At 42.0% G+C, this 57313-nt stretch overlaps 1 protein-coding gene across 1 annotated transcript; it reads left to right on the top strand.

Moving 5' to 3' along the window:
- The first annotated feature begins 3247 nt into the window (after positions 1-3247).
- LOC133153963 (GDNF family receptor alpha-2-like) lies at positions 3248-50934 on the top strand. The gene is made up of 8 exons (XM_061278317.1): positions 3248-3716; positions 4461-4805; positions 14218-14304; positions 26414-26792; positions 39350-39462; positions 40284-40424; positions 44307-44449; positions 49758-50934. Exons 1-8 carry the CDS (start codon positions 3665-3667, stop codon positions 49893-49895), a joined length of 1398 nt encoding a protein of 465 aa, XP_061134301.1. The 5' UTR covers positions 3248-3664; the 3' UTR covers positions 49896-50934.
- Positions 50935-57313: the final 6379 nt, after the last annotated feature.

Genomic DNA, 57313 nt, shown 5'->3' with positions numbered 1-57313 from the left:
AGATACGCATTAATTAGCTCATAATTTCTAATCTAATCAATCATGCTTAACCTCTCTCTGACAGTCTGCATCTGTGAGCGAGTGCTGAAACGTTCATTTTATTAGTACATTGTGATGTGCGTGACAGGCACATCCAGGAGACCTTTGCCCTGGGTTAACCCCAAGTTTAATTTGACTTGAACAAAGCAAAACCTTATCAAGTGAGCCATGCACACATTACCTTTACATTGAGAATGTGTCCTTGATGAGAATGATGCATGCACTAATAAATGCTAGGCTGTTTTCCTAACCAGCTACTTGTGTAGGTTGGCAAAATGATTTGGATGATTGGATGTTAGTACCGCAATTTTCGGACTATAAGTCGCACCGGAGTATAAATCGCACCAGCCATAAGATGCCCCAAAAAGTGAAAAAAAAACATATATGTATATAAGTCGCTCCTGAGTATAAGTCGCCCCCCCACCCAAACTATGAAAAAAAACGCGACTTATAGTCCGAAAATGACGGTAGCTAATAGCTAGCTTGGACAGTTTTGACCTGAAATTGAGCTCCCTAAAAAAATTCAGAAAATGCTGATAAAGATTTATTAGATGGAGGAAATGTCCTGGGAAAAAAATGGAAAATTCCATTAGCTGGCTCGGCACCTGTTTCAGGGGTGAGTGGGCTCCCCCCCGCCCCCTTTTAGCTCCGCCAGTGCCCAGCAGTCTTAAGCGTCTACACTCTCACCCTGGATACTGGATAAGCATGCAAGCGTGTCTCTCCTGATTTGAAGCTGACACTCATCTCATCTGACCCACAAGTGGTCTTTAGTGTTGTCTCCATCATTATTTCTTTGCAGAGGCATCATGACATGTTCCATATTCAGTCTATTAGCCACACTTGTCAGAAGCATCATGAGGAGGATCCTTTGGATGCTGACGCTGATGTGTTCTTTGTTCACGCACATACTTTTGCGTGCACACACACACACATGCACACACAATCTATCTTCACCGTCTCCAGCGTCTGCTGACATGCTGATTAGATGCAATTCTGCGTGTGCTTATTCTTACAATGGGGTGATCCAACCCACAATAGGATCTATGAGAACGAAGGCATGCATGCAAATGAATGCGTTAGCACCTCTCTCAAGTAAAAGGCTTTATTAACCATACATTTATCAGCCGCAATATTAGCTACACTACCTTATATCACCGTGGGATAGAGAAAACGTAATTTCGGTTTCTTTGTGTGTCTTGACATGTGAAGAGATTGACAATAAAGCTGACTTTGACTTTGAGATCCTGTATCAAAAGTCTGCCTTTGCAATGACCCCCCCCGGACTAATTTGAATCAGCAACTTTTTGCATGCATGTTTGAAAATGAAAATTAATAAATACATAAAATAAAACTAAATGCAAAAATATAATTACAAATAAATAAATAAATAAATAAATAAATAAATAAATAAATAAATAAATAAATAAATAAATAAATAAATAAATAAATACATACACTACCGTTCAAAAGTTTGGGGTCACAAAATTGTTTGGGTGACCCCAAACTTTTGAACGGTAGTGTATATATTTATTTAGATAATTATTTATAGATTATATCTATAATCTTCTGTATAAAAAATCTTATAATATATATGTATACTTATATTCATAGATTATATATAATCTTATCCAAATATAAGATATAATTTATAATATTTAATTCATAATATTTTATTATAATAATATTTACTCTACCGTTCAAAAGTTTGGGGTCACCCAAACAATTTTGTGACCCCAAACTTTTGAACTGTAGTGTAAATAAATAAATAAATAAATAAATAAATACAACTCAGCAGTAGGAAATAAAGCTTCCTGCTGAAATTAAAAAAAACCAAAAAAACTGTGTAGCTCCAGTGGAAGTTGCTTAAAGAAAGCCATTTTGTGATGGAATAGAGACTCTATTCAAAAGCGGAGTAGATGATCCGAGCCAACGCAGTGCCAGGACATAGCGTAATGTCGTCATCAGCATGACAGACCCCCAAACTCTCGGGGGAGATGATGACAAGAAGCTCGGTCCACCACGGGCAGGATGAAGAATTCACTATTTGGACGGCAGCCTGCCCTGACAGTCAGGCATCATTATATGAGTCAGCCCCCCGGCACTTTGTCACTGTCGCTGTCTTTAAATAGAGACTTTTGTTTTCAAGAATCGTAAAGATTTACGACATTCTTGCCAGCGTTTGAGCGATGATGTACAACAAAGTCATTTTGTTTAATGTGAAACCACTTTGAAAAATGGCACATTCCGCGGGCTCGACCATTCTCCGAGAGCAAATACAGTATAATACCATGCATTGTGCCGTGCCGCTTTAATCTCTCTTTCAGTCAAAGGAAACACGGATGCCATTGCCAGGATATTGCTGAAATGAGTGATGTCATTTGGCCCAGCCAACTTGGAATCGGCCGTAACAAATCTCCTCTGATTCACTTTGATTTCTTTCTGTCAATCCAAAATGAATTGAATGTGCAAGAAGTCGAAAGTGAACTATAGTCTTGGTGGACACAGCGATATGCTTCATCGACACTGTCAGAGGGGTATTCGCTCAACACTAAGTTTATTATTGGGGTGTAGCATTGCACTGCATCATACTGACGGTTGTTTCGAACACTGCACGGGGTGGCCAAGGATATTGCAGGGTGTCCGCAAATAAAAAAACATTAAAAAACTCTTTAGTAAACGCTAATAAACATGTTCCCAACAGGGGACTGGGGTAAATGTGGAAAAAAAAAATCCCAGATAAATCAGAAAAACCCCAATAGTCAATTATCTGGCCTGCAACCTGGGGGAGCCAGTGCCCCCATGGCCACCCTTCTAGCTCCGCCAGTGGCTCAAACCGAGAACAATTCTTGGGCAAGCTTTTACTGCAAGCTAAATCGTGAAAAGATCATCGGAATTGAAATGACAACAGGAACTTCTTTACGTCACAAATAAACCCCGGCTGACCCAGGACTTGTGGAAATATGGATAGACTGCGTGGGTGTACTTAATAAAGTGTGTAGCATAACAAATGCTATCGTGATGTCATCTCCTCCGGGTGCATTCATTCAAGCCTCCTGCAGGCAAAGGTAGAAACAAGTCTCTCATGCATTCCACATGTTCTCCAATGAGGTCAGCCCCCCCTCCTCGCGGCGCCCTCTAGCGCCCGCCCCCCTTTTACGCCCCCTCCAATAAAACGCATGCGATGCCTCCAAACGCGCGCAGTCAGTGCTGCGTTCCCTGAGAGACGCACACTTGTTTTGCGGAGCTCGGACTTTTCTTTCCACGCGAGATACTAATTGCGTTGATGACTGACGCACAATTAATTCCACGAGGGAGCAAGATAGAAATCTGACAGATGAAGAAGTCTCACTAGTAGCGCGCACGGACCTTGACAAGCTGCGTTCATGGATTGACCCAGTGACTGCACTTTTTTTTTTTCTTTCATTTTTTTTCTTCAACTATCGTGGTCATTATAGATCTAAAATTAAAACAGAGGATTATTATGGGATCTTTGGGCCAGTAATTTGGAGTTGAAAGAGGATGCTGTTTCCCCACTCTTAAAACACGGATTAACCTTTGGAATAATATTTGAGAAAAAAAAAAAGATTTAAAAGACCCCAATTGGAAACAACATCTGCGCTCCAACATGAGGTCCTTCACTGCGTGGATTTGCGTGTGCAGCTTTCTTCTGCTTTTAGGTGAGAGGTGAAATGTGCAGATCCATAATTCCATCATTGTGTTCAGTGCGAGATGTAGGCTTTGGCTAATCTGAGATTTGTCCTGCAATGTGTAAAGGTGAAGTCGGAATAAATATTTCCAATAACGTGCATTAGAAAAAAAAACTGTCTTGTGAGAAAATGGATCATTTTAACGGCAGATATGTGGTCAGCTGTCACAAAGATGTGATTTTATTTTGATTGAGGCAAATACTAATTAAAATTCAATGCCATCAACACAAACATAAAAATCAGAGTGATCACGCTTTAACTTCATGTCCCTGTCGTACTGGATATCGTCTCTTTCAATGACAGTTGACTTTTCAAGATCACCACAAGGGGTCGCTCTTGCCCTTCTACCTGTCCCCGCTGCACGCAGGTGTTCGTGGGCTTGGGTCTCCAATCTTGTGTCATGCGGACACACCTGAGCGTCTGCCCCCGTGATCTTATTCCCCGCAAGAGACAGAACAACATTCTGCTGTGATGTCTGCTTGCTTCAGCAAACTTTTAACGAGATGTTGGGAGCAGTTGGTGGGATCAAATAACGTACAGAAACGGTTCTTGCATAACATTGTGACTAATAGCCCTGTGTGGCACAAAAACTCCAATGGCCCATGAAATGTTTCTACAGTCTCGCTTGAGCACGTGCAGATGTCTTGTCACAACGCGTTTAATTGATGATCAACCTGTTGCCAGAATAAAAGCTCTGAACTTCTCTTCTCATAGATGAAACCACGAGCTCCTGGGACGGCTCCTCGGCTCTGTCCGTGCTCTTGGCCGACGGGCACGCCGGGTCCGACGTGGCCGGAACGCCATCGGAATGGGTGGACTGCATCCAGGCGAGCGACATGTGCAACCAGAACCCGCACTGCAGCTCTCGGTACCGCGTGATGCGCCAGTGCCTGGTGGGCAAGGAGAAGGAAGCCATGCTGGACAACAACAGGGAGTGCCAAGCGGCTCTGGAAGTGCTGCTGGTCAGTCCGCTCTTTGAGTGCCGCTGCAAGAGGGGCATGAAGAAGGAGCTGCAGTGTCTTCAGAACTACTGGACCATCCACATGGGACTCACTGAAGGTAGGCGCCATATGGTTTTGCTCAAAATGCAGCAGGATTCTCTGTGTGGATTAAAGCAATATTTCCTAACCTTGATTGAGCCCAAAAATGTCCCACGGGAGACATAAGGAACGGGAAATTTGGATCTGTTGATTGGAACACAAAGGTTCTGTTAGATGGATGGCAACAGGTGGATACGCAGATTTATTGGAGCTCACGTCGCCGGCACGATTCGATCAACAAAGATACATTATGTGTCGTCGTCTAAATCAATTCATCCATCCATCTTCATTAGTGAGTAGCCCGAGTTGGACTCATTCCCACTTGACTGGTGTTTCTTGTCCATTGTACAATTACGACACACTTTTTTTGTTTCATTAAGCGCACGAGCTAGAACATTTGGAACCGACGCGTATCCGATTCCTATTTCATGAATCTGTTCACATCTGATGTGTCACCAAAAAAAAAAAATCGAATTGGCTTGGCCTATGACCATAACAAAAGAAGCAACAACTTTTTTTTTTTTTTCCGTGAGGAGACTGAAGGCATCAAGAAAACCGGCTGCTATTCGGTTCAGATGCGGAAGGAAGATTTTTTTTTTCTTTTTTCACTTGGTGATATATAGCTGCCATCTGTTGGGCTGTGTGCCTCCTTCTGTAATGCGGATAGTCCTTGAAATGCTTTTGTTGTGTGGAGCCCATTCTAGTCCCTTTCCATACATATCTGCAGTACGTTAAGCTGGAAGGCCATTTTTATTTGACATTGGACCCATTGGACAATTTGCTGGTTCAAAACAAGGCAATCGAACGACTTCAAGAATTCAAAGCAAACTGTACACGGCAAAAGTTAAATACAACCGAACTGCATACCACACCATACGTTAGATCCAAGAAGACTTTTAAAAGCTCGGAAGATGTACACCACCACACCCTGCTGATGCTCTCTACCCTGGTGTCTTCTTAAGGAGATGCTTTGAGCCCCGGGATAAAAAAGACATGCTTTTCCTGCTCGCTCCATCCTCTCCAAGGTAATGGAGGCATAATGGGATTACATTAGGAGGTCCTGTTATGGTAGACTTATTGTTTTTCACCTAAAGTGTTCCATATTACCATGTAATTAGGTTACGCTTGTATAGCCCGATGGCCCTTATGCGTCCACTTAGGCGCCACGTAAAACAGCACTCTTGTTGTAACTCTGGATTTTAACACCAAAACACTTTTAGAGGGTGAAAAAGTTCCCTCACTTGGACCGCCGTCAGCAAACGTGTCCTATCGATGAGTCTGAAGGAGGTTTGGCCTTAAGATGACTCGCTTCCCCACTGGTGGGAGTCAACAGTGTTGCCACGGAAGGAACACCATGCACTCAGCATTTGTGACACGCAGGCTAATGGCGGGCATGTCTTTGAGGATTGTGGACTTTTGCCCGCCCATCCGTGAAGTGATTGCCCCGGCTCGACGGCTCACGGCACCAGCTTCACTTCATCACGCTGATGGTGCGAGAAGGTCCCCGTCATGAGTTCAAGGCAAAGGGGATGAGGCAGAAGCTCCCCGGGCATCTTCTTGACGATGTCCGTTTTGCTCTGTGGTTTCGTTCTTCCAATATATATATATTTTTGTTATTTGAATGCAGCACACAAGTCGTCCGGCTGTCTCGGCGTGTCCTTTGCGTCCTATTTCTGAGTCTGCTCTTCAGCAGTGGCCTGTTTTTTTTGGTGCTGTCGCCCTTCGAGAGGAAGCTTCAGCACAAACCAAGCTCAGTTTTAATTTAATCACCATCCGGCATGCGCTCGATTATGCTTTTATTAACAATCCGTGTACTACAACACTCTTATCTGGACACTTGTTTAATATATACCGTAATTTTCGGACTATAAGTTGTGTTTTTGTTCATAGTTTGGGTGGGGGGGCGACTTATACTCAGGAGCGACTTATATACATATATATGTTTTTTTTCACTTTTTTGGGCATTTTATGGCTGGTGCGACTTTTACTCCGAAAATTACGGTATTCATTTTTTTCTTTTCCTCAAAATGTGTTGCTTTATTTCGAAATGTTTACTAAAAATGCAATTACAAATCACATATAAAATGACTCCGGTGTGACTTATAGTCCGAAAATGACGGTACTCTCACAAAATCACTCGAGGATTTTACAGTGATTGATAAGACTAGGAAAATAAGATGGAAGATTGTTGATGACATTTTTTTCCATTATCATTATTATTATTTCTAGCTATTGTACCCCCTACCTTGCAAAGTGGTCAAAAGTCAGCTTGGCTTCAGGTCACCCATGAATGAAACAGAATAGGCAAGAGAAAACAGATGAGAGGACGCTACAAGGGCATAATGTAGCTTCGGTATCACCAAATGACTTTTTTTTTGAAGAAAAGATGTCAACATTTCTATCATGAAGCTATGCGCTCTTTAAAACAAAAAGACTGAAAGCTTTGAGTGGCAAGTGGCGTCAAAGACAGGATCTAATTCACAGCACGGCTGATTTGTTCTCACAGCCGAAAAGATGAGATTTCAAACAAGCAAGTAACCTCATCATGAACATCTTTATTCTCAAGAACAAAGCGACTTTACCATCTAAAGGAGCGGAAAACTTGAAAGCATCTAACGGATCAGTTCACAGCGAGACAGATAATGTAAATGACCTTGATAACGTCTGCATCCTCAAAGGCTACAATTTTCCACAGCTCCTTCTGGATTGGAAATGACCTTAAGATAACCTTAAGACTCGATTGGAGCGTGACAGGAGAAAGCGCCGCCATCATCATTTCACGTTGTCAAACAAAACTTGCTTTGGCACCTTTTGAGTGGTCTTGCTTATAAAGTCAAGGCTTGACACCTGCAGTGGGATCCATCAATTGGCTTACACAAGCAAAATACACCGAACCATTGCTTGAGAGAATATATTCAATGCCAGACGCGCGTAGGGAAAGTTTCAAGACTGCAGCGTTTGCTTTGTTCAGTACGTGAGATGATGTGCATCCATTTAAATATCATATTATATTATTATAGCCATTTTTACAGTGATATCATTTTCATTTCAACTCAAGTTGAACAAACATGCTTCCTCAACCTATAAAGGGACACACATAAAAAAAAGAGCACAACTTCTAATTATCAGCATCTCTTTGTTTCCCCGAACATTGTGAATTATAGTGGACGTGAAATGATTCCCACGCTCGGCCTTTAAACTGCGATGGTAGCTGCGTGATATACGTTGGCCACGGCTAACTGTAAGAAAGTCGAGCAATCTTTCTAAGATAATAACCTGCACCTTTTTAAAACAAACGACCAGGCTCTCAGAAAGCCCTAAAGTTGCAAGATGCGCTCATAACGTCCGCTAGTAATAACACGCAAGAACCAAACTCTCAAACAAGATCATAAACCAACAGCGTACAGTCAGTAAATAAGAAGGCACTTGCAAATAAAACCTTTTATAATCGGGACTTGCTAACAAGATGAAAGGACATAATAACTAGCCAATAATGCTAACCACGCTATCCGCTAGTAAATTAGCAAGCGCTGCGCAGTACATTAAAGTACGCTCTCTAAAATGTGCCGGATACTTTTTGATGAGTTCCGACTAGTCGTACATCAACAGTGAACTTTCTATTTCACAGTTCACCGACATTTTGAAGCTTAAAATAATGACAGGGGTTAGAATGTGCGCATAGACGCAGGAGGTGCTAATGGCAACCTATTAATGTGTTCCAACAGGAAATAGCTGCAAACGTAACACATTGGTACAATAGTCATCAAAAAATAATGAGCGGTTCTTGCTCGGAATGTACGACAGAAGTCATTATTAAAAAAATAAATAAATGATGCACGGACTCAAGCACCTATAGAGAGTCGGCCATGGTTCTCTTTCATTAGTGCCCGGGGCCTGGTCTGCATGTGGCCTTGCGTCAGTGCAGCAGAATAGAACATTCAAACAACCCCTCGCTCGCACACCTCCGACATGCATTATTTCCTCGGCTTAGCCGTGAAAAAGCTTTCATGAGGACCTTTCAGAGTGCTTTAATTAGCTGAGCCAGCTTCCTCTGCAGTGAGAGAACACACACACTAACCACCGCCCACATCCACCAACCCCAATCATCTACATGACAATTAAGCTGGAAAATTGTTCAAAAGCAAATTAGCATCCGGGCGCCGGTGACGGAACTTCACCAACAAAAACTAGATGCGAGAGTTTGATTTTCTAATATGAATTAGCATGGATGTTATAGTACCGTATTTTCCGGACTATAAGGCGCACCTAAAAACCTAAAATTTTCTCAAAAGCCTTATAGTCCGGTGCGCCTTATATAGGGATCAAATTCCTAAATTTAAACTTGCCCGAACCATTATGTCATGAAATCAATCCTAAGTGGCCCGCTGAAGACTATGAATCATGAATCAAAAAGACTATGGATCATTATTTTGATTTTCGTGATTTGATTTGGATAAAAAATCTGACATGATGCATTAATGGTGGGCCTTATAGTCCGGTGCGCCTTATATAAGGACAAAGTTTTAAAATGGGCCATTCATTGAAGGTGCGCCTTATAGTCCGGTGCGCCTTATAGTCCGGAAAATACGGTACATTTATTTATTTTTTTGCACTTGGACTGTGTGGACACACAAAAGTCGTGTTGACTTCTCGGTTTTATTTTTTGCTTTTTTTCTCAAATGTCAACAGTGCAAAGTCACCCTCCGAGTAGGTCATTACATCACGTTAATCTCACAAGTTGCTTATGACGTGCGATATCACCTTCATATCACACGCGGCTGCCGCCAGCTCACCGGGATGCAAAGAGGCGCCGGCAAATATAATGAGGGAGGAGAACCCGAAAGAAAGCAAGGAGAGGAATGAGGAGGGGGGGGGGGGGGGGGGGCGGAGAAGGAGGAGCAAGGGGGTACAAAGGTACATAGTATTCCTGGGTGAAACCTTCATTACTATGAGCAATGGTAGCAGTCACCGGCCATTACCTTGGCCATCCACTGTCATAAGCAGAACATTTTTCCAGGCTGCCCCTCATGTCAGGCGGATCAGGAAGGGAAGCAGCCTCTTGCATGCTGAATACGTCCTCCCTCCCACCTGCAGCTCAAGCCAGCCATACACCCCGTGGCCGACACAGCTAGCTACTTCATCATCATAAGAAAGAACCTGCCGATAGCTTTTTGGACACAATCAATACATTCTTTCACAGCGTTTCTTTCTCGTCATGCCAACTTTTCCACTCTCGTTTCTAAATGCGAGGAGCGTAATATAACCCCCCCCCCCTAAAGGTGAAGTGGCTGGAGGGGGGGAATTGAGTGACAGGCCATCCCGCACTGTGAATGCCGTCATGAAGGGAGTTTTAAGACTCAGTGCTCTCGCAGCAGCGCTAAATGAATGTGCAGTTCGCAAGTCAACTTCCAGAGCCGCAGGCTATCATCACAGCACGCCTCTGTGTGTGTGTGTTTTGGCGGCAAGCTGCAGCCACTCACTCAGCATCGTTAATTGAAATTGCCGCTTGTTGTCAGAGGAGGCCCTCCCCTCTCTGCACGGAGGGGTTAAATTATTTTGTAAATTCAGACGCATTAATTATTTGGCTGCTTTACCCGCGGCTAAGCGACGCGGCCGTAAAGAAGCACTAATCATGTTTTACATGAAATATTGAAGTGCTTGATAGCAACATTTAAGCCCTTTTGGTTTTTATAACAAGCCAAATTTAGTTTTGCTATAAAATGTAAATTGGGAGGCTGATATTTTGAGGCTGCGGCGCCGTTTTTAACGATCTGTTTGACCCGCGGCGGTGCACTGAAAGGATTTCTCCGTTTTGTGTCTTAACTTAAGGTTTCAGAAGGAAAACAGTTTTCAATCACCAAGCGCTGGGTATAAATAAAGATGGTGCTATCAGCTAAGTGAGTGTGTAACTATTCGCATTACTATTATACGTCGCCCAAGGAAATGTGAGGTGGGTGTGCACGTCGCCGCATTCGGATATGAGACTCGAAATATTATCACGGGATAATCCAATATTCTATTTGTCGGGTTTGAAATTGAGTTTAAAATGTCAATATCACTTCAAAAGCAGCGCTGCAAAGGGAATTTATGCATTCGGGGGAGGGAAGTGGAATTCAAAGAAAGACGCACGTGCGCCACTGGTTTGACTCCATGTTTGCACCTCGCGCTAATGTAATGAAGGTGCCGTGCCGTATTGCAGCGGCGCTTCTTCAAAAGCAATTTGACGCTGACAGCTCACTTTGCAAGCTTTTGGGAGCTCTGACAGCAAACTTTTTTCTTGTTGTTGTTTTCTCGAAGCGTGCGCCACCAGCAGCGAGTCTTTTTCTATCACACGGGGCGGTTTTCATTATGCTCTAGTTGAACACTAGTGTCATTTTTAAGATTGGCCAATGTTGTGACTCCCCCGCCTCCCCCCCCCCCAACATTAGCCTGCAGAAAAAGAGAGAATGCAAAATCAATCAAACGGGAGCAAAATAAGAGAGCTGCGAATGACAGTTATTAAAATTGACTTTGCTCGCAGCCATTAGGAGGTTGCCAAGAATGCCAGGGAAAATCAAAAGGACAATCTCCATCACCTCGGGAGTTGAGCTTCATTGATAATGCATGCACGAGGATGAGTGATGTCGCGCTTCCGCGCAGGCCTGATGGTGTGTCATGCTCTGCGCTGGCAGAGAAAATGAAGGCAAATGGCGGCTTAATTACAGCAATAAATTGGCGCCCCGCGGCTAAAAACATCATATCGCAAAACAGCTGGGAAGACTTCTATTACTTGATGATGATGACGCATGATTGGCTGTGGGTCAAAGAGCAGCGATATTTGAGCGCACATGGGAGACTTGGTAGAATTTTTGAATCCGTTTCGGAAGGACTGTGTTGGGCTTAATGTGATCAAACCGCATTTTTCTTTTAATAAGAATCCTGTCAGCAAAGATGCTGTAATTCGTCGGAAATTTACGTAGTTTTGGGTGATTTGAAAAAGCTTTTCAAGTGAAATAAATATGTGGCTAACGCTTGGAGATGATTGCTGAATTAAGTGAGTAGCAACTGTTTTTTTCCTACTCTCTGCAGTGTGTGCCCATGCTAAGTGCAAAAAACACACAAGAATGAGACCACTACTGCCACCTACTGCAATGGATGAGCAATTGCACTTTGGAAGTCACAAAGGGGAGCAGGGGAAGGTTGGAACTAGCTATCTGCTACATCGCTACATTTAGTAACTTCTTGGATATATTGTACTTGTCAGGGTAGTTGTAATGCAACGTTTTATGCTTCCTTGAGTGATTAAGGAGAAATACTACGAATACATCATTAGTGAGATAAACTCCACTCACTAGTTAGTGCTTGTGTAATCTATTTTTTTTTGGTATGTCACTAAGACCTTTCCCATGACTTCAATGGCGGAGCTAGAAGGGTGGGCAGTAGGAGCAATCCCCCCCCCCCCCTTCTGAAATATGCATGGACCCCCAAGTGCCAGACTCAATATATTAATTGTCCAGTTTTTCCAGGAATGTTTTTTCTGACAAATCCACATGTACCCCGTAAGGGAACCCAATCTTTTTTTCAGCATTCTTTAGAAGAATTAAAAAGTAGTAAGCAATGAAAGTAATTAAAAAAAAATAAAAAAATTCTTCACCAAAGCAATGTCCAATCAAACGGAGCTTGGCAGTTACATGACCCCACACGTAAGTCTCAGCAGCCTCATAGCAAAGTTTTCAAAGACACTAAACGACTTGAAGTATGGAAAAATCCATGTAGTACTTAAGAACAGTTTTACGCGACTCCACCTACGTCTGGTGATGACCTTCAATTTCAGCATGAGCGAGCGTTAGCGATATAAGGCCTTTGTTCCAGGTTGTTAAGAGCAGTACAGCGTGTTCTGGATGTCATACAAGAAACATTGCGGCGCGCACACAGCATCCTTTATGCTTTTATGGAACGTACAATAGCTGCGTCCATTGCTGAGACTCTCGACACGGAATAGCCGTAAACGTTGTTGCCGCGTCAGTGAAACTCCTGAAGAGCTTCTGAAGTAGCACAACTTGAGAATGCAAGTGTAATTAAACACACTGTGGGCTGTCGCCATGTTTTCCACAAGCAGGCTGGCAGGCAGCAAGGCAGGAAGCTTCCAAACACGCTCAGATGTATAATTTGATCAACAGCTACAAACAAAAAAAAGGCAAAAACAAGAAAAGTGCATCGACTCCAAACTTTGAGGATTAGGGGATTACATTTTCAGTTCCATTTCTTCCCCTCTACACACAGGCTTCGTGTTGGCACACTGTGCTCGGCTGCCACTGGCTCCATGAGAGTTTCTCGATCTTGTTATGATTGTTAATATTGATGGAAAGGGGGCAGAGAGCCTCACATAAAGCAATGACTTTACCGATGTACACATGCCAAAGATTTGTTTTCTTTCCCCTCTGGAAAATGTTTGAAAAATGTCTTTTGAAGCACGCCAGTCTTTTCATTTGCTTTTCATCAGCCTTTACTAATGGTTGGATTCCAATTTTACAAGGCGTTTTTTGTGAAAATAGCAACGCATGGTTGATGCCTTCAATTCTGTTTACTGATTTGTTGATTAGGTATTTTCACAGGAGACGCGCAAAAGTAAAATGCCGAGGAATAAAATTCAAATATGTTGTACCAACTGATTGCTTCTCTGATTGGGCAGGCGGCGTAGCTTTTAGTCTCCAAACTCAAAACTACACAGCAGAAAGTTATGACATTGAGCTAGCTATTTTCAAACTCACTATGTCTTTGGAAAATGACAAACAAACACAGTTGCAACTAGTTATAATAATCATATTCTTATAGTGATTAATCCCTCGATGATTGGGGCGACTGGCACAACACGTGACTCAACAAATCGATAATTAAATTTTCGGCGTGTTGCCAAGACAGGTGCTAGCAGTCAGCTAGCTCCTAAGCTAACCAGGGTGCCTCTTGAGTGACGGATAGACAGCAGGTTTGTCCGCGGCTTGGTTTTGTGACGATACGTGGTTCCACATCACCTCAACCATTTGTTGGTTAATTTGCACTGCTTTAATAGTTCTATCGGTATTCCAATGCAAAGCTATTGCTCGCTGGTGGGTGACAGGTACTCACGCACACCGAATGGTTGTGAATGTAAATGCGGGGATTAAGAACCACACGTAGGACTTAGATTCTTTGAATTTATTTTCGAAGCAAAGATGTGCTGCCACTTATGTTGCACACCAACGTTAAACCACAAGGTCCAAAAGAAAGTTATATGACCGTGAATTTATAGCCATATAGTATTCAACAGAAACGTCTGTATTTCATGCAATAACCTTTGGTTCAGACTTGCTGAATGTGTGTGGAATCAAAGAGAAATGTCCTTCTATGAAGATTTATAAAGGATTATAAGTGGCTTTAATGAAGTGCTTCAAAGTTTCATTCTGTCCTTTCAGACGGAGATATGGACGACTCATCCCCGTATGAACCTGTCGCACCCGGCAGACACCAGGATGCATTCCGCTTGGCCTCCATCTCCTCAGGTAACTGGCCTTGGATGCTCGCTAACCCCTGATAGGAATATTTCACATATTTATACAGTATCCTACGCATAATGTGGTGCAAGGGGTCCCTCTAGTGGTATGCAAAAGTATTAATTAAATGCTAATCGCATAATGTTTGAGGGTTAGGGGTTAGCGTTAAGTTTTCTTTTTTTCATTAATTCAGCACTGTACGTTTGTTACAGTTACCGAGCTAGTGGTTCCAGCCGCGCTTCTAATTGGCTCGTTTTGAATTTACCGTAATTTTCGGACTATAAGTCGCACCGGAGTATAAGTCGCACCAGCCATAAAATGCCCAAAAAAGTGAAAAAAAAAACATATATAAAAAACCATATATATGTATGTAAGTCGCCCCCCTACCCAAACTATGAAAAAAAAACCGCGACTTATAGTCCGAAAATTACGGTACATGCAATTCCTATCGGACGAAAGTGTGGGCTTCAAGGGTTCTGTGAGGTCATCCGTTTTATTGTTTGCTGCTGTGTCATGTGGGACGTGAGGTAAACAAGAGAGCAAGCCCACATTGTATTGATTCTATTTCCAGTTTGATTTCCTCTTTACTAATTAAACAGCTTGGCCTCAACAGGCGCCATAGAGCTAACGATTTAATTTACCGGTTATTATCGTGGCGGTGCCACTAATCAATGGAGATCTTGCTTTCAGACAAAGCCGCGTGCGTTGACATTGCTGTTCTGTAGGTTGACCGCTGTCTGCCCAGCGCAGGCCCACAAGCGACACACAGCAGCACATCCAGTGGTTGGCTTTCATCCTCCTCCGTCAAAACATCAGCAGACGATGTTCTTTTAGTTTTATGCCCCTGTTGTTTTTCGCCAAAAGCAATCTAGAAACACTAAAGACAGCATATTTTCTCCTTGCTCGTTTCCCGCTTTGTAGGGATGTACCACAAAGGCACGCTTTTTGCATAATCCCCTTAGCTTGGAATCAGCGGTGCATCACTTGGTCTCGCATTGAATGTTTACATGGTAAAATGAAAGAAGAAAGATGATTGGAAGAATGTGGGCATTGATTATTTGGGAATTAGTGGAACGAAAGGGAAGTAACAGTCCATCGTCCCTTGAAGTTGTACAATTTGACGTATAACCCATATGTTAATTGAATTTTTTTTTTATCGAGTTCGGTAGATTAGTAAATTACATTCAGTTGTATTTAACTTGAAATATGCAAAATTTGCATTGAATCATGTCAAACTGTATTCAAGCAATTATTTACCGTAATTTTCGGACTATAAATCGCGTTTTTTTTTTTCATAGTTTGGGTGGGGGGGCGACTTATACTCAGGAGCGACTTATATACATATATATGTTTTTTTCACTTTTTTGGGCATTTTATGGCTGGTGCGACTTATAGTCCGAAAATTACGGTACTCATATTTTTTATTTGACTTCTACGTGGAGCACATTGAATCCTTATTTAGGTACAGCGGGGATTTATTATTCATTTCGGAATGAAAAATCAAAGTCTACAAAGGTGTCACGTCATCTCCCCTGATGATAATAATCAAAGCAGAAGTTTCAATATGTCAATGGCAGCCAAATGTACGATAATTGCCTGGCCATTTCCAGCCCTGCCAGTTGAAAACAAAGCAAAATCTACAGCGTACTTTGTTGATTAAGATGTAACAGGGGAGTCATTAACCCAGCCATTTTGGATTCAGCTGTTTTCCTTCATTCTCCCCAAGGTGAAATATCGGATTTGCTCACAGGGATGTGTTACGCTGCCAGTTTAGCTCATTATTTATCATTTCTGAGCTCGCACACTAATTGATTGGGGGCCTGTAAGAAATCCACGGGTAATTATTCCTTCGATATTGTTCTTCAGAATCAGGTTGATAAGTGTCGTACTTGTATGCAAAGCCCATACGTGCGTCCCGTGAGGTGTTGATATTTTAACCATCCATCCATTGATTTTGGGTGGTGCTATGAGTAAGCTGATACCCACCCGAGCTGATTTGGAGCGAGAGTTGGGGTGCGCCCTGGATGAGTCAGTGGCCAATTATAATGATGTATTTTCTACCTAATTTGAAAACTAATTTCGAAAGATTGCACGAAAGAACCTATAAAAGCCTGTTTGCCTCAAATGTGTGTTTGATTTTATTCTGCAAGACTTTTCAAGGCAAGCCTTTTAAAGCAATGCCTCAGGTAGAACTTCAATCTGCTTTACTTAGACCTGTCCTTCTCTTCTATTGTCACCACTTATTTTCACATGCACTCAGACAATGAGGCAAATGAGTCACTCGACGCTGCGGGGTTTGTCTCGCCGACAAGAACACTAGTCGACCTCAATGACTTCATCTGCATTAGCTGCAACATGCCGACGGATGACTTCATCACAAACCCCGGCATGATTGCAACTGACCCTCTACTAGATGTGTGGACTGACAAACGCATCCTTCTTCAGACCTTGGCTGTGTTCTGCAATGTGTTCGCTCCCAATCGACTGCACTATATGGCGCTCCATTTACTGTTGCCAACCCAGGAGCCAGCCGAGGAGCCTCGTTTTACATTACAAAAACCTCATGGCAAACAAATATCCCAAAAAGAACTGAAGTAGTGATCTCGTCAGGGTGTCATCGTTTATTCGGCTGTGTGAGTATTTAACAGGATTACAACACTTGCAAACGGTCCAAGAATAGTGAGATTCCCTTTTTGCAGGGGTAAAAGACAAATCATGGAAATTTGTGAGAAATGGAAATGACAATTTACAATTGCCTAATGCATAGTAATAATTAAAAGCAGGGATGGGCAACAGGCAGCTCTCCAATTTGCCCCGAAATGCTCGTTCGAATGAATCTGCTTTGACTTCAGAGCAGAAATTTGAGATGAGAGTACTGCGTGTTTGCATAACAACAAGCAGCAATTTGGCAGATAGAGAGAAATTCTTCTACAGCGACTTCGAGTTGTTTATCCCCATTTCTAGGTGAAGTTTACTTTCAAATGAAACATCAACTTTGTCTTTAAAGTTGTACATTTTAATATCGTGTTCATCGCCACCATGTTCTGCCAACTTTGCATACATAAACATGGAATAGAATTTGCTATTTGAATATAAAAATGATAACATCATTAAGAAAGGAGCCAGTCGTTTTTTTATGGTAATGAACCAATGCGGAAAACCTTGAATCATAAACATAATGAAGTCAGTGGCACAAAAGTTGAAATCAAGTGAGTTTGTTATTAATCTTTGGACTATGACGATAAAAATATCCAATTTGAAAGCAAGACTAACAGCATGATTGTCGTTTTAATTTGATATCCTAGCTGAGGTCCAAAGAAGATACCTGCCGGCGCCTGTTATGTACATTTAAGTCTGCTTGCGGTTATTTCAAAACATGAAATGTCGCGATAACTAAATATGTTCTTTTATAAAATCTCTTTTTGTTTCCCCGCCACAAACATACAGCGTATAATTGCTCGGCCAAATATGACTTCAACTTGTTGGGATAAAACAAAAGTGTTTGCAGAGCTCTGGATTTTTTTTTTTTTTCCAGAGCTGCATTCTTCATCATGTCACTTTCTCATTACACCGAGGAGCCATTGGGGGTAGCCGACTGACAAAAGGATGAGCAAATTGTTGTTTACCGCCTCCAAAACATTGCAAAAAATGTCCATGTTGTCGACACATTCTGCCATCGCCGCTCTTTTAGAATTTAAACAAGAAAGCAGCCCTTTCATCTTCATATTCTTTCCACGTAATTGAAGCAACTTGTCTGCCCGGAGGTTTTCGCTACGCCATGCACACATTAATGCACGGATTATTTGCCGAGTGAAAAACATTTTAGGGCATCACAATCAGTTGGAATGAAGTTGTTATATGTTAATTCATCAGTGCCTCATCATTTCAGTGTGAAGCATTCCCGTTACTTACACTCTATTTGATGTTTGGCTAAATACATTGAGTTGCCAATTACGCCAAGTTGATATGTTGACATAACGACTTCACAAAATAATAATTAATGAACGCAAAATTCTATTTAGTGCCAGTATAGTTCTCTCATCATTTATGTTTTTTTTTTTTTTTCAACCTAAATAAATGAGCGTTCTTTTTTGAGCACCGTTTGATTTGATGTTGCCGGACACCAGCGTGTGCTAGTTTGCATGCGCGTGACATGTAGCACGGCAACTCCTCTGACTGCCTAATTAATTCTTAAAAAAAGGAATGTGCAGAAGAGCAAGCCTAAAAAAAGAAGATATGACATGTTGCATGCAAGTGAGAAGGACTTCTTTTCCTTTTTTTTGCATTGACCGTTGAGATCACCAGCAGTTCATGTTGTTTAATCCCGTAATCAATTGAGGGTTTATGTAATTCACCAAAACATTTTGTTGGTTCCAGCCGAGGGCTCAATATGAATGAATATTTACAAATCTGTGCATCCGTGTTCAAAGCGTGCTTAGCTTCATTAGGGTCACAAGTGAGCTGGAGCTGGAGTGCATCTTGGACTGGTTGCCAGCCAAGAACCATGGCAACCAGTTGCGTGAGAGAGATGCAATTAAGCAAGGCCTCATCCAGCTCGCATCCTTTACAAGTGTGTGATCTTGCGCAACACAAACATACCGGAGAATGAGAGTTGAATTTATCCTCAGGGAATATAATGAACGTAATGATAATAATACAAAAATAATATTAATAACACTAACAATAATAACAATGACAATAATAATAATCATCATCATAATAATAAACTCGCATCTGTGAACAATTTGGAGTTTTCAATTAACCGAGCTGAAAAAAGAGGTCGGAACAAATAACTTTTGTCCTAATGACTTTACACTGGTCTCCAGTCAGTTGTGGAATCGATTTTAAGATTCCGCCAATGGTCTATAAATGATTTGGGTCATGAATACATTAGGGAAATGCTAATTGAATATAAACCTAGGAGGGCTCTGCGGATTTGGGTCAATTAGCGCAGCAGAGTTCAAAGTAAACACGGTGAAGCGGCATGTAGCGGTGATGCTGCACGCAAATGTTTCTGGAAAGAAAGAAAGAAAGTTGTGTGCAGTATGGTGTTCGTCACATCTTATAGGATAGTCCAAATGAATATGCAAGAATGTAATATGTTCTCCTATCTCCGTCCATTTCAAATCGCACCTTGGTGTCTCGCACGATTCAAAGCCAGAGCGATCAATCTGACAGCTCTTTCATCGACGCTTTTGTGCAGCGCCTTGAAAACGGCCGCCATTCAAAAACACTAAAAGCACGGCATCGAATTTTACAGCCAAAAGTAAAACATGCACTAAAAGCTTAATGTGTCTCTATTCAGCGACCGGCAGCGGAGCAAGTGTGAGCCAGTGATCGAGAGAAAGAGATGTGACATCTTAATCTCACCCTCATCATCATTTTACAGGCGCGAGTATCACCCCATTGATGACCACTCCAATGAAGGATGCCAAGGCGGTTGGAACAAATTAGGGGGGGTGGAGGAAATGTCTTTGACAGCAGTACAATACACAGAAGCATCAATGTTTTAGTCTTTCCTATGGTGGCCAATAAACCGGCGTTATTCTATCTATCCAACGTCGTTAGCGTCATTAAAGTGTAGTCGAAGAATCCGATTGTATTTACAGTAAACATCCGTTTATTTTCGATACTGCATCCCGCAGACCCTAAGCAGGGTACCCAAGGGGCTGCTCGCTAATCAATAGCAAAGAAACGATTATTTGCACTCTAATTCACAATGATGTACAACTTGAGAGCTTTCAATGAAGATAGAATGTTTGGGGAATGTTGGAGGAAGCCTGACACAAAATCAATGCCGGGCTGAGGGGAAAACATGCAAACTCCACGCAAGGCCAAAGTTGTCAAATGTCTTGGGTTCAAATTTTATATTCATATTATTTTCAATGTAATATTATATTCATATTAATTTAGTTTTATTATTAATACAAGTTTAATAATACAACTGTTCATATGATCTTTAATGTAATATATTAATATGAATTAGATTCATTATTAATAAAACTTTCAAACAATCAGAATGTCAAAGCCAAATTTATTTATATAGCACATTTTCATACACAGAGGCAATTCAAAGTGTTCAAATGTGACTCCATCCCTCCCTCCCTCCCTCCCTCCCTCCCTCCCTCCCTCCCTCCCTCCCTCCCTCCCTCCCTCCCTCCCTCCCTCCCTCCCTCCCTCCCTCCCTCCCTCCCTCCCTCCCTCCCTCCCTCCATCCCTCCATCAATCCATCCATCCATCCCTCCATCCCTCCAAATAATACTATATCTTGATCTACAAATATAAATACTTCCTTTAACTTTAACGTAACTTTCCTGAAATCCTTCTCTCACAGCTAATCAATTTCCGAGCCATGAAAGAGTAAACACACTCGTGCAATTTTCTGTCCATATTTCCCTCATTCCTCCTCTGACTGCCATCAAGTCCGCATGCAGACAAAATCAAAAAGTTGAAGTACAATGGGAAGGAACATTTGTCTTATTTACAGTCCCACACGTGGAATTGGCAGACAGCGTCTCGCCCCACTGAGTTTAGTTACCACTAAAGATGAATGGTCTACGCTTTGGACTGCAGCTCCGTAGCTTCTTTGATACATTCATATTATTTTGTGCTTTTGCAATAAAGGCCGTATATAGCTTCGATAAGTTTGGTTGGTTAGCTTGCACCTTGCTGGAATTGCACTGCAGCTGAGGACTACAGATGCATCCCGACGCAAAGATCCTTCAACGGAAAATAAACAAAGCATAAGAAAAATGTCCCTCTCCACAAACCAGGATTCTGCAGTACCTCCCAAAATAGAGCCTTCATATTTTTACCAACCAAAGATCTATTTTTACAACCGTAATGGAACCTCCCAATTTTGCCCAATCTGTCATTTGATGTTTTCCCACACAGATTCAAATATTGTAAATATACAAGCAAATTCAAATGTCGTTCTTTCCTATCGCCCCTTTAAAATCAATGCATGACTTTGCTGTTGCAGCAGAACCTCACCAGATGTCATTCATCCATCATTAAGTGTAATTGTTAATATGCCGCCCAAGAAATTACATTGGGGTCTTTTGACCCAATGCTGAGCTAATGAACTTATTAGGACCAAAGGTCGCTGCGGGAATTAAGTTGTACATCTTTGAGTGCGAGTCGCTAACCCTGGCCACTAAGCTTCTCAGCTCAGCTCAGCGTGCCTCCTATCCAATTAAATACTCACAGCCATCCGCAGCTAGTGGGAGGCAAAAAAAAAAAAAAAACGGGACAACGGCCGTGTGCGGCATGCTGTTGAAATGTTGCCATTTTCACATTGTCCTCCTTACAATTACCATGACGTAGGCAAACACGGAGGTCCTTTTAGACACGCGGCAAAGGTGGCTTTCTTGTCATTAGCGCTCTCGGGGTATCCGTGTTAGACTATGCGTGATTAGCTTTGCATATTGTCAAGCTTGTGTTCATTAATAGCCTAGGCTTCATTTTTGGGAGGATTTTGGAATCTCTTTTCATCAGCCTTTGCTTTTCAACCAATAAAGTTGAACATTTCAAAATGGTCGCTAGTTAAGACGGCCATCTTTTAGCGACAAACTCGTGAAAAAAGACCCTAGCTTAATGACGATAATCCCGATAAACTGAATCGCAAATGTGTGTGTCCACAAGAGGGCGCACATTTAAACAGACGACAACTATTGGAGAAACGGTCGCACTTTTCCAGCTGTTACTGCAGAGCTGGGGCATTTTTCAAGTGGGCTTACACTGATACAAGTTTTTTTTCTTTTTCTGACGACCCAATTTCACCCCCACGCACTCTAAATTCTGAAACGTCGTCGTCGGAAGATCTCCGCGCTGATGGTTTGGCATGGCGGCAATCGTTTCCTGCTCTGAGGTCCAGTTCAACTGGTGGACGCTCTTGAACTCTTCCTCCGAGGACATAGGGTTGAATGATTTGCCATCTGAGGCTGAGGCCAGATGATTTAGTAGCCCCTCTTTTGTGCTTAACGTAGACCCCGCTGTGGCGCCGAGCCCTCCGCTAATGACTGATGAGCCCTTTGACACAGCCATGCTTGACATGCTCCTCAGGGTCCGGACTAAAGACTTCCCTAACAAGCTCTTGCACAGTCACCCTGGGCCATATTAAATCCAAACTTTGGCACCTTTCCTAATTGCTGAGAACATACGCGTAGCCAAGAGGCTCTTTTTTAACCTGGGATGAACCCCCCCCCCATCCCTCCATCCCTCGAGTAAGTGATGATATATGAAATGCACGTTTCAAATTAGGCTGACGGAATGCCGTGACTTGGGTCGGATGGGTCTCTTTGGGGGGGAAAAAGCGAGAAAGGTGAAAACGTCCAATTTCAGCCACAGAGAACATTTTCTTCATCTCCTTTTGGCGACAGTCCACCATGATCTTGCTTTATTTTCAGCCGTCCTCTTTCGCTGTTCCCGCAGCCATCTGAAAATCACATTTGAAGCGTTCAACATGTCTCCCGGCATCTTTACCTTGTCTTCTACGTGGGTACTAAAAGGCAAATGAGGGTTAGTTTGGTTCCATTAAGCTGGCACGACGCCCATTAAAAGCCTACTAGGAGTCAAATGGATGGATTACCCCAAAGAGTGGGAACTGACGTTGGATCATCAGTAAGAAAATAATTGTTAGCTTTGTGTTCCCCCCTGCAGTCGCTGATGTGTAATTTAAATTCAAGCCACTGCGTTCGAAACACGAACCAATCCACATGTCTTGACTATTGACGTAAACAGTTTTTCCCAAATAATTATGGGGAAACTTCAAAGAATCCTGTTAATGAATATGAACGGATGTTTTGTCCGCTACATTAATCATGACGTCAAATGATAGTCCATGATGCGAAAAATATCCGTCTGTAAAATTTGAAACTGGATTTTTTTTTGGGGGGGGATAATGAAAGCATCCATTAACCAGTGTATCAAGCTGCTGTTCATTTATCCCGTAAGCTTCGCACACTTTCCCGGTAATGTTTGCCGCAGCCGTCGGCAAGCTAACTTAATAGGTATGTGTGGAGTGTAGCGATGAGAGCTGTTGATTGCACCGCTGATGGGCTGGGTTAATTATTAGGAGCAGGAGTCACACATCTTTCCTGAATTAGTCGGAATTAATTGAACTCTCTCCTAAGTGTGTGTTTGTGTGTCCTTAGTGTGTGTGTGTGCTTAAGTGGCAATCCTCTCATCACATCCCCTCTATCTGTCATGACCAACAGCCATCCATCTGCCTGCTGAAAGCTTTTTCCATTTTATATGTCTTTTATCATTAGCTTATCAACAGCCTCCCTTTTGCGTTATAGCAAAACAAACCTTCTTTGGAATGCACTCGGAAAATCAATTAGTAACACAATACTGCACTTTTCTCCTCCCATATGCAATCTTTGCTTCCTTCCCTTTTCCCACCTGCTGTTCCGAGTGCATCCTGAGTGTGTGTGTGAGTGCGGAGAACTGCCGCACTGCCAGGAAGTGAGTTTGTGTCTTACATTCACCCCAGGACATTTTTTTTTTTTTTGTAGAACCAAATTCAAGCTCAACAGTCAGTGGTCGTCGCGAAAGAAAAACAAGTTCAACTCGGAATAATCTTTGTAGTTCATCCACCTCCTCCTAGTGGACCCCCAGTGGCCAACATTAGAGCCTGCAGATGGTCAGGGGAGATTTGGGGGCGGCAATTCATCAATGTAACTGGACAAGCGGCATGGAAAGCTCTCATCCAGCTGGACCGTCGTCCCATGTGAGAAGGCCCTCGGTCGGGGGGGCGAGCGGCCTTCCTCCTTCGGCCTGGGCAATCCTTTCTCAGACACCCTAAATCCTGCCAGAATAGAATTGGTTCACCTTTGGAGAGGACTAGGGAAGGGAACTTGAAAGAACTTTCTTGATCGATGATAATCATCCCTTCCTGCTCAATACTAAGACCGGACATGCAGAATGAGACGACCAAATCTGACTGAAATGGACAATTGCCAAAAATAAACTGCAGTTGGCAACCCACAACTGTACACCAGGCGATTGATTGATTGATTGATTGATAGATAAATAAATAAATAAATAAATAAATAAATAAATAAATAAATAAATAAATAAATAAATAAATAAATAAATAAATAAATAAATAAATAAATAAATAAATAAATAAATAAATAAATAAATAAATAAATAAATAAATAAAACCCACACTAAGAAACATCATTGGTGCCATTGAATATTTTTATGGGATGTCAGTGGTGTGCTGTGAATTCAGGGGGGGGGGGGGGGGGGGCAATACCCCATCGCCACCAACTTTTGTAGTCTAGGAAGAAAATGCAGTCCAAAAAAAATCAGGAACCGAATGTTTGCGAGGCTATAACTTGTCATCTCCAGTTTCCCAAATCTTGACTCATCTGATTTATTGACAAAAACGAGCATGTCAATGTGAGGGCAGCCAGTGACAAAGCTCACCTCGAAGGATGACTCAGAAACAAGCACATACAGTAACAGGTGTCTTCTCTCCTGTCCTTATTTATTTATTTTTTTTCTCCAAACGACCTCCTCCATTTAACCTTGATACATCGAAATGATAGCTACTTAATGGAAAGAAAGATTTACTATACGTTCTTCTGTCTGTGATGAAATACTTGAACTCCTCTGGTGCATTTTCTCAACAGCGGCGGGTTTTTATCCGAGCGGGATCGGAACACACCAAATAATTAATTTCAGGGGTCTTCTTATTTCCTCTCCCACTTGTGTTCCACCTAACCCCATTTGCGGGATTGATATTGTACGATACAACGCTTGAAAACAATGCGTACCATTCCCCCAAAAAAACAAATGGTCTTCTTCCTGCTGCAGGCTTTCTGATAGACACAGTGTGAGATTGCTTCTGTTGAATAAGAGATGAATCTCTCCGGGTGTCACCGTGGCGCCTCGCCACGACCTCTGAAATATCATTATCTACAGGGGGAAAGAGGTTAAATCCTCTAATATTGCTTGAATACAAGTGAAGGGGGCGACAAAAGGTGTGCCATTTTTTTTCCTCCTGCCCTGTGGTAAGAAGCAGCACACCTAATGGCATCGTCTGTTATCCACAAATATCGGGGTTAATTACAGTGCTTGGGTCTGTCATTACGCTTGAAAAACAGAGGCGGGTTGAATCGTTTACCAGTCAAATAGCGGCTAGCACAACAAAGTAGGAGATGTATTTTGGGCACTTTGATTTGACTTGTGACTTTAGTTTTTATCTTGCATTGCAAACGTGGAATTGATGTGTCAGTCAGCAAAAAGCCCTTGATTGGCTTTTCAGGAATTACGAATAAATAAATAAGTGATAAAAAAATATATGTTTTAATAAATATAATAAATATACGGGAATTACGAATAAATAAATGATAAAAAAATGATATATTTTACTAAATATATAATATAATAATAATAATAAATGATTCTGCCTCATGCTAAGACCCTAATCAATGAATTTGTGATTTTTGAGTTCAAATATGTATTTGCTCACTACTGACTGTTGCCTCATGATCTGAAGATGAGCCTCTATTTTGAAAATCTCATTTGAAATATAGCATTTATATTTTTTCTCTCAGGGTGTTCTACCGATGAAATCATTATTTCCTTTGCAGCAGATGTACAGCAGTTGTTTCTCCAGTGACTCGCAGAGACAATCTCTGATGTTATTGAGGAATCAACTTCCTGTTGACCACAGCCGCAAGGATCAGCCCTCTGTTTGTTGACTTTGCTGCCAAGCCTCTTGTGATCTATAATGAATCGTAGGTGTTGACCTAGTATCGATGCGTATCTCTTGGTTATTATTGCATTTGTTGCAAACAGCTTTTGTTTGTCCGACCCCGTTTTTTCCGGAGTGGGGGGGGGGGAAAAACTTCATCAAACTGACAATCCCGTCCATCCATTTTCGATATTGCTTGTGCTCATTTGGGTTACGGGTGAGCTGGAGGCTGTCCCAGCTGAGTTTGGGTACAAAAACATCCACAGCCTACAAATGAGATCAGTATCCATATTTGTGTGAGATTTTTCTGAACGTCAAATAAGTTTCTTGGCTTCATCTATGACATGATTGTGCGAAACTGACCCAGGTCACAACGCCAATCCTCTTTCTCTTTGCACCTCCCTCTAGGAATGCTCACAGTGGCCCCGAAGGCTTTCCACTGCGCCGACGCCGAGAGAACGTGCAACCCTTGCCTGGACGCGGCGAAAGCCTGCAACCTGAACGGCACCTGCAAGCGGCACCGCTCCGCCTATATCGCCACCTGCAGCAAGGAGGACCCCAACAAGGGGGAAAGCTGCAACAAGAAACGCTGCCACAAAGCCCTGCGGCTCTTCCTGGACCGCGTGCCGGCCGAGTTCAGCCACCGCCTGCTCTTCTGCCCCTGCCAGACGGAAGGCTGCGCCGAGCGCCGCCGCCAGACCATCGTGCCCGACTGCTCCTATAAAGAGAAGGAGAAACCCAACTGCCTGGAGCTGAGGGCGGTCTGCCGCCAGGACTCTCTCTGCAAGTGAGTGTGGAGGGGTCGGGAGAGGTTCAGCCAATGGGTGATGAGCTCTCGTTAGGTGGGGGCATAGCAACGTTTGCCAGGGCCTTGGGCAACTCTGGTGTCAGCATCCTCTAATTAATGGAGCTGTGAGGCTTCCCGGGTCCACCGGTGCAGTGATCGTTTTTTGACTCTCAACTGGGTCCAAAATTACAACAACAAAAAATTCCTAGACACTACTACGATATTTTTTTTCTTATTTTGAACACAGCCTGCATCTTTCAAAGGCAGCCCTTAAAGCTACGCCACTGGCAAGAGCCCCCGTGACGACAGGCAATCATGTATCATTCATCCGTAAGGGTCGTCTGATAGAAAATCCTCTCTTGTCGTTTTCGACTCATTCCAAAACATGCACTATTGAAACTCATGAATGACAATTGGCTGAGGTTCATCCAGCTACCAATCGGGGGGGCTGAGAACGCGAGCAGGGTGCGAAGCGAAGGTTTGCGAATTGAACCACGATTACTTTCATCTACTCGGAGGGTATTTATGTTTGAAATGATCTTTTTGAATATGATCAAGATGAATCGAATTTGTATGTCGGCACAGCCGTAACTGGCTCGAAGGTCCGTGCGGTGGAACTTTTTTGCGTCTGAAATTTATACCAGAAAACTTCGCATTTGGCATTTTTCAATCATAAATGAGAAGACCTTTCGACCTGATAAATAATTGGATGTATTGATTTGGCATCATTTCAGCCTTACTGCATGCAAATAATGTGCTTTTGCGGGCCTCATAAAATGATATGGCGGGCCAGAACTGGCCCCCGCCCGGGCCTGGAGTTGGACACCAGTGTTTTGGACTACCGTAATTTTCGGACTATAAGTCGCGGTTTTTTTTCAGTTTGGGTGGGGGGGGGGGGGCGACTTATACTCAGGAGCGACTCATATACATATATATGTTTTTTTTCACTTTTTTGGGCATTTTATGGCTGGTGCGACTTATACTCCGGTGCGACTTATAGTCCGAAAATGACGGTATTGTTTAAAAATAGATATTCATTTAAAGCTCACTTACAGATTTATTAAAAAACTTTCAGTAGACTAACTTTTATACCCCAAAAAGCATTTGGCTTTAGGTGACTTGTAAAGTAAAACCCAACAAAATAAAAATACTTTTAAAAAGTTTTGAATGGAGCTACTGAAATCTACTTCACAGCAGTCTAATTTATTTAGATGCAAGCGTATTGCTGCCCCTTGGAGACTCCCAAAAAGCAAATTTTTCTTTACAATCACTTCTACATAAGAGCTGCGGTACGTCTGACTTCATCATCATTATTATTTCATATTGATGACAACGAGCTAAAAGGGTGCCAGTCACTCCTCGACAGCAATTACCTCCCTCCCGTGCCATCTTGGAAGTTTCTATGATTTTCTGCCTTAACTCTGCCAAGCATACTCATTTCAATTTGAAAGGAAGCCATAGCTCTTTAGTGGTCGGATGAACTCGTAAGGCTAAGTTGTTGAGACGATGCCCAATTAAGCAGAAAAGAAAAACATTAGTGGCTCACTTTGACTCCATGGCGACTCTGTTGGATCCAGACAGTCGCGTTCGATTCACACCTAGCCAGCCGTGACATGTCTGCTTGCGTTGAGAACAGGCAAAACGCACTTTATGCTCTTCACCCAATCAACTCGAAGGATCTTCACACTTTCCAATGTGTGTGTGTGTGTCCAGCCAGTCCATTAGTCTAATAGCATAAAAACGAAGGGACATTTGAATAATTTGAAGTATTTAAAAGCTCATTTGAGAGCCTAATGAAGTTCGACGGAGCGCTAGACCCTTGAACGTCCAGCGCCAAAAATAAAAGCCAGTCTAAGAAGCATCGGGGGGGACATTAACGGCTAATTTTCCATTTTCCCACTGTGACAGATGATTAGGCAGCTGATACAACCATTAGTGCCACGTCTCGGTGACATTTACATGTTGAATACAGCAAGTTGGAGCAAGAATCTGAAAAAGATGTCAGAATCAATCTTAGGTAGATTTGTCGATTTTTTTAGACAAGACCTGAGCATCACTGGACGTACGCGACACACAAAACAACCGTGTGCCTTTTATTTATATCTTAAATTTGTTTGTGACCTGGCAAATACCTCAATTCCACAACAGACTCCTTTCATTTAGCGATAAATGCTTGCTTGTGCTAGCTGCAACTCCAAATTCCCCACAGTCTCATTCCCTGTGCACTTAACTGGATTACATCTCGTACCATACGAGCAAAAATAATCGATGTGTAATTACATTTTGTGGCTCTTTTTAAATGCTCTGTTTACACGCCTTTTTTGGGCTGAAATCAAAGTAATCTCGGGCCTGCACATTGAGCTACACAGCTGAACATGACCGGGCAATTGTGAAAAGAATTTGCGGGAGTCTCGCATACGTGCGCCAGCCAATTGACCCTTGGACACATAAAATTGTTGCAACCAAAAAATTTGCTATTAGGGGGGAAAAAATTAGCTGCCATAAATACCATTTTATATTGTTCATTGAACCATTCAAAAGAAACTGTTCTATGATGAAAACAAAGAAGATAATGGAAAATGAAAGGCACAATTAATTCATTGACTGCAACAGAGACTCTCCACGCTTCACTTCTTCATCCACGGAAACAGATCAAAAGTATCGATGTGAAATGACAAATTTCAAATCGAAGCAAAACTAGTCGTCGACCTTTCGTGATTACTTTCAGCGGCGTGCACATTGCGCGACCTTACTCTAGCCAATCATTTTTTAGAAATGATGATCAAAAGCCACATTCTTGCCATTAAATCAATCCAAAGCAGCAAAAGTCTCTTCTCCAATTTATGATTGTCCTGATAATTGCTTGCGCGTGGGCCTCGTGTAATCTGTTTTCAGACGGAGATTATTTCTTTGACCTGACGACAGCCAAGTGTCAGGGGTTCACCTGCGTATTGAGATAGACGTTCTAGAACATAAAAGCTCATTATCTGTTGCCACAAAAGGTCAACAGCTCGATGAGCCCTTAGCCACATATAATTGTTGGGCGCACACACACGAGTTAGCGAAATGGCAGCGAGTGCTCAGCTATACCATGATGGCCTCCACGTGACATCATCAAAAGACAATTTCTGTATTTGTCCCAGAAAACAAATGATTTAATTTAACTGGGTCGCTGCAGCATGGGCCCTAATCTGTGCTGCGCCCAATATGTTCTACAAGGAAATCAAATTTCAACTCATTTGTCATGCTAATGAAGACAGCATCAAGGCATTACGACTAGTTGCTGGCTCCATGTGAAGAAACCCCTGCAGAGAAACCTTCTTGAAATTAGACCAACTTTTTTTTTTTTTAAAGTTAACTCAGAACAATACACATCCAAAAAAATGCCAGGGGGTGGAGCTATATTTTTTTTTTCGGGTCTTCCCTCTGGAGATGTGTTGATTAAAGTTAGGGACGATCATTTAACAACAAGCCTGTCTCTCCCCTGAGGACATCCACCTCAAAACAGGATACACAGCTCACCTGCCTGAGCCTCTTTCATTCCAAATGCTTTGAAGAAGAGCAGAAATGTAGTGATGTCAAAAAAGGACAAGGAGAAGAATGAGGACGCTCTCTTGAGATCGATCAAACTCCAAACAGAGATGACAAAGGAAACAAGGAAAGGCATCTTGAATTGGGATTGGATCCAATGTGAGTTTTTTTTTTAATGAGGAATTCAATCAAAAACAAGGAGCATCATTTTTAATGACAGACGATGGCCCATCTGTGACTTTTTACGATGTTACGCCACGCTTTGAGTTGCTCACAGAGTCTCTCATACTGCCTCGCGTGATGACCTTTACGTTTTTCTGCAATACTGTTGGCAAATTTCTATCTTTTGGTCTGTTTCCAAAAGAACTGAAAAAACAAAAGCCAAACTGGCCTAGTTACAACTTGCACAAGTCAAAAGTCATGCAAAAATAAAAAAAATAAAAACGCTCATTCACATCAAAAAGTTCAAACTTGACAATACTTTTTTTGTTTAACTCATTTGACTGCATTGTTTCCAGGTGGAGCCCAAAGTCCCTGTAAACAAAATATAAATGAGTGGACTTCAAAACGTATAATATTGGCTAAGGTTGCAGTATAGTTGTGCACAGAGATTTCGTTTTGTAGCCGGTCTCTGCGGAGGTAATTGTTGATATTCAGGAGAGATCTGGGAACTGGACCACAAGCACACGTTAAATGGAGCAGCACTCATTTCTTCCACTCGGCTCTACTTCTGCCGCAGTTTGCTATTCTGTTCCGTAATCCAACACAAACAAACCAAAACACACAGCGCTCTCCTCTGTTGCTTTTTCAACCTTCAAATAAACGCGCTCCTTTGAGGACGGACGGCCGAGTCCAACGGTGACAGCAGGCTCTATTTGGATGTCCGCGCTTGTCAAACCAAAGAAGCTCCCAATCCATTTTAATGTCGCATGACGCTCTGAATCCAAAGAGTCTCAGAGTCTATGTGAAGTCTATCGATTGCTCGGTGAATCAATTCAACACGTCTAGCTTTGATTTTTGTATATTCTTCCATTCCCACACTCACTGGTGAGTGTTTGCTCACTGAATGCTTAGCCTGCTGGTTTTCAGGAGGGAATGCTGAGTGACAATCAACAGGTACACAAAAACACACACACGCACAGTCAGCTTGATGATAAACATCAGACGGAGTGACCGAGCCAATAGAAACGCCATGCATGTCGTAAACGAAGCTTCAAATTTGCTTCATGAACCACTTGTATTTTTTCACTCCTCTAGATGGCACTCTCTCCCATATTGACTTAAAATTCTTTATTTAAACCAAAAAGCCACAAAAAACAACAACTGTTTCTCCAGGTGCTCAGACTTCTTCCCAAATTCCAAAAATGTGTGTTAGAATTAATGAAGAGTCTAAATTTTCAACACTTGAAAATAAATCGGTGTTCTTTTCATGCACACATGAAAAATTCCAAGAAAATTACATTTCATCTCAACACAACGTTTGATCTGCAGAGTACATTATCATTTGGTTAGGTGTCAAAACTTGTAAATGAAAAAAAAAAAAAAAAAGATTCTTGCTCCCTCGATGATCACAAATGAAGTGTGTATACTAGCAGTAGAGAACTCCGCTTTTGAAAACGAATCCTGTGTCAACCTTTGGTGACCTTTGCCTGATATGGGGAGTTTTTCTGCAATGTTGTGCAGTGATCATCGGGCTGTTGCTGTTGGCAGCGTGAGACATGCTGGCTTCACATGAGACTTGCAAACGAGAGGCAAGAGAGAGCGGAAGAACACAGAGGTTGCTTTCCACTAAAGAAAGTGCATTTAATTCCAATACATCATGTGCTTATGCGTGCGTGTGTGTGTGTGTGCTCACTGATCGTCTTAACCGCACTATCAAAAGGAAATATCGATGTAAACAGCAGGCATCATTGATGAGGCATCCCTATTTTCCTTCACGTTCACTTCCTCTGGTGATATCATATCTATTATTAATGCAAATAGAACTTATCATCTTAAGTACAGTGTGTGCGTTTGTGTGGTTTGCAGCAGACCGGACGCATCCTTCTTATCCTTAATTTGCATTTCAGAACTTTGGCTACATTTTTTTTTTCTCTTCTCAGAATCCTTCGAAAATATATATCTGTGTAAAAGTTTTTTTTAAAAGGCAACATATTACATCGTCAAGCGCTAAAACAGAACTTCCACTTGCTTTATGTTTGAATGCATCAATTGTGGTAAATCAATTTAATCAAACAAATTAGCAGTTTCTTTTACTTGATTGACAGCTAGGAGTGTTAATTTTTTCATATTCATTGATCAAAATTAAAGTTTAGGGCTAACTGAGGTTTTATGACGCCGACTTTACTTCAGTTGTTTCAAAAAATCCAAACAAATTGGAGGTTGACCACCATCCTGGAATAGATATTGTTCTTAATTTGAGCTATGAAATATGAAACACTAATTGGGACAAGGGCAACAAAAAAAGTGGCTTGAATGCACAACAAATGTTCATTTAATTACCGGTGATAAAAGCTGTGTAGCGCGCTATTAACTCACTGTCCAGCACATTTGTTTGCGTGGGCAAGGTTTGCTTGCCACGTTTGGACAATATTTTAGGGATAACCTTGAATAAGCTGCCGTGCGCTGCCTGATTTAGCATTCATTCAAACGGCACAACACACAGTATGGGGTTCCAAGTCATTCCGCAGCTGCCCGTAACCAATCAAGTCAACGTGGCCACCAAGTAAGGAGAATTGTGGTAAATGTTTTCAAAAATAAACCATCAAGTCAAACAAAATGGGCAGGAGAAAATGTGATGGCTAAGCTTCCTTGTGGTTTCAGAGAACGCCATCTGTCCGCATGGCGCTTTTCGAATCGACTGGGAATCCCAATGAGTGCGGCGTTGCCAGGAATAGCAGATGCGAGAACGGTCGATAGAAAAATAAATCTACAAGCCGCAACGTGTAAAATACCTGGACAAGTTAATTAGATGCAACAAGATCAGAATAAAAAATTTGCCTCTAAAGAGACAAAAATGCAAATGATGGGATTGTGGTTGTTTACAATGATGAGAGCTTGTTTTGCTCTAAACTGCACCAGCACTGGTCACATCCATTTTCTAGTCATCACTCGGGTCATGGGTGAGCTGCAGCCTATCCCAGCTGTCTTTGGAAGCAAACAATGGACTGGTCGCTATCGAATGGCAGGTCACAAGCAACCATTCAGACTCCGGGTCACAATTTCAGTCTTCGCTTAAATAACGCTACATGAGTTTGGAATGTGCTAGGAATCTGGAGTACCGTAATTTCCGGACTATAAATCGCGTTTTTTTTTCATAGTTTGGGTGGGGGGGGCTACTTATGTACATATATATGTTTTTTTCACTTTTTTGGGCATTTTATGGCAGGTGCGATTTATACTCCGGTGCGACTTATAGTCTGAAAATTACGGTAGCATGCAAAGTTCAAACTGTTCAATCGTTTAAAAAAACATTTTTTAAGACAATTTTAGTATTGACACATGAAGTCAATTCACAATTATCTTTGCGGGGCACATAAAATGATGCGGCGGGCCGTATCTGGCCCCCGGGCCTCGGGTTTAACACCCTTGGCCTTGGTGAACTACAGTCAGCCTCAAGGTCACAGTGGAAAGTATTGCTCATCGAAAAAAAGTGATAATGAGTTCTATGAAACCATGTGTGATGGATGTGAGGGATTTATTGTTTTGTTTTTAATCAGAATGGCGCTTCTGCTCCCCACACAAGGTCAGAGTGCTTTGTTTGCCTTTTCCATAATAACTGTTGGTGTCATGCGCCATGCATCACAACTGGCTCCATAAATGTTGCCTATTGTTCGCCGCCGATGTGAATCAAAGAGACAAAGAAACGCGCAAGGTTGCGGATTTTGCTTTGGCGCGCTCCAATTTCTCGATGGCAAGTTTGCAAATGTGCCTACTTGAGGAACTGAGGAGACCAAGAGGATAAGGGGCTGAGGCTGAAGGATAGAAAGGAGATAAAAGGCAGACGCCATAGAAAGCACCTCCTTTGTTTTTTCATTTGCCTCATCCAAGTGCTATTATGCCATCCCATTAGGCGGCCGCCATTGTCATCGGCGTTGTTATGCCTTGTGGTCGATGATGGCGAGATAGCGCTGACAGCCTGGATATGCTGAAGACCGGCGATAAGGGAGGAGAGCGGCAATTTCTCATTTGAACAGAAATAATCATCCTTTAGAAGCTATTAGAGGATTTGGGCAGTCTGATAGCTATTTTGCCTCATCCCAAAGGAAATAGTTTCTTCGACTGACACTCATCTGATTGGACTCGCGTTGTTTGTCAGGGCCATCAAGTGATTGGAATAAGAATCCAACGAGAAAGCCATTAGTTTTCTCTTAGTGCCAGACTGGACGGACGTGCGCTGGGTACCGGTCGGAATGACTGTGTTTAAAGTGTCAGGTTGGCTGGAAGAAGTCTACCGCTGTGGGGGCTCGCCTGACACTTCCCTGGGGGGGCTGAGTGGCTGAAATGACCAGAAAAAACTCTGAGCTAGACAACCTGTAATTTCAGCAGCGAGTGGCGTTCTATGGCGCTATAATGGAAATCCCTGGAAACCTTGAAAAGTGCCGCAAGCCGGAACGCCGCTGTGCCAACACTCAGCGCACCTCCGTAACCGTTAAATTACTGTCTTTAAGTCATCATTGTCTTAGAGAATTCTGCTTCCAAAAAGAAACAAAGCGCTTTGACTTATGTTGGCCTTAGCTTACAAAAACACATTATATAAATATATATGTATTATATAAATATATATGTATTATATAAATATATATATATATGTATAAATATATATAATAATAATAATAATATATAATATATTTGTTATTATTTTTTTTTTAAATATTTATATGTTTTATATTTACCGTATTCTCCACACTATAAGGCGCACCGGATTATAAGGCGCACCTTCAATGAATGGCCCATTTTAAAACTTTGTCCATCTATAAGGCGCACCGGATTATAAGGCGCACCTTCAATGAATGGCCCATTTTAAAACTTTATCCATATATAAGTCCATATATTTGGACACGCCTGCTGTAGTGGCTCAATATTGGTCCTTATATAAGGCGCACCGGAGTATAAGGCGCACGGTCGGCTTTTGAGAGGTTTTTAGGTGTGCCTTATAGTGCGGAAAATACGGGGTATATATGCACATGCACACACGCACATATTTGTTTTTCCCAATTTCTTATTGTGCCCCTCCCTTAAAAGAGCAATACTTGGGACTTGTTATTTTCCCACCCCCTTCCTTATCTTTTTTCTTTTCCATTTAAGAGAATCAGGGTGCTGTTTGGCGACTCAACGGGCTACTTAATTCCGTCTCCCTCTGTCGATGATTGTTGTTGACGTCTCTTGGTCTGGTTGAAACTGTTAAATGAATTTTGTTGCTCTCTTCTTGTATACGTGCAAAGACAAATTTGATTGCATCCCATTCCAAAACGATTCCGTGTTGCTTTCGATGTGAGATAAGTGGCGGCGTTGGAAGAAACGGGTCCACTTAGTCGGGTCAATGCATCGGGACAACATAATGCGGCCCTCGCAAGTGAAATAAAAGAACGTGTTAGTGCAAGCTCTGAAGGTGATTTGATAGGATGCCAAACAGAGATGCAGTGGAAGTTTTTGTTTTTTTTCTCCTTCAATTACATCAGAGGCTGACGGAAGGACGCACTTTAACCTGGTCACCCCCAATAATCCCCCCTAAACAAATCCGTTTGTACTTTTTTTAACTTACAGATTTAAGATAAAGTGCACCACAATGGCTCACCTGCTTTATATCGCCCGCATTATTTCTAGCTCCTCACCGACTTCCACCAATGACAATATTCCCTCGGCACAAGAGCGCTCATTATTCATCAAAGCGAGTCCAGCTGCTTGGGAAATGTATCGAAAAGCCACACGGCAATGCATTCGTGATGGAGTAGCGCTCTCGCGCCGCGTCAAGGTGATGCAGCTGCTACGCATATTTAAAATGATGACGGAACATTCTGGCTGGCGTCGCAGTCCGTGGTGCATTGCTGAAATCCTCTTTTGTTTCTTGCAAGAGTACAGTAGAATTTCACAAATAGATCTCAGGATGTTTCAAACACATTTAGTTTATTCATCTCCTTCATTCCCTTTCACTAATGAACTCATCACGTTTGTTAAAAGGCAACGTGTCATCAGGGGGTGCACACGGTATCGGTGCACGAGGTGATTATTTTCACATCCGTTTTGAGGCGTTAAGATGATGAAGCACCCCTGGAGAAGACCATCTTGGAGATAAGATTTCCCTTTTGTGAGGTGTGCTTTGTAGATGGTCATGTAAAAGACATTAACAAAACGAGGTTATTGTCCCCTCAACACACACCGGGTTTAATTTGTCTACACTGGCTGCACAGCAAAAAAATAAATAAAAATCCCAAAGCGGCCGTGCTGGTTAAAGACAGCAGGGTTTTGTAACAATAAAAGTCATTTGTATTTTGGTAATGGAAGTGAACAGCAGGATGTGATGATAATTTTGGAGGAAATACAAGTCAAACGCAGTCAGGATGTTGGTTATATTCAAATTGGTCGTTTTTCAAAACCATTTCATACAGGAAATATTTGATCCATCCAGCTGAGTCAATCGCAGCTGATTTTTAATATGTGCGTCAGGCACAGATGACCATTGGCATTCATTCACATGTATGAACAATTTAGCATCCTTTTATAATGTGGAAGGAAGCCAAATAAACTGGAGAAAACACACACAGGAGTTGGAGTTGTGATTAAAAGACCTGCTTAACCACTAGGCCGCCTCAAACTGTAATTCCTCCTCCCGCCACTAGGCGTCCGCACACTGAGGTTGTACCAGATATCAGGTTCGAGCCAATACTGGCATTATTTTTAAATATCAAGTATTCATGGAGGCTGACGATACCAGCTATCAATACTTAGGGCAAAAAAAAAAAAAAAAAACGATTAGCCTAAGTACTCCTCGCCAGTAGTTGGCGCTATATTACGAAAGGAGTTATCATAATCACAATCCGTCAGTACTCAAAGAGTGAATCCTAAAAATGGCATCCCGACTCTACATTGAAGAGTTCATTTAAGGATTCTGCTATTTGTTTTCAAATCTATAAACGGTCTCGTCCCGCCTTAGCTCTCTGAGCTTCTGTGTTCAGCTGACCAGCTACTTCTAGAGGTTGTAACAATTTCGAGCGGAAGCTCAGAGGGGATCAAGCTTTTTTTTTTTTTGCTCGCTGTTCCTAAAAACAGAACCACCACCCGGTGTGCGTTAGGAAAAACCCAATTGTCCATTTTTAAAAGCTGGCTTTCAACCTATTTTATTTATTGGCTTTCAACACAGCATGAAACTTCCGCCCTTGTTTTAGTCTTATTTGTTTATATTGCTTTTAATTGCCACACAAAAGTAGTTTTCTCATTATTAATTCTGATGAGGATATATGCAAAGGGAGATTTTTACGTGGGAGGTTTTTAGAACCGCTCTTGGGCTCTTAGCCTGGCCCTGGACAGAAATTTGTTGAGTCACTACATCACAACGGGTTCCATTTCATATTCTGAGTTCATCGTCATACAATGCAAGCACTGGCGGTAGAAAGAAAAAAAAAAAAACACACACCTGGGGAGAGTCAATATTTTGGATGCAAGCTGAACTTAAGCCTCATGATATTTCCAGAAATCTCTCAGGTTGAGTTGATATCACGCACACTGAATTTGTTGTTGAGCCCTGAATCAAATTCAAACTGGACTCATCTGAACTTTATTTGCATGCATAAAACCCAAAATGATGTGTTCTGCCGCAGTAGATTTTTGTTGAATTAGCAATGCTAAATTTGCCTACAAAATCCTTTTTTATCATAATTAATCAGACACCCGCTTTAGAAACATTTTCATAATTTTAAAAATCATGCCCGGCATCATATTGCATTTATATTGCTATACCTGTTCCTAATATTCTGGTGTTTTCTCATGTGACTAATCCAGGTAGCCAAAACACTGCAAGCCATAATAAACAACAAACCGTTCAATGAATGAACGCTTTCATCTTATCTTTATGACGGCAGCCTTTTTTATCCAGCCCTTCATTCTATCGCTCACCATGTTGTGCCCTCTGCGCGTATATAATTCATATCGCTTTGTTTGGCTATCATTTTAATTTGGTTCATTAATTTGAGCTAAATAGTTCAAACTCCAACGACATGGCTTATTTACGGCTGCTTAAAATCCTCCAAGTGGTCAGAAGAAGATGGAGTGGGTGAAATGCAACGCTTTGTGATTCACAGAGTGGGCAGCAGTGATGTGAACAGCACAGACAGAGTAACTTTGCACACGCTCCTCCCAATAAAGCTACTTAAGTGGATTAGCAATGGCGCCCCAGGGGCTTCAGTAGACTTAAAGCTCTTATCGCAAACACACCGTCAAACAAACAAACAGACCACTTTTATCTGGACCCAAGATTGGCGCCCAAAGTGTATTTTGGAAGTGGTCAAAAGAAGCATGACGTTTGCATATTACCGTAATTTTCGGACTATAAGTCGCGGTTTTTTTCCATAGTTTGGGTGGGGGGGCGACTTATACTCAGGAGCGACTTATATACATATGTTTTTTTTTCACATTTTTGGGCATTTTATGGCTGGTGCGACTTATAGTCCGAAAATTACGGTACATTAATTCATTTCAGTTGGGTTTGTTGTGCATAATGTCACGATAGCAAGTAAAAAACTAATGCTGGTATATACATACAGTATCATCATTCCTACTTTGGATTTTTCCTAAAGGTGGTGTCTTCTACAGCAAAAAAATAGACTAGCAAGGTCTCCTCCCATTATTTGATAGCTCAAGTGTCAGTGAAAAAAATCAGTCTTCATAGCGGTGTGCATTTGTCAAACACTCATTTGAATTTTTCTTTGTCTGGTTAACTGGCAAAATTGATTTGATGACTTCTATTTGTGTTTTGTGACCTCTTGTCACCACTTTGCTTTTTGCATCTGTCCATTTTCTGTTTTGTGCAGGTCCAGGCTTGCTGATTTCAATGCAAACTGCCGCAGCATCCCACCCACAGTGAGCACCTGTCCCAACCAAGACAATCACCAAGCCTGCCTGGCCTCCTACACAAGGCTCATTGGTCAGTACCGCCGCGATGGACCGAGAGCGTGTCTGAACGAGAGAAAAGAAACGACCCACGAGGAGATCTCACAATGTTTTTCACAAATGTCAGCAGCGCTGAGAGATTACAGGAGATGGTTTGTGGTCGAGAGAGGAAGAAACGCTGCTGCGGTGCTCTCGTCTTGCTTTTTTTTCTTTTATCCTGTGGAGCAGGCGGAGGAGGAGACTGTCAGCTTTTCCCCGGCGGCTACCGTATCTCCCCCAGCGGCCTGGCCATCAGTTTACTACGAGAAGTAATTAGGGAGGCACAGAGAGAGTGTTTACTTAATTAAAAGACTTGATGACCATCTGTTTGCTCCTATTAAATGTTGCTCCAACAACGTGCACAAGCTAACGCATACATAGTTTGATAACGGCACCTCGGCGATGACGTCCGGCGGCTTGTCGAAGATTATACGCGGTGCAAAATTGGAATTTCTTTCTGCACACAAGTTGCACGGGTGCAGAGATTGCGCACGGCGAGGAGATAAGTCACGCTGCTCACACAAAGTGGATGACATGGCTGACTCCTGCTGACAGACCTTTCAAAAGCAAAGTGTTTCGCCGCAGCGCTGTTGTCGTCCAGCGGCGCGCAATTCCCGAAGCGCGGAAAATATTCCGAAGCATTATGGCCTCTTTACGTGGGAAATGAAGTATTACAAGCGCCCATGAAAACTCAAACAGGACAATGCAATTGCAGTGTTTTCTATTAACATTTGCAATAAACGCGGGACATTATTGTCCGTGAGGGCCGTCGATGTTCACCCTAATGCGTGGATGCGTTTGTGTGTGCATCCGAAGGAACGGACATGACACCCAACTATGTGGACAGCAGCTTCAGTCAGTGGACCATCTCGCCCTGGTGCACTTGCAAAGGCAGCGGAAACCAGGAAGAGGAGTGCACCAACTTCCTGCAGAGCTTCACTGACAACACTTGCCTGAGTGAGTCACATGTTTTGGAATCGAAGCCTAACCCTTGGAAATAGGAGTTAAGACTTCAGATTGATTAAAATACCGTAATTTTCGGACTATGAATCGCACCGGAGTATAAGTCGCACCAGCCATAAAATGCCCCAAAAAGTGAAAAAAAACATAAATATGTATATACACTACCGTTCAAAAGTTTGGGGTCACAAAATTGTTTGGCTGACCCCAAACTTTTGAACGGTAGTGTAAATATTATTATAATAAAATATTATGAATGAAATATTATAAATTATATCTTATATTTGTATAAGATTATATATAATCTATGAATATTAGTATACATATATATTATAAGATTTTTTACACAGAAGATTATATATATATATATAATCTATAAATAATTATCTAAATAAATATATACACTACCGTTCAAAAGTTTGGGGTCACCCAAACAATTTTGTGACCCCAAACTTTTGAACGGTAGTGTAAATCGCTCCTGAGTATAAGTCGCCCCCCCACCCAAACTATGAAAAAAAAAACGCGATTTATAGTCCGAAAATTATGGTAATTCAAATAATAATGCAGGGGATTTAGAATTCCAATTCGTGACACCAGTCCTGGAACATCTCTGTGGAGTTTGCATGTTGTCCCAGTGCCTGCGTAGGTTTTCTCCAAGTACTGCAGTTTCACCCCATTTTTCAAAAGTGCCCCCAATTTAAATGCTGGTAGCAGGCACGATTTGTCATGGGTGCTACTTCCTTATGTACTTCCAGAACCGTGAGTGCGTTTATTTAGTCGAGTACAATATGCGTCTGAGGACTAGTTGGTGTTTGTCAGAGACTGCTATTGGAGAAATTCAGAAGAGCTAAGTGAAAAAAACGGCAAGGATTCATGTAATGTCAAGTTGTAATAAAAGTTGTCAGCTCGACATATTCATTCAACTTCAACAGACATCTCTTTGCCAGCTTATTAAGTTGGAATTAGTGAATTAAGTTTGTCAGAAAGAAGTCATTTCTTTTCTCCGCTCATCCTTCCCTGGGGCCACATCTGCCCAGACCTTAACACAAAAGAAACCATTTGCATGTCATTTTCACCGGCAATCTGTCAGTGTCACCAAAATCCGCCACAGAATTAAAGAATACATATCTTCTGTACATCTCACGCTCGAGACGACAGCGGCCGCAGCTCGACAAGGTGGCTCGCTCAAACATCCTCCCTTCGCTTTCAGTCACAAGCAGAAAATCCTCCCTTGATACGGCGGCGCTCGGCGTAGTGGCTGCGACACGACACCTTCAACATGTTCCGCCGTGTGGATAAATGCTTTCAGACCATTTCAATAGATTGCAGGGGTTCCCATTTAGCTGAATGTGCAGGATGAGGGATGAGGCTCGGAGCTGAGGAGGCGTCTTGAAAAATAACCCTTAAAATGCAGCAAGCGCTCCTCACCCCCACCGTCGAGCGGAACCAGCGATAAACTTGAGGAGAGAGTACACAATGCTGCCTTTGCTATTGCAACCACACTCCAAGAACGGAGTACATACAAATGTACTGTTGAAACTGGAGACAAGCAATGGAGGTGGCGGCTAAAGGTTACGGACTGTCGTTATCTAGAATCCAAATGTACTATAATTGGCTACCATTTAGAGGTAATTATAAGTGTGCTACTGTTCACGTGCAAAGGGGGCGGGGCATAAACCCACCCGGTTTTCAGACAGTTCCATCTACTTTCTTACTTTAAGGCAGGGGTGTCAAACTCCTTTTTTTTTCCGGCCGCGTTATAGTCATAGCTTCTTTCAGAGGGCCACTACGACTGTCAACCCGAATAAATGTATGAGCACCTCATATTATATCCAGTAAAAGCTACAAAACAAACTGACGAGTAACTCGTTTTCAAATCAGATGCTGGTCAAATATTTAAAAAACAAAAAAGGGATTATTAAAAGTGAAGACAATTTGCAATTCTAGTAATGACACACGGATTTGATACACAATTTGTCTTCGCGGACCACGGCGGGCCGTATCTGGCCCCCGGGCCTTGAGTTTGACACCTGTGCTTTAAGGTGACAAAAAGCCCCGGTAACAAAAAAGTGGGCAAATGTTCATTTTCAAAATGGCAGTGTTTGCATTTCTCAGTCAGTTACAATTAGAATTACCGTTTTTTTCCATGTATAATGCGCACCCTAAAAATGGCATGTTGATGCTGGAAAAAAAGCCTGTACCCATGTATAATACGCATTCAAATTTTGACTCCTACTTAAGTCTGTAAACGTAAAATGATTTCAGAAAAAAGATCATCTTTGGGAACAACCGGATGTTATTCTGCCCGTCAGTATCACGACGCATGCGCTAGCAAACTCGATAGCAAAGAAATGTTTCGGATTTGTGCAGGGTACATTGTGACAGCAAACGAGCAGGTGATCGAGCAAGCGTCTGATACGAGAGCATTGTGTTGGTATGGAGCGTGTTTGAAGTGAACACCAGAGAAGAAAGTGCATCTGTAATGGCAGCCTCCGTATGATATCCGGATTTAAAAAAAAAAATGTTTTTTTTGTACCCATGTATAATGCGCACCCCAGATTTTAGGACAATAAATTAGTTAAATTTTGCACATTATACATGGAAAAAAAACGGTATTCCTGAAATAATATCTCCAATTCAACAAGGCAGACAGACAAATGGTATAAGCCCGATCGATTCAATCTAAGAATCACGTTAGCAACTTAGTTGCATGTTCTAATGGACATTTAGGAGCCCGAGAAGCGCTGGAAGGAGCGATTTTCAGTCGATGTTCAAAAACACATGGAAATAGCTACATATTGTGTTGATTATTAAGCAGCACCCTTTTTACAGCGTGGGGTTTTCATGCAGGGTGAAGCCCGTTAAAAAATGATCCGAGTTTTCTCGCATCCTACGCCTGTTGCACAGATGTGGCCGATTTTTCTCTCTGTAACGTTGAGTAGCCACGATCGCGAAAAAAAAAATGGCAAATCGACTCTGACAATAGAATCTCAGTCCCCGTCCTCTCCTACATCCAAAATCCCCGCACAGTCTTGCGTAGGTGTAAACACCAAGAACTCGAAATGTTTGCGTCCGGCGGGATTAGACCGTTTTGCCTTTTGTTTTGAAGGCGATGAGCGTTCTCAAATCTTTTCAAAGTCATCTGACCTTAAAACGGAGGTGTTTGCCAAGCAATTATATAGCGTCTCTCCGCAAAGCCACACAAGCGTGACGTTTTAAACGGCTGAGGAGCGAAAAGGTACGGCGGCGTGATTTCGCCACGTGTCGGAAAAGCTGAGTGAACGGGGGTTTATCACATTTTTGCAGAGGCTCGCACATGTGCTTAGGCACAACAAATACACCGAAGGCGAAGGAGAAAGCGCCTCATATGTATTCACGGGCTAATGCTGCCCCGTTTGAACCGACTGATTGGCTTGTTTTAAAAAGATTCCATTTCTCCGCGCGCGCAGTGATCGCCAAACAAATTGGGGTTCATCATCTCCGAGTGTGGGCGCAATTGTGTCCGCCATTGACGCTTCCTTATTGAGCGGAGGACACGAAGCAAAGATTTGATGAGCGTGTCTATTGAATCCTTGAGGATTTTCTTTGCGGAAAGTTAAACTGACTACATGAGCACTTACATAAGGAGGCCGCATCGTTGATGATTGAACGCAGGCCAGCCAGCCAGCCAGCGCCGCTTTTCCGCCTCCCCGACGACGGGTTTTAAAAGACAAATCTCAGATTGCTTTTGATTAGTTTGGCATACATCTCTTAATCCCACTGACGTATCAAAACGTTTTGGCTCGCCGTCGTCTTCGTCGCTACGCCGTCAGCACGCTTGCCAAAATCAAGCGGGCGACCGAGCTGTTGGCTCGCGTTAACCGTTTTCTTGTTTTACAGGAAACGCCATCCAGGCCTTCGGGTACGGTCTGGATTACACGGTGAGCAAGAACACGTCTGTCCCCGAACCCTCAGCCACGGTGAAGACTGGGACGGATCGGTTGGTGGCAATCACAGAGCCTCACTTTGTGACCGTTGTTAAGGTAATGAAAGGACCAAAGCTTGGAGCTACCAATCTGGAGCATTTCGGACGAGCTAATACGTTTGTTGCAATTAGATGACGTATTACGTCATCAGCATGATCTGCGAGTATGTTTAATCATATTTGAAAGTAAGTTCAAATATACTCAATACTAAAATCTTAGCAGTAGTATTAACTGCACATGCACAAATAAAAAAAATATACCGTAATTTTCGGACTATAAGTCGCGGTTTTCTTTCATAGTTTGGGTGGGGGGGGGGGGGGGCGACTTATACTCAGGAGCGACTTATATACATATATGGTTTTTTTTTCCCTTTTTGGGGCATTTTATGACTGGTGCAACTTATACTCCGGTGCGATTTATAGTCCGAAAATTACGGTATGTCCTACATTATATTAATATGTTCTAAACTGATGTATTAAAAGATTGTTTTTTCATATTTTGTCATTTTCTCCATTTGGCATTGGTTTCCGTGATACCATGAGGTATTCACGTGCATATGTCAATACCCCGTGGCTTTGTGGGAAAAAATGCTGATTGGAAAAATGCATTGCTGACATCATAACAAAAGTATCAAAATGACTATTAAAAAATATTCACCCGTCAAAAATGTTTGGCAGTTCCGTACGACAGCACGACCATTTTTTGAGCATCACATTTACATGCAGTCTGTATTGTGCAGAGTTTATCTTTGGGTGAAATAAAGGTTTGTCAAGTAGTCTTTGCATACATTTGTCGAAATAGGCCTATTACTTGAAGAACCACAAAATCACCCCTCAACTCGGCAACCATGAAAGGAGGATTTTGCGGCGGTAAAGCCGAGCGCGCCGAGCGCGCCGTCCAAATTCACATGGAATTCAATCTTTATGCCTCTTAAAGCAATTGGCACATCAGATCCCAACATTTCACGATAAGACAGTTTGTGCTACACCCCGGCTGATGACATCTGTTGAAATCATTTCTTTCTCCCGCGCAGACTCAAACGGTAAAAGAAAATGGAAGGTGGGGGTTTTAATCTGGATTAGAGATTCTCAAATGCTGGCCCAGGGCCTCTTTCCCCACTGAATAGCGTCTCCTCGGAACACGGCAGTCAAGTCGAGTGGAACTGGGTTCGACGTGTGCTGCTGCCATGAAAAAAGAAAATGTTTGTCTTTTAATAGAACGATGCACCAGTTTCCATTCAAATAAAGTGTGACAGAAATGACAGGAGCGTTCTGCCAAAAACTCCCCCTCCGTCTCTCTGGTAGAGGGAAGAAATATGTCATGCTGTGCATTCGGCTACGTCAACCCCCCCCCCCCACCACCTCCCCTACTTTAAGACTAATGATGTTTTCTCACCTTTTCAGGAAACCCGTTTACAAATCTTGTCTAAATGAGACTTAGCCGTGCTGCTGACTGTGATTTTATTTTGGTGCGGTTCCAAGAGTCAATCCGGTTATGAATACCATTTCGCACGCCGAATGAATAGCCATCAAGATGATCTATTTGGAGTCTTTCGGAGGGCCTTCACAGTCACTGAACGCCGCCGCATATTTGCGAAGACATTTGAACCTGAACTACGGCTGTAATAACAAATAAATAAATAAAAAATAAAAAAAAATAACAATAATGAGCTGCAATGGTGAAAAATGTGTGCGGATGGGTGGATCTGGGGGTGGCGTTGTTTTCTCCCGAGGATTTGTGTCGACATGACAGTATTGATGCACGGATCTGCGCCTGTCTAACAGCGGCGCGGCGTTTAATTTATTGTAAAAATGGTAATTAGGAAACAATGAGACGTGTGATTACTCAAGCAGGAAGTCGATAATTAGTGAGGGAGCTACGGGGACATTTTGGTCGGCCCCGCGTTCTTCGCCGGCCAATTAAAACTTGTCAGACTCGGATGACAGATAAATTGGGAGAACCTCGTTTGGCTCCTGTCGGCAGATGGTAAAGGACTTCCGAGCGAACGCAAGGCGACGGACGCGCGCACGCTTGAATGAATCGGCATCGGTTGTTTTGGGGGTTTTTGATGCAGCCATGCGTGGATGCTTTGTTGGGTTGATGTACGTTACCGTGCAAAAGACCGAGGCCGCCATTAGATAGGTTGTTTTGGTCATCCTAATAAAACTTGAATGGCATTCAGTGGAACGCAGGCAGGAACTGTCAGATGCTCACTGTGAGCAGCCTCGTTGTCATGGTGACACATTCCTGAAACTTGACTGACAGCTTATACCGTATTTTCCGCCCTATAAGGCGCACCTAAAAACCTAAAATTTTCTCAAAAACCAACAGTGCGCCTTATAGTCCGGTGCGCCTTATATATGGACCAAATTCCTAAATTTAAACTGGCCCAAAGCATTGTGTCATGAAATCAATCATAAGTGGCCCGCTGAAGACTATGAATCATGACTCAAAAAGACTATGGATCATTATTTTATGATTATAAAGTAATTTGTTCTGTCTGAAGTTGAAATAAAAAAGATAAAATGGAGAATGATTTGGATTAAAAATCTGACATGATGCATTAATGGTGCGCCTTATAGTCCGGTGCGCCTTATATAAGGATAAAGTTTTAAAATGGGCCATTCATTGAAGGTGCGCTTTATAGTCCGGTGCGCCTTATAGGCCGGAAAATACGGTATTTAGGCATTTCTCACATCGTCTTTCCAAATTATTTACATTACATACAAATAAATATACATACGTTTTCAATATATGGGCAACTTTTCTTTAATGCCCGATAAAGACAAAACAACAAACAGTGTCAGCTTGAGAATTGTTCCCGATGAGCTGGAGGTCAACTAGAGATCAATACCCGAACTTGTGTATGCAAGCATGTATGGCTGGAGGAGCAAATTCATGTACGGATTGATGCATGAATTTAATGTATGAGCATGTCAAATAACAAGCTATGATATGAGGTGCGGTCAGTGAGGAGTGCAGAAAGTGTATGTGACTCAGCCCACTCGGGTCAGTCATAGTGAGCTCTCAGCAGCTCATTTAGATGCATAATTATTCCGCACGTCACTTCCACTTGGGACTGTGGGCTTTATCCTGTGCCCAGTGAGTAAACATGTGGGCGGAAAGCTCGGCCCTTTGGAAGTCTCAGGGGGTGGGGGGAGTGGTAATGCGCTCATTTGACCAGGTTTTCTGGAGAGGCAACTAGTTAAAGGAGGCCATTTTAAAAACTAAAGTGTTTTTGAAATTAAAAGTGGGCTTGAATAAGTTAATGAAATTCAAGTCGACACTACAATGTAGGAGAATGTCATTTTTAAATTGCTACAGCTTGGGGGGAAAAAAAGGCAAATTTTGCTCAGTTGGTAGGCTTCATTTCTTGTTATATTCTGTATATTTCTTTTTTTTGAATAAATAAATAAATAAATAAATAAATAAATAAATAAATAAATAAATAAATAAATAAATAAATAAATAAATAAATAAATAAATAAATAAATAAATAAATAAATAAATAAATAAATAAATAAATTTTGCTCAGTTGGTAGGCTTCATTTCTTGTTATATTCTGTATATTTATTTTTTTGAATAAATAAATAAATAAATAAATAAATAAATAAATAAATAAATAAATAAATAAATAAATAAATAAATAAATAAATAAATAAATAAATAAATAAATAAATAAATAAATAAATAAATAAATAAATAAAAATACATTTTCTCTGGACCTACGTATTTTGTAACACTGATTTGAGATAAAACCACCGCAACGGAGAAAAAAACAACCAATTGGACAGAAGACGATTGCCAAGGTTTCCTATTTTGTGGCTGGCATTTCAACAGGGGTGTGTAGACTTTTTCAGCTCAATTGAATTCAATCAATCTTGGACAGATGCAAAGAAAACTATCGCAATGCTAACATTGTGATGAATAACATCTATTTGTACAAACCTGCTCAGTGACAAGACGTCCACGCTTTTGTCAACATTTTATGAGGCGGGCTTAAATCTGGAGAGCTGCGGCCGTGTGCATGTTGGCGCGAGGGCTGGAGTAAACAACTTTGGACATTGTGTGCTCGGTCACGGTGTGTAAATGTGGCGGTGTGTTTACGCCTTCTCAAAGGCTTCCGTGCATGTGTGGCTTTTGGCCGCAGCCACAGATCTGGACTCATGTCAACAGGCTGGCGCCACGCATCGCTGCCCCTGCTAATTAATTGGCTTTTAGTTGCAGATGTGTCTGCTGCATTGTCAAAGCTCGCCAGGGCGTTTTTTTTTTTTATCCTCTTCATTTTTTTTGGCAGCGTTTGGTTAAGCATTTACATTCACGCGACAGGCTGTCTATCTTTTCTAGGACAGAAAAATGCCTTTCACCTGTAATCATCATTCAACACCATTTTTTTTATTATTAATATTCTTCTTAAAACTCATTCCATTAAAAACGCCTCGCGGGGAGATAACGTCTCCTTTCCGGGAAAATGGCATCAAGTGCGATTTCTGCAAAGGTTACATCGGAGGAGATTAGGGGACTGGCGAGTGCAAAATGTTTCATGTTCCTTATGATGTGTTTCCGTATTGCTGCGAAGCACCGCGAACGACAAACTGAGCGTGACTGTTTGAACTTGAAGGCAAACTGTTTTGCTCTTCTGCTACGAGAAGCCAAGAAAATGAGAAAAGTTCTCCAAATGCCAACGATTGTTCTCGAAGAATAAAAACATAATAAGGCTATTGTTGTGTGTAGCAATAACATTGCAACTCTGGAGGCCATTTTATTATTTGCTCTGATGTCGTCTCATTGCTTTGCTATAATGCGACCAGCGTGGCACATTTCTCTCATTTTGCACACGAAGAAGAAAAAAAAAAGTTATTTTTTGTCGTCAAACCACATCTGACGAGTTGCTTTTTAATGATGTCGTTCTGACCTCTTCCCACGGTAATGTATGCCTAATGAAATATTGAAGCCAATCCCCCAGGCGATGCTAGCTTCACTAGCTTTGCCTTGCAGTGTGTTTTTCTTGTAAATAAACTCCGCAATGATAGCTTAAAAAAACACACACACACAACAACAACAAAAAGAACGTGTTGGCTCGACCTGAAAGAGGCGACACACAAAGCGGCGCCGGCTACAACTAAACACGTAACAACACATTTTGCTCCAGTGAAGATTTCCCATTCGTGCCAAAGTGAATCCTCCCATGCGTTAAAGATCGGCCACTTTCTGACTCATCATTTTCCCTTCTTGCGCTCGGACAGCAGCCCGGCCCGGCCGGCGTCACCTCCCTCCCGCCCCGAATCAAATGCCACGACGTGAGAGCGAGCGTATGAGTCACGTCTAACCTTTACACGTCTAACTCTCTGCATCTCTCCCTCAGTATCCCGAACAGAGAGACGACGGGCCCGACCAACCTCAGGGCCTGCCAAGGGATGAGTGCGCCTGCGTGCGTGCCAACGTCTGGGCTCTGCTTCCCGGCCTGGCTTTGGCGCTGCTCCGGGCTCACCATGCCTTATAGAAGTGCCAGGAGGGGGAAAAGAGGTCACCCTCCCACAAGCTGATCCCCAAAAGCAGAAGGTGTTATTTCTCGGACTGATATTAAGGCGGCGGCATTCGCTGGACATTCGACATGAAAAAACAACTTTGAACGAAAGAATTAAAAAAAATAATAATAATGGAATGTTGAAGTTAAATGCTTGACTTTCATTTGGTGTCATCCTACCATGGACCACATGGATGGCTACAAAAGGACCCTGCTAGCAGGAGGGCCATCTCCCTCCCTCCCTCTCGGTGAAGGAGGGAGCCGTCCGTGATGATCAGACTGACAAAGAGAAAACGGTCACCGAGAAGGTTTGGAAGGAAATCTCGGCCATCGGCCTGGTTTTTATCGTCTTTGGCTCAGTGACTTGAGGGGGGGCCCGGGGATGACGATTACAGCGTGTTCATTGTAAACTGTAATCTGTTAAAGCTACTCAGTGTTCTAATTGTTCGTATAGTATTTGTGATCATAAGAACAAACAAACAAAAAAAAAGAAGACATCATTTTGAGTGCCCCAGTGCTGCTTGACAAACGTTGTTAATGGTTCTTTGCTCATTTGAGATCTTGCTGTTAACCACCATGGCAGTACATAGCACATATGAATATCTGTCTCTATGTATTTAATGGAAAACAAAAAAAACAGGAAAATGAACACCTTGCTTTCTTTATCTCAGCCAAAATGGTATCTGCAGTACCGTCAAACTATGATGACCGTGTGTTGACTTTGAAATGGATTTGTTACTCATGTAAAAGCCTTCATTATCTGCGTTTTAATGTGTCGAAAGAAGGAATGATGACAAAGAATGTATACAGGAATGAGATTAAATGAACTATGTCTGCTTAGAAAGCCCGACGTGTGAGTGATTTGACGTGTTTGTTGAGACAATCAACACCGTGGGTGGTGTGGCTGTGGGTAGAAAAAGTCGACACACCCCTGCTCAATGGCAGGCTTTTGTGATATTTGTAAGAAAAAAAAAAAAGCCCAAATACATTTAAAAAATAAATAAATTCCACCATGTATGGCATCCTAACGTGTAAATTGCACAGCAACGGATTGTAGAGAAAATTTTACATTTTGCAATTCAGGCCAACAATTTCAACCTTTGTGTCAATCCAAAAATATCTCCCAAACACATGAAAAGGTTATGAAAGGGTGTGCACATATTTGCAACGACATTTCACTTGCTTATTTTTATTTATTTATCATTGATTTGCCATTTTTCCTATATTACAAAAGCCTGGCATTTGTGCAGGGGTGTGTAGACTTTTTAAAATCCACCATACATGCCTGGAGGAAGAAGTCATCAATTACAATGAGAAGGCAAGACAAAAAAAAAAAATCTTGCTTTGAAAAATGAAGGAAAGCTATTTTTCACTGTCCAGTTAAATCTGATGTTTGTGCTGAATTTTATTGATAAGAGTCGTAAGGTATTTTGCAGTAAAGCTTTTTTTTTTTCTCTCTCTCTCTCCGCTCAGTTTGATGGACTGTTTATCTGTATGCTAAAGTTGCCAAGTGTAGTTGCTACTGAGCTTAGCTGCATATAAAGATTGGATATTAGAAAAAGGCTTGTCTGTTTTTTCTCATGTTTTATTGTTTTGATTTTGTCGACAGCCAAAGTAGACAGACCTCCAGTACTCAAAATTGTGTCAAAGCTAAAATTTAGTAACTTTCCTCGTGTGCGAGGTTCCTCTTGTTCTGGGTGTGAATCTTGTTCAACCATACCGTCTATTTTTGACAATTTGATTTTTTTTTTTCCTTTCAAAAAATATAGAACGACAACAATTAGGGAATGTAATAACATTTTTGGCCCAATTCAGTGGACATTGTGCTGCTCAGTATGTGTACATATTGGCCACAAGGGGGAAGCACAATTCAGCCACGGATATCGTAGCCGGACTCGGCTCGTCACTATTTACCTTAGCTATTGCGATTGTCTAGGTTAGAGATAGTTAAGATTTTCATAGAACATCAGAACAGAACTGATAAAAACAAAGGATCCCAAAATCTTGTATTTTGCGCTAATTGCAAATACATTAAGGGCTTTTTTTTTCCCGACAAACTGTCACTGTATTTCCAGTACTGCCAAATAACAAATTTGCATTTTTCACACAAAGTTCTCCTAATAATGGTCTGGAAAGGAACATACTTGCAGACGGAGGGTTAAAACGCATCGGAGGAAACAACTGCTTTTTCAAGCCATGTAACGGCTCCGTCGCGGCCGCTCTCATCTCACGACAGCGACTAATGATGCCGCTCGCTCGCTCGTCCAACGGCCACGCTTCCTCACAAGGATGGAACGCTGGCTTGTGGGCTGGCAATGCGATGCGCATCTGTTTGCAAGGCGCTTTCAACTTCATCATTTGATGGCGGCTTAAGAAGAATTTGCTTTTTGAAGTCAACACAGTGCAAGTTGCGTGGGGAGGGAAGTTGCACGGGCCGCACAAACACCAGATTGTGCCACCTGATTGCCATTTGAACATTGGCCAACTGTTAAATAGTGGTATTTTATAAACATTAGGACTGAACTGCTGTCATAAAGTATGCAGTGGTTGGGAAGGAATCACAAAGGCATCGCAAGGAACACGTTCACAGCGCTGTCGCTTTGTGCAAAATGGAGTAAATATTAGTAAACAGAGCTTCCGCTGGAGCACGGTGAAGTAGATCTCTTGCCAAAGCAAACATTCTGCCAAATGTAAACCACCTCGTAAATTGTCCTGGGGCCCAATACCTCCCATGGAAATGTTCTTTTTGCTCGCCTGGATTCCATCAGAGCGAACACTGGCAGCTAAAAGCAATACATCATGTTTGTCCAAACTGAACATCCGATTATTCCGTATAGGCGGACTTAGTCAAATGTGTTTGCTCTGCGGTGGAAATAGGTTATAAATAATTGTGAGGAGAATGCCATTATTGACTGCAGTGGTCAGTTCCAGTGGGAAATGAAAAGACGCTCTAATCCGGCCAAGTTTACTGCTTCGGGTCTCAGGCAGTCAAAACTGCACTCATTAGAGGGCTTATCTAAATATGAATAAAAAGAAAAACATTGAATAATGCTGTGTTGTTGTTACATTGTTACACACACACACACACTATTTCATTTTTATTGTATGTGGTCAGTCATGTGTGTCAATACTTAAAGTGGCATTTTTGTTGAATTGATTTTAATTTTATATTATTCACTTTTTAGTTATGACGTGTGTGGTCCTGTGTAACTGATGAGAAATTGTGCCAGAAAAGCTTTTTTTTTTTTTTTTAAACTCATGAACACATGTTGCTTTCCACCACTGACCATAAATCAGAATGTTGTCCTTTCCAAAAACAAATACATAAACAAACAAAACAAATACATCTGTTTGGCATACCTAAACAGGCAATTAAAATAGCAGCTGAATTAAGGGTCCCGACCCTGCACAAAAGAAATGAATCAAATATTCATGGCCTCGACCTAAGTTTGAGGTGAAAAACACTGCGGATCAGCACTTCCTTAATGTGACTCAAGAGAGTTCTTATGCAGGACTTGCGCTACAAGCAGCACCATTTAGACACATTTCCGACATTTGAAGAGTGCAGCGCTGAGGTAGGTGGCTTGAAAAGAGAAATAAAGTGCTTTTAAAGCAGGAACAAGTGCTGTGCGGCGGCGGCTGCTGCTTGCGCTAGTTAGATGCACAACCAAAGTGATCGGGATGTGCGTCTGCACCATTTAAGCTCCCCAGATAGAAATGCGGAGGACACACGGCCGTCCGAGTTTGTGGAGAAGACAAACTTTGAAGCGCTTGGAGGCGCTCCTTTTGTGGCTGTGTCCAAGCGTCCGTTCAAAGTCGTGCGCATGTGGATGTGATTGAGAAAAGGAAGCTTGAAAAGGAGAATTTGCAGGAAAAGCAGTATTCATTGACGGTAATACATTCCAAAGTACCCCCGAAAAATCCACAATGTTGAAATAGACCATTTAGAAATCTCTAGATTTGTTTTAATAGCATTCACCGTTTTTTTAGTGAAGGTCTATCACACTAAAAACTACATCTATAATTAGAGAACAAGATCAATACCGTAATTTTCGGACTATAAGTCGCGTTTTTTTTCATAGTTTCGGTGCGGGGGCGACTTATATACATATATGTTTTTTTTTTCACTTTTCTGGGCATTTTATGGCTGGTGTGACTTGTACTCCGGTGCGACTTATAGTCCAAAAATTACGGTAACTCAAAAATATTGTACAGTAGCGATCTCTCAGGGGGTTCCAGTAAACAAAAATATCTTTTTTTCCACACCAGCAAACCTATCTCACAATGTCATCAATAATCCTGCCTCATTATGAATTCAACCTATAAGCATCACTTTGTGTAGGAATAAAAAGCAGGATGACATTGAATATTTTTGCCGAACAAACTACGACTAGGCTGAATTTACCGACTTAAATATGATGAGAGCGAGAAAGAGAGAGACCAGCTTTTTTTCTCCCATGCCGAGGCAGATACTAGAAGACATTGGGGGGAGGGGAGATCATTTGGGCCATGGGAATGAGAAGAAGCGTCAGGTAGCTGTAGCTTCACAACTGATTAATGAGTCAGTGGGATGATGTCGCTTATCAACATTCCGCACATGTTGGTGAGAGATGGTTTAGGCTCGCAATTTTGCAATCACACGCGACTTTCATCGCTATCCCATCATTGCGTTGTTGTTGTTTTTTCCTCAAAATGCCACGGATGCACACTGACGCAATCGGACCCCCACCTCGAAAATGGCAAACATTTGGCGGGTCCGCTAGCTTAAAAGTTCTCGGCACGCGCGGCGGCTTTTGTTTGCGAGATTAGCACAGGAAATGATGTAAACATTCGTAATGTGGAAAGTTGTCGTGGATTTAAAAAGTACAGCGCGCTGACAAGTGGAAAACATCCTGGCTAGAATATTTGGTGATGGACACGGAGGCGCTTAAAAATATATCCCATTCCCAGTTGACACGGCTGAATGTTTGATAGCAACGCAGATTGATCCAGTTTGATATGCAGTGCGGATTTGTTCCTTTCATAAATATGTATCCCACGCTTCAGTGACTCTCTAAGCCGTCGTGACAGGAGCCTGCTTTGACAAAAGAACAATCATCATCTTTAGCGTCATTAATTGCAACTTCTGCACGCAAATTTACAAAAGATCTTCGGCAAATGACACGCCGGAGGAAGCTACGGCGGCGGGGAGCAATTTGGGGCTTTCCGACAACATTGGAATAAACTGCAGAGTAACAAAATTGTCTTTTGGAATTGTTTGTATCCAAATTGTTGGGTCTCCGGAGTGCCTGCCCGCCAAACAAGTGTGAAATTAAACAATCGAGTCAATCGTTCCTTGTCTGCTTGTTTCTGAACACATGAGATTCCTGAGTTTTGGTGGGCGGTTACGATATCAATTTCGTTTACATAATCACCACACAGATTCTTCACCCGGGAACTGATTAGGTCAACTGGACAATTTGGAGCCACTTTCGAGCCGAGACCGAAGTCCGGCTGTTTGACTGAACCGTCCGAAACGAAACCGTGCAGAACTAGCATACAAAAAACCCACACTTCCACCACATATGTGGTTAGCTCGAAACAACAAGGTAAGCAAAGCTGCAACAAATAACCTGCAGGTCACATTAGATGATGCAGTGGTCCAACACTTTTGCTGCTTGCAAAAAATGAATGTTCAGTGTTCAGCATAAAAATCCATTCCTTTAACCTCTGTCACAAACATTTACCAATTTAACTACTTTTACTTAAAATAAAAAAATTAACTTGATGACAGTAGGGGAGCCTGGAAGGAAATGAATTTAACCTTTGAAAAAGTGCAGATGTGGTTTATTGGCTTTCCAGGGTAATTAGCTCAATTAAGGACGTTAAGGATTTTGTGATTCTTTTAGAAAGAAGCCCTTTTGGTCAAAAGAGCAAAAGTGGTAGTCAGTGGGGGGGAGGAAAAATGCAAACGTTGATGTCTCATTCATGCGAAGTAAGCTTTGTCTGTACACACGCTAAAGCTAAACATGTGATGAATGCAAATGATACATTCACTGGAATTACATTTTTACAATTCAGTTTTATATAATATCAGTTCAGTTGTCTTCGTCACTCCCGAGGAACATTTTTAATCAAAATCTGATAAATGTCTATGGTTGGAGGACATTTGCCACATAAAAGAAAAATATCCTATATCTTTTTTTTTTTTTAAAGATGGGAGTGGGCTCTTCAACAGAGAGATGCCCAGATTGCAGGTTAAATCTCTGACATTGAATCATTTGAATTTTATAAGAACAATTTTTTTAGTAACATTACTTTGGAGAGAATAGCCTTCAGATATCTAAACTGGTCTGATGCGCCTATAGAAGAAACAGTTCACGAGTTTTGCTTCAACTTTTTCCTATTCTTCTGTTTGGATGGCAAAACAAAGACGCTGAGTAGTTTGCCTCTCCTGTCGAGAAATCTCCTTTTCCAATTGAGTCCGGAGAAGTTGCTTTGACCTTTCAAACAACGAATAAGATTGAGGATCCCTTAAAGCAGTGTGAGTCAATGCGAGCATATTTATCAAACGTGGGATTCAGTTCCTATCATCACATCAAGATGAATTGCGTATTATCTCATGGATGACAAGTCCGTACGTCAAGTAAAGCAACAAACCACCCTACAGAAGCTCCTGTTGATTATTTTGTCCATCAAATGGGAAGCAATCTTTTTTTCCCTCTATGTTATAAGATGCATCTTGAAAGGATGCTGCAATGTTGATGCAAACACGATACATAAATTATTGTACTTAGCACACATGCTAGTCAAATTTCCGCTACAACATAAAGTAAATAATGCAAGATGCTCAAGAAAATCGAATCATTAGGGAAGGCCAGTATCGATACTAGCTGATACCAGTACCGGCCACAAGAGGGCGCTCTTTTGGGCTGTTTCACTATCGGGAACTAAAAGGGATGCTCGTGGCTAGCATTTTACAATCACATACCGCTACATCGAAAATCTTTATGAGCAGGGGAGAAAATATTCATCGCCAGTCTTTTTACGCACCAACTAGAAATCTTTCAATCTAACGGGCTAGCAGGAAACCCCTGGAGGAAGCTAAAGCTGTGGACAGGCGGCGGGCGCCAGTCTGCTGCGTCACCGCCACGCGTGGTGTTGGACCAGTGCGCAAGGCCATCTAATAAACATTCTTCAGGGAAAGTCATTCAGCTTGTGGTCCACTTTGAAATTAGATTTGAGTAGACTTCTTGCCACTTGCATGAAGTGGGGTTTCCATGGCAATAAAAAAAAAAAAATGTTCCTTTGAAATAAGTGCAGCATCACAATTGTGAATCAGAGAGAAAATGAATACATACTCCCCTCCTTTATTCACTCGACATGTTGCAGAGCTGACATGCTGTTAGACTAAA

This window comes from Syngnathus typhle, linkage group LG5, assembly GCF_033458585.1.
Source record: "Syngnathus typhle isolate RoL2023-S1 ecotype Sweden linkage group LG5, RoL_Styp_1.0, whole genome shotgun sequence".
Taxonomy (NCBI): domain Eukaryota; kingdom Metazoa; phylum Chordata; class Actinopteri; order Syngnathiformes; family Syngnathidae; genus Syngnathus; species Syngnathus typhle.
This window is presented reverse-complemented; position numbering and strand designations above follow the sequence as displayed.

Excerpts from the sequence above, each read along its gene's own strand:
- LOC133153963 (XM_061278317.1), top strand. The coding sequence starts at position 3,665 with ATGAGGTCCTTCACTGCGTGGATTTGCGTGTGCAGCTTTCTTCTGCTT. Across the intron at positions 3,717-4,460 it reads CAGCTTTCTTCTGCTTTTAG|ATGAAACCACGAGCTCCTGG; the intron begins GTGAGAGGTGAA and ends CTCTTCTCATAG. Across the intron at positions 14,305-26,413 it reads CTTGGCCTCCATCTCCTCAG|GAATGCTCACAGTGGCCCCG; the intron begins GTAACTGGCCTT and ends ACCTCCCTCTAG.